The sequence below is a fragment of the Salmo salar genome, chromosome ssa19 (genome assembly GCF_905237065.1).
Source record: "Salmo salar chromosome ssa19, Ssal_v3.1, whole genome shotgun sequence".
In the NCBI taxonomy this organism is placed as follows: Eukaryota; Metazoa; Chordata; class Actinopteri; order Salmoniformes; family Salmonidae; genus Salmo; species Salmo salar.
In genome coordinates, this window is record NC_059460.1 from 3089886 (window position 1) to 3161974 (window position 72089).

Genomic DNA, 72089 nt, shown 5'->3' on the forward strand with positions numbered 1-72089 from the left:
GTGTCATCTGATGAAGATCATCAAAGGTTAGTGCTGCATTTAGCTGTGGTTTTGTTTTTTGTGACATTATATGCTAGCTTGAAAAATGGGTGTCTGATTATTTCTGGCTGGGTACTCTGCTGACATAATCTAATGTTTTGCTTTCGCTGTAAAGCCTTTTTGAAATCGGACAGTGTGGTTAGATAAAGGAGAGTCTTGTCTTTAAAATGCTGTAAAATAGTCATATGTTTGAAAAATGGAAGTATTTGTATTTGATGTTCAGAACTAGCAAACATACCGAAAATTTACTAAATTACTCACGATAAATGTTCACAAAAAACATAACAATTATTTTAAGAATTATAGATACAGAACTCCTTTATGCAATCGCTGTGTCAGATTTTAAAATAGCTTTTCGGCAAAAGCGCATTTAGCAATATTCTGAGTAGATAGCTCGCCATCACGGGCTAGCTAATTTGACACCCACCAAGTTTGGCATTCACTAAACTCAGAATTACTATACGAAAAATTGGATTACCTTTGCTGTTCTTCGTCAGAATGCACTCCCAGGACTTCTACTTCATCCACAAATGTTGTTTTGGTTCAAAATAATCCATAGTTATGTTCAAATATCCTCTGCTTTGTTCTTGCGTTCAAGACACTATCCGAACGGTGACACGTAGACGCATGTCGTGACAAAAAAAATTCTAAATATTCCATTACCGTACTTCGAAGCATGTCAAACGCTGTTTAAAATCATTTTTTTTCTCTTAAAATAGCGATAATATTCCGACCGGGAGACGTCTTTTTCGTTCAAAGATTGAAAATGTAAAATCGACTCTTCACGTGCACACGCACGCCCGTCTCATTGTTCTCAGATCGACCACTATCCAAATGCGCTACTGTTTTTAAGCCATGGACTGCAGATTCATCATTCAACGTTCTGGCGCCTTCTGAGAGCCTATGGGAGCCTTAGAAAATGTCACGTTACAGCAGAGATCCTCTGTTTTCGATAAAGAGGGTATAGAAGGCCAAGAAATGGTCAGAGAGGGCACTTCATGTACAGAATGTTCTCAGGTTTTGGCCTGCCATATGAGTTCTGTTATACTCACAGACACCATTCAAACAGTTTTAGAAACTTTAGGGTGTTTTCTATCCAAATCAAACAATTATATGCATATTCTAGTTTCTGGGCAGTAGTAATAACCAGATTAAATCGGGTACATTTTTTATCCGGATGTGAAAATACTGCCCCCTACCCTAGAGAGGTTAAGGGTTTTGGCGTGACGTTATCCCACTGACATTCTGAGAAATACCATACGAAACAACATATACTACACTATACTAAACTGAACAACAATATAAATGCAACATGCAACAATTTCAAAGATTTCACTGAGTTACAGTTCATAGAAGGAAATCTAACCCTAACCCTAATCTATGGATTTCACATGACTGGGAAGGGGGCAGCCATGGGTGGGCCTGGGAGGGCGTAGGCCCACCCACTTGGGAGCCAGAATTAGTTTTCCCCAACAAAGGGGTTTTACCCTCAGACAATCCCGCAGGTGAAGAAGCTGGAAGTTGGAGGTCCTGGGCTGGCGTGGTTACACAAGGTCTGCGGAGGCCGGTTGGATGTACTGACAAATTCTCTAAAATGACGTTGGAGGTGGCTTATGGTCGAGAAATGAACATTCAATTCTCTGGCAACAGCTCTGTTCGACATTCCTGCAGTCAGAATGCCAATTGCACACTCTCTCAAAACTTGAGAAATCTGTGGAATTGTATTGTGTGACAAAACTGCACATTTTAGAGTGGCCTTTTATTGTCCCCAGCACAGGGTGCACCTGTGTAATGATCATGCTGTTTAATCAGCTTCTTGATATGCCGGACCTGTCAGGTGGATGGATTATCTTGGCAAAGAAGAAATGCTCACTAACAGGGACGAAAACAAATTTGTGCACAAAATTTGAGAGGAATAAGCTTTTTGTGCTTATGGAAAATTTCTGGGATCTTTTATTTCAGCTCATGAACAAATGGGACCAACACTTTGCATGTTGCGTTTATATTTATGTTCAGTATGAGTGGAGTGTCTCCAATTTAGGTACAGAATAATATGAAAAGCTCTGAGACCAGGTTGTGTGAATGGATCAGTGGTTCACCAATCAGGGCCTTGATGCGCTGGTCAACAGTAACAAGGTGAGAAGTGTAATAAACAAGGGTGCGCATGCCCTTGGTACAACAAACGTTAATTTGGTCAGTCAATGCGGAAAATTTCAAGAACTTTGAACGTTTCTTCAAGTGCAGTCGCAAAAACCATCAAGCACTATGATTAAACTGGCTCTCATGAGGACCACCACAGGAAAGGAAGACCCAGAGTTACCACTGCTACAGAGGATATGTTCATTACAGTTACCAGCCTCTGAAATTGCAGCCCAAATAAATGCTTCACAGATTTGAAGTAACAGACACATCTCAACAACAACCGTTCAGAGGAGATTGTGTGAATCTGGCCTTCATGGTCGAATTTCTGCAAAGAAACCACTACTAAAGGACACCAATAAAAATAAGAGAATTGCTTGGGCCAAGAAACATCAAGTCCTTTGGTCTGATGAGTCCAAATGGGAGATTTTTGGTTCCAACCGCGGTGTCTTTGTGAGACGCAGAGTAGGTGAACGGATGATCTCCGCATGTATGGTTCCCACCATGAAGCATGGAGGAGGAGGTGTGATGGTGTTGTGGTGCTTTGCTGGTGACGCTGTCTGTGATTTAATTAGAATTCAAGGCATACTTAACCAGCATGGCTACCACAGCATTCTGCAGTGACACGCCATCCCATCTGGTTTGCGCTTAGTGTGACTATCATTTGTTTTTCAACAGGACAATGACCCAACACATCTCCAGGCTGTGTAAGGGCTATTTGACCAAGAAGGACAGTGATGGAGTGCTGCATCAGATGACCTGGCCTCCACAATCACCCGACCTCAACCCAAAGGAAAAGCAGCCAACAAGTGCTCAGCATATGTGGGAACTCCATCAAGACTGTTGGAAAAGCACTCCAGGTGAAGCTGGTTGAGAGAATGCCAAGAATGTACAAAGCTTTCATCAAGGCAAAAGGTGGCTACTTTGAAGAATCTAAAATCTATTTTTATTTAACACTTTTTTTTGTTACTACATGATTCCATATGTGATATTTCATAGTTTTGATGGGCTTCACTATTACTAGTAAAAATAAAGAAAAAGCCTTCAATGAGTAGGTGTGTCCAAACTTTTGACTGGTGCTATATATATATATATATATATATATATACACACACACATATATATATATATACACACACATATATATATATATATAGACACACACATATATATATATATATATATATACACAATATTTTATTACACACATATATATACACACACACAGATATATACACACACACACATATATACATATACACACACACACACACATACATATATATATATATATATATATATATATATATATATATATATATATATATATATAAAAATTCAAGGGAAGCCATATGCTCTCTGTCTTTCCTTGCATTCAATGCTATGGGTGGCAACAATGTCATACTCTTTTTGACCCGGCAGCATTAGATAGCGCCCCTTAGTATGTGTTGGCCATCTGTTTCGCTCACTAGGATTCTTTCTCTGGTTAGATAGTCAGCCTCTTGCGAATTGAAAGAAAATTATGAAACACAGAGAGACGAAAGATGAATTATTTAATTTTTTTCGTCAATGTTTTGGGGGACAGCCTGGTTTCCCTTGGCACCCATGAATACACGACAGTGCGTAGGATACCCCTGACATGCTGACCAGACCAGACACGTCGCCTGCGCGAGCGTTGCAAAATACATTTAGAAATCCATGTTATTCAATTATTGCACCCACACTGCTTGTGCTGCCAAAGAGCATCTGCGATACCAAGGGCTAAAATAGAAGTCATTCCTATTTCTGACGCAGATCGCGCTGCAAGTCCTGCCTCTCCCATCTCCTCATTGGTTTATAGAAGCAGGTACCCACGTGCCATCTCCTCATTGGTTATACTTACGTGGATGATTGAAAGTGACGAACTGTTTTACCGGTAGTCTGGTAATACTATGAAAGTTTAGATGCCAATCACCATATAAGTTCAAAGATGAAAAAGCCTGGAAGGAGAAGATGACTAGAAACGATTCGGTTGACCGTTTTATGTGTGGATTAATTGACAGAGTAGAGGAGCTTGTGCATTTCAGGTAAAATAACAACTCAATGTTAATATCCCAGGACAAATTAGCTAGCAACAGCAAGTTAGCTAAATAGGACAAATTAGCTAGCAACAGCAAGCTAGCTAAATAGGACAAATTAGCTAGCAACAGCAAGCTAGTTAAATAGGACAAATTAGCTAGCAACAGCAAGCTAGCTAAATAGGAAACATTTGCTAGCAACAGCAAGCTAGCTAAATAGGACAAATTAGCTAGCAAGTGTAAGCTAACTAGCTAAATTGCCATACATCTTTAATGCTTTTCGACCTGTCCCCAAATTTATGTAATTGATTCAGAGTTTGTTTTGTTATTTTAACCTGCGTTAGGTGTGGGGGGACAAAATAAATGTATGCACGATGGCGCACGCACAGCCGGTTTGGGTTCTGTGTTAGTGGATATTGGCTCCTCAGTTGGCTCATGACATTCATCAATCCTCTGAAAGTAGCAAAGAGCAATCAAAAATCAGAAATTCAGTTGTTGATACAACACTTTAGATAGAAAATGTGTACTTCAGTAAAGTTAGAGGGGCAATCTGCAAACAATAACAAAGCCATCACACCGCCACCGACATGCAATAAAACAGTGTAATTGTCCAATACAAAAGGTGTGTTGGTCAGTAAGGTGAAATATGGTGCAAAGAAAGAGTATCTTTATACAACTTTGATTAATCCTGGTAAGAACTTATTCCATAATTCTGAGAAAATGTGCTGGTTGAATGTAGCGCGAGAGAGCCCATTGAATTGAGAGAAAGACGCGTATTTGACGAAGATGAGAGGGAAGGACCGAGAGAGGAGGGAGTGGGACCCGGATGCTGATGCAAAGGAAGAGGAGAAAGAATATATCGATTTACGGCAAGAAAAGCAAAGGACTATAAACGGGGAGGCCCTCTCACGCAACGTCTGCAATTATATAAAAATTAGTATATCTAGTAAAATCTCAATACATATGTAGCTATATATTTTTCACTAGCAAATCGTTGAATGATTGAAATTGGAACCGGCGAGGGAAACACGCCAAAGGAGAGAGAGAAGATGCTGTGATACGTTTACTGGCAGTGATAGAGCGAGAGGGAGGGAGGGGGAGGGTGATACGGAAAAGATGGTTGTTTTGCAAGGGGTGCATCTTTCTTCAAAAAAAATCGCTACAGTGTGGCTGTTGGACATAACATATATTTTCACTTTACAAAGAAACTTCAAAATGATCAGATTTTGACAGACGTGGATAGATGTAGGCTGACCACAGTGTATGGTAGCACTTGTGTGGCTAACTCGAAGAAAACATGCTGCTCCACTTGTGATAATCGGCCTGACAGTGAATACCATTTACATCAGTCTGCATTGAACTATAAGGACGTTTTATGTTGCAATACATTGTTTGAATGAATTGATGTAGCAGGTTGCAGATAGACAAGAAATGGTGCAGTCAAAACGAACGTTGATAAATATCTATAAATGATTGTTGCTGTCAAACTGAAATAGCTATTGGTACCTGTTATGCTATGTGGATTGACCAATGTATCATAAGCGAAGCTAGTTAAAATCTGAAAACTGACATACAGGCCAACCATGTTATCAATCTTTTCATACTTGTTATCATGATAGGTGTCGCTATTTTGAGTTTAGGCTAGTGCATAACATGATATTTGTGTCAGCAATCCATTTACTCAGCTGTTGATTGTTCAGTTTCAATATAAGACGTCTATATTCACTAAGAAGTAAAACCTCACAAATCAGTGGAGGTAGTAAGTTTTGTCTGGGAATGTGAAATATTACTCACAATTCTTAATTCAGGATTTATCCTGCCTTTAACTCAGACTGGAGTTGTAGGTCTATATCTCAAAGTTGCATTGCAATCTTTTCCTAACCATTACTTGCCATTGTTATACAGACTTCCTTTTTTATTTGGAGACAATCATTTGTGAAATTCACCTAGATACAGAGCTAGTTATCAACATTGGTCACTATAAGTTGTAGTCAGTAGTTAGAGCAGTATGAGTAAGGAACTGTCACTAAGTCAGACAGCTCAATATGTTGGGCCATATCGAATGGAAAAAACACTGGGAAAGGGCCAGACAGGTGAGTTCTGAATTGTTTGGCTCAAAGTGCCTCAATTGTAAATAATATTGTGTTTGTGTGTGTTTATCATGGGATGGAGGGCTGGATGACAGGTGGGTGGGTGAATAGATAGATGGATGTAATATACACTCACAGGCCCGTTTATTAGGTACACCCATCTAGTACAGATTCGGTCCCCCTTTGCCTCCAGAACAGCCTGAATTCTTCTGGGAATGGATTATACAAGTCGGAAATGTTCCACAGGGATGTTGGTCCATGCTGACGCGATGGCATCACATAGTTGCTGCAGATTGGACGGCGGTACACCACCGCCACCAGCCTGTACCGTTGACACCAGGCAAAATGGGTCCATGGACTCATGCTACTTACATCAAATCCTGACTGCCATCAACACGACGCAACATGAACTGGGATTCCTCCTCAGTTGTCCAGTGTTGGTGATCGTGTGCCCACTGGAGTTGCTTCTTCTTGTTTGTAGCTGATAGGAGTGGAACCCGGTGTGGTCGTCTGCTGCAATAGCCCATCTGGATTGACGAGTTGTGCGTTCAGAGACGCCGTTCTGCACACCACTGTTATACTGAGCCATTATTTGTCTGTTTGTGGCAAGCCTGTTAACTTACACCATTCTTGTCATTCTCCTTTGACCGCTCTCATCAACAAGTTGTTTTCACCCACAGGACTGCCGCTGACTGGATGTATTTTTGTCTTCTTCAACATTCTGTGTAAACCCTAGACACTGTCATGCGTGAAAAGCCCAGGAGGGCGGCCGTTTCTGAGATACTGGATCCGGCGTGCCTAGCACCAACAATCGTACCACACTCAGTCACTTAGGCCACTCGTTTTTCTCATTCTAACTCATTCTAATCGAACAGTAACTGAATGCCTCGATAATCAGTATTTTGTCTGCCTGCTTTATATAGCAAGCCACTGCCACGTAACTTACTGTCTGTAGGTACGATCCATTTTCGTGAATGGGGTGGTGTATCTAATAATCTGTCCGGTGACTGTATATGTTTTATGACTGTGTTATGAATGCATAATACTTATATTAAAAGGGTGAACATGTGACTCTCAGGCTTGGTGAAGCTTGGAGTTCACTGCATTACAGGACAGAAGGTAGCCATCAAAATAGTCAACAGGGAGAAGCTGTCAGAGTCCGTTCTGATGAAGGTAAGACGTTGATGATGATGATAATAATAATGATGAAAATAAGGATATCCCAGTATGATGCCTGCTTTTCTAGACTAACAATTTCATGATTAACTGTCTGTTTGCAATAGTTACAATAGCAATATAACTGTAATGCAATGTACATAGTACAGACAATTTGCAATAGTAATGAAATGATATGCATACATTGGCTTTCTCACTCTGTAACAAGACACGTTTCATCAAGTATGCATTAAGAGTGAACACTGGAATGTAAATTCCTCTCAAATTACAATTGTATATCTTTCTCTTCCCCCTCTCTATTTATATCCCCCTCTCTCTTTCTATCCCCATCTCTTCTCTCTCTCCCTATATCCCCCCTCTCTATCCCCACCCCTCTCTTTCTCCCGCTCTGTCTAGGTGGAGAGGGAGATTGCCATCCTGAAGCTGATTGAGCACCCGCATGTGTTGAAGCTGCATGACGTTTACGAGAATAACAAATACCTGTGAGTTCATTCATTGTACATTCAGGAGCGACCCTCTGTTCTGCCTGTACCCTATAGCTCTAGACCCGTGGGTGTGATGTGTAAATATTACTCAAAGGACTGTATTAATCCGCTCTGTCTGTCTCTTGAAGTCTGTGTAGATTTCATTCATCAAATCTCCTATTGACTTCAATGTATGTTCTATGCAAAAATCCTAATTACACAGGCCTATCCTCAGGTTAGGATTCAACCCACTTGAAATGCTTGCTCAATTCCTCTCTCTCTCTCACTCCCCAACCTTCACCCCTTTCATTGTATTTCTTCCGCTCACCCCTCTCTCCCCATCTATATCACCCATCACTCTCTATCTCTGTCACTCCCCCCTCTCTCTCTCTTTCTGTCTATCACTCATCTCTCTCTCTCTCTCTCTCTCTCGCCCCCTCCCTGTAGGTACCTGGTGTTGGAGCATGTGTCAGGTGGGGAGTTATTTGACTATCTGGTGAAGAAAGGTAGGCTGACACCTAAAGAGGCCAGGAAGTTCTTCCAACAAATCATATCGGCCCTGGACTTCTGTCACAGTCATTCTATCTGGTAAACGACTACATTCATGTACAAAATCATTGTGAGTCTGGAGTGGCCTGCGTGGTCGAGCGGTTAGAGCTGCTGACCCTGGCACACATTATGCCAGAGTTGGCATGGTTTCGAATCTGGCCAACTGCTCTTTGACTCATCCACCCCTTACCTCCTTTCCTGTCTTTCCTCTACTGTCCTATCTTTTCAATAAATGCACAACATATCTGAAACAGTTGGGATGGTGCACTTTAACAATTTGTATCAGTTTTTTCTTCTTTCAAGTAACTTAGCGGCACCTGATTGAGCTTGCCTGGTGCAATGGGACCACTGGAATGGTCCAAACATACAAACCCCGACCATATAACACTACAGGCAGGCTCAATCAAATGGTCTGGTGGGGTCTAAATGTTTTTATGCTTCCTTAATTATTAAGTAATTATATTCTATACATCCGCGGTCTCAGTGTTGTTAATACTTACATCCGTTGATTATTCAATATCTCACTAATAAAGTAATTATATTCTAATCTATTTATCTACTCTTCTCTAATCTACTTTATTCACTCCATCCTACAGTCACAGAGACCTGAAGCCAGAGAACCTGCTCCTGGATGAGAAGAACAACATCCGCATCGCAGACTTTGGCATGGCCTCCCTACAGGTGGGGGACAGCCTGCTGGAGACCAGCTGTGGGTGAGTATGCTGTGTGTGCGTGCGGGTGTGCGTGTGTGTGTCTTATGTGCTGGTAAATGCTTACATCTTCTCAATGCCCCATTTCTATCCATTTCAGATCCCCACACTATGCCTGTCCAGAAGTGATCCGGGTAGGTTCCTGCTCATCATCCCTTTTCATAATTCTAAGTGGCTAAGATCATTTAACCAAGTGAGATAGAAATGTAATGATTGGTAAGACAAAAGAAATGTAAGTATTTGATAAGGTAAGAGTTTGCTATTACCAACAATGTGTAAGTAGGGAAAGATACATGTTGGGTTGTTAACCGTTGTTGCATAGTTGACATTTCGATCACACATTTCGATTTCTCTTTCTCTCTGATCTCGTCATCTGTCTCTCTTAGGGAGAAAAGTATGATGGTCGAAGGGCAGATGTGTGGAGCTGTGGAGTCATCCTTTTTGCTCTGCTGGTGGTGAGAAAGCATCTTCTGATATTTTTGCCTTATGCCCTACACCTACCCAATTCTTTCAGATCTACAGGAGTGCCTAGGGTGGAGGTGCTAGGGGTCAATTTGGAATTAAGTATTCATGGAGTTGGGTTATAACCTTATGACCCAACATTACTGCTTGTTTTCCTTGACACAGATTAAGCCTAGTCCTAGACATGTTCAATGGCGATTTTCCATTGAAGGTGCTTCTTAGTCCAGGACTAGGCTTAATATGTATGGAAAACCAGCCCTACGTGTTCGTAAGTGTAGTCCTGCCTCCCAGTCTTTGTAAAAGGGCCTATTTAACAGTAGCATTCTCTTCTCTGTAGGGTGCCCTACCATTTGACCATGACAACCTGCGTCAGCTCCTTGAGAAGGTGAAGAGCGGGGTGTTTCACATGCCTCACTTCATCCCACCAGACTGCCAGGCACTGCTCAAAGGCATGATCGAGGTTGACCCCGACAAGAGACTTAAGGTACAAGAGAGGGGGATAGGGAGGCAGAGGGGAGGGAGCAGTCAACCCTGAAAATTTTTGTTTATTTTACCTTTATTTAACTAGGCAAGTCAGTTAAGAACAAATTCTTATTTACAATGACAGCCTAGGAACAGTGGGTTAACTATCTTGTTCAGGGGCAGAAAGACAGATTTTTACCTTGTCAGCTCAGGGATTCCATCTGGCAACTTTTCGGTTACTGGCCCAACGCTCTAACCACTAGGCTACCTGCCGTCCCAAGATAAGAGACAGGGCGGGTTGGGGTAGGGCAGGCGGAGCCATTTGGGGACGAATAGGGTGCCATTTGGGACACAGTAAATAAGATTTAGATGCCCAAAATGTATGCAAAACTGATGAGGTGGTATTTACCAATTGCAAAAGTCAGGCCTAGCAGGAATTATTTACACCTTGCGCTAGCAGCCATCTGTGTGTGAACAGACTGGACTAATTGCTCCATCTGCCCTCTCGCCCTTCCAGCTAGAGGCCGTCCAGAAGCACTCCTGGTATCAGTAAGTATAGATTAGTTCGGTCTGCCTTTGAATTATATTGAAAATTTGAAGTTGATGTCAAACGTTGTGTATTGTGCCCAGTTTTTGGTTGACCAACATGGGGGTATTGTGTGTGTGCGCATGTATCTTTTTGTTTGTCTGTCTGCGTGTTTGTTTGTCTCAGGTCGGGTTGTAACGAGCCATGTCCCGAGCAGCCCCCTCCCAGGAGTGTGTGTATGGGGCGCATCCTGTATTTGACCGAGCTGGACCCGGATGTGCTGGACAGCATGCACTCTCTGGGCTGCTTTAGAGACCGCGGGAAACTCACGCGCAACCTGCAGTGTGAAGAGTAAGTGTGTGTCTGTTCATCTGTGTGCCCATGTTCTTCTCTGTAATTTCAATTCTTTCCATTATTTTGTCTTGCTCAGGGGTCTGCAACCGCGGCTTCCTGGCTATTTATAGATTCCCCCCCAAAAAACAAATATATATCTAACATTTTTCAATCAGAAATAGATGGGTTTGGAAAGATTGGGAGTATCTGAAATAGGCTACATTAAAATCTACAGGACAATACATGTAAAAAAAAATAAGAAATAGCCTGTTCCATGTTAAGTTTCTGTTGCTGAAAGTTTGCAGACTAGGCCTGTCTGAATGGGCAAGTTTCTCATTTATAAAAGTAAAGTAAAGAAACAAACAACACTTAAAGTAGAAAAATAAATATTGATTATAATCAAACCTTCTGTTTCATTATAATACTTGTGTATCTGTCTGGGTATTTCAATTAATCACTGGAGAACAATATTAGCTTTTTTTGGTAGGTTTTTAAATCAAAAAGTAATATCACTCCTGAGGCATATTTTACTGTATGTTCACAAGATGCGTTTCTCCCTGCAACTTCCGCTGCTCTGGGACACTGAATGTCAGATTTGAGCCGACTTCTATCCGTGGTGCTGAATATCAGATATAGCCGCTATTGCGCTTGAAAGGGGCTCTAGTTTCTTGTGCAACTCCCTTTTTTTATCTTCTTTCTCCTTGTTTGTAACCAGTCTCGCATCTTGCTGCCTTACTCCACATTTTAATCCTGAATTGAAATCTGTGCAAATTTCTACACACATTTTCCCTTTGACTCAGTATCAAAATCAAATCATTTCTGGGTAACAATTAAGTACCTTACTGTGATTGCTTTCAATTAAAATGGTTAAAAAGAAACAAAAATAGCTTATGCGAAGCGCAAAATCTCAAGCAAGAATTTTGCTAGGACTTTCTGTGAGTGTTCTGAGTGGGGAGGGAAGACTAGCTGTTATTAGCAGAGCGGTTTGGAACTCTTTCTTATTGGTCTATTAACTAATTTAACTAATTCCATCCCACCAAAACAGGCAGAAATTTCAGGTGCTCTTTTCAAACAGCGCTTACACTAAAAGGGCATTATCATTTTCACAAATTCACAGTATTATTCCAACTTCATAGTGTGGAAATATATATTACTTAAACACAGGAAAATCACGTTGTTGACTGCAATGGGCCTTTAATGTATGATTTTAGAGAACATTCATTTGCATATCTCAAGATAGGATTTCATTTTCTTTGAGCACTTCTCAACAACCCCCTCCCCTCCCCCAGAGACAACCAGGAGAAGATGATCTACTATCTCCTGTTGGACAGGAAGGAGCGTTACCCCAGTTACGAGGATGAAGATCTGCCGCCCCGAAATGATGTAGGTGAGTCCCTAGGTGGCAGGAGCGAGCCACTGACCGCACTGACACTCTCCATCCCTGTCTGGTCTACTGTCTTCCTCCTGCCCCTGTCTCTGTGTCTGGGCATGTACCTCTCTCCTGCTTCTCCACTGACACGCGTGCCACGCACACTTCCTGGACCCACCTTTTAAACTGCTCAATTTGGTGTCTGACAGTGTGGGGGGGTGCATGTCTGGGTTGTCTGTGTGTGTATAGGGATATTTTTTGTATTTATGATAGGCTTACTATTAGAGGTCGACCGATTTGTGATTTTTTTTCAACGCCGATACCTATTAATCGGCCAATATTTTTATATATATATATATATATATATATATATAATTTGTAATAATGACAATTACAACAATACTGAATGAACACTTATTTTAACTTAATATAATCCATCAATAAAATCAATTTACTCTCAAATAAATAATGAAACATGTTCAATTTGGTTTAAATAATGCAAAAACAAAGTGTTGGTGAAGAAAGTAAACGTGCAGTATGTGCCATGTAAAAAAGCTAACGTTTAAGTTCCTTGCTCAGAACATGAGAACATATGAAAGCTGGTGGTTCCTTTTAACATGAGTCTTCAATATTCCCAGGTAAGAAGTTTTAGGTTGTAGTTATTATAGGACTATTTCTGTCTATACCATTTGTATTTCATATACCTTTGACTATTGGATGTTCTAATAGGTACTTTAGTATTGCCAGCCTAATCTCGGGAGTTGATAGGCTTAAAGTCATAAACAGCGCAATGCTTGAAGCACAGCAAAGAGCTGCTGGCAAATGCAGGAAAGTGCTGTTTGGATGAATGCTTACTAGCCTGCTACTGCCTACCACCACTCAGTCAGACTGCTCTATTAAATCATAGACTTAATTATAATATAATAACACACAGAAATACGAGCCTTAGGTCATTCATATGGTCAAATCCGGAAACTATCATTTCGAAAACAAAACATTTATTCTTTCAGTGAAATACAGAACCGTTTCCATATTTTATCTAACGGGTGGCATCCATAAGTCTAAATATTGCTGTGACATTGCACAACCTTCAATGTTATGTCATAATTATGTAAAATTCTGGCAAATTAATTACGGTCTTTGTTAGGAAGAAATAGTCTTCACACAGTTCGCAACGAGCCAGGCGGCCCAAACTGCTGCATATACCCTGACTCTGCAAGAGAAGTGACACAATTTCCCTAGTTATCTTCTCTAGGGCCAGTGGGACGATTTCGTCCCACCTACGTAACAGCAGGTGGAATCCCGTGGCGCGTTATTCAAATACCTTAGAAATGCTATTACTTCAATTTCTCAAACATATGACTATTTTACACCATTTTAAAGACAAGACTCTCGTTAATCTAACCACACTGTCCGATTTCAAAAAGGCTTTACAACGAAAGCAAAACATTAGATTATGTCAGCAGAGTACCCAGCCAGAAATAATCAGACACCCATTTTTCAAGCTAGCATATAATGTCACATAAACCCAAACCACAGCTAAATGCAGCACTAACCTTTGATGATCTTCATCAGATGACAATCTTAGGACATTATGTTATACAATACATGCATGTTTTGTTCAATCAAGTTCATATTTATATCAAAAACCAGCTTTTTACATTAGCATGTGACGTTCAGAACTAGCATACCCCCCGCAAACTTCCGGTGAATTTACTAAATTACTCACGATAAACGTTCACAAAAAACATAACAATTATTTTAAGAATTATAGATACAGAACTCCTCTATGCACTCGCTATGTCCGATTTTAAAATAGCTTTTCGGTGAAAGCACATTTTGCAATATTCTAAGTAGATAGCCCGGCATCACAGGGCTAGCTATTTAGACACCCACCAAGTTTAGCCCTCACCAAAGTCAGATTTACTATAAGAAAAATGTTATTACCTTTGCTGTTCTTCGTCAGAATGCACTCCCAGGACTTCTACTTCAATAACAAATGTTGGTTTGGTTCCAAATAATCCATAGTTATATCCAAATAGCGGTGTTTTGTTCGTGTGTTCAAGACACTATCCGAAGGTTAAAGAAGGGTGATGCGCCCGACGCGTTTCGTGACAAAAGAATTCTAAATATTCCATTACCGTACTTCGAAGCATGTCAACCCCTGTTTAAAATCAATTTTTATGCAATTTTTCTCGTAAAAAAGCGATAATATTCCGACCGGGAATCTGTGTTTTAGTACAAAGAGAGAGAAAATAAAAACATGGGGTCGCCTCGTGCACGCGCCTCAGTCTCATTGTCCTCTGATAGACCACTTACCAAAGGCGCTAATGTTTTTCAGCCAGGGGCTGGAATTACATCATTCAGCTTTTTCCCGGGTTCTGAGACCCTATGGGAGCCGTAGGAAGTGTCACGTTACAGCAAAGATCCTCAGTTTTCAATAAAGAGAGTCAAGAAGAACAAGAACTTGTCAGACAGGCCACTTCCTGTAAGGAATCTTATCAGGTTTTTGCCTGCCATATGAGTTCTGTTATACACAGACACCATTCAAACAGTTTTAGAAACTTTAGGGTGTTTTCTATCCAAAGCCAATAATTATATGCATATTCTAGTTTCTGGGCAGTAGTAATAACCAGATTAAATCGGGTACGTTTTTTATCCGGCCGTGTAAATACTGCCCCCTAGCCGTAACAGGTTAAAAGAAATTCATGTCAGCAGGCAATATTAACTAAATATGCATGTTTAAAAATATATACTTGTGTATTGATTTTAAGAAAGGCATTGATGTTTATGGTTAGGTACACATTGGTACTCCGACAGTGCTTTTTTCGCGAATGCGCTTGTTAAATCACCCGTTTGGCGAAGTAGGCTGTGATTCAATGATAAATTAACAGGCACCGCATCGATTATATGCAATGCAGGACAAGCTAGATAAACTAGTAATATCATCAACCATGTGTAGTTAACTAGTGATTATGTTAAGATTGATTGTTTTTTATAAGATAAGTTTAATGCTAGCTAGCACCTTACCTTGGCTCCTTGCTGCACTCGCATAACAGGTAGTCATTCTGCCACGCAGTCTCCTCGTGGAGTGCAATATAATCGGCCATAATCGGTGTCCAAAAATGCCGATTACCGATTGTTATGAAAACTTGATATCAGCCCTAATTAATCGTGCATTCCGATTAATCGGTCGACCTCTAGTTACTATGTACAGTCAGGTCAAAAATGTTTGCCACCGTTGATAAAGATGAGCAAAAAATACTGTATAAAACAGAGCTGTTGGAAAACGTGTGGCAACACACCATTTGCCCCAGTACTTTTCAATCTGCCAGACCACTTTCAAAGCAGCAGCACCGAACGTGTTTACCAGACATATTCATTAGTTCACGTCATAAAAAAATGTAGAAAAACATTTTGCAACATGGTAGAAAGCAGCCGTTTCTTATTGGACAAGTTGACCTGGTGCCTCCCCCAATTTCATCCCATTTGCCTCTGTTTTGTCTAGTGAGTACAACCCTGTTCCTGGGATTTCATGCAACCTCCAAACTCGCAGATACAAGTGGATTAGCTTGTCAGTCACAGTGGTCTACTAGCTACAGCCTACAGAGCTTCATCAACCGCGCCTCTCAACAACTAGGTTTGGTTGCACCAGCACCTTGTTGTTTGACTCTGCACTCTACACTTGGTTTCTTTCTTCGCTCACGCTTCTCACCTGTTTGCCTGGTTGCCTGCCTCATGAGAGAGCGAACACACATTTCCATGGGAAACAAGGTATGTGTTAATAAAATCAGTTTAGTCGTTCTCTAAAACTAGCTAGAATGACCCAATATATATATATATATATATATATATATATATATATATAGCTAGCTAACAAAACTACTAATGTTAGCTTTAGTAGCCTAGCTAGATAGCTAACAGTATTTAGCTAGGTTAATGCAATAATGTAGCCAGCAGCTAACGTTCATCATTTAGACTCACTGAATAAATGTGTTTGGCGCAGGATAAAGAAGATTAAGTGACCTACTGCTGCTATCCAAGGCCATACTGAAGTTTCTGAAAAGGTTAGTCAGCCAGATGTTAGTCCAGTAATGTTTGATTTATTATTTTATTTCCACCTCTGGTGTTTGTGGCACAAATTTCACAGTCTTAAAAGTAAAAAACCTACACATTCTGCCAAAGAGCAGTCTACACAGACAATATGCACACATTTTTCCAACCATAACAGAATTGCAGAAAGAGAGAATTTATTGATGGTTACCACCATAACTTTCACAAATACAGAGACAGGCAGCCATCATGGTGTCAGTCTTTTTTGACTAGCTAGTGCATTAGTGACACTTACTGATATGAACTGGTAATGCAGGTTTGGTTAGAATAGATTACAATAGAATGAATGACGTTCACTAAAATCTACTTAATGAAAAGGGGGATATTATTTAATGAATATGTTGAAAGTAGTTGATTTAAGATTGAATATATGGATTTTACAGGAAATCAGTTCCTACAGTGAGCGCCAGGGAACCAACCTCTGGTGGGCCAGATGGAGACCAGGACAACAACACAAGTTTAGTGGTTTTATGACTTAGGCTACACATAAAACATGCTTTGTTACAAACTCTACTGTGTATATGTAAACCTGCCTTCTTACATAATTAATAATTGCAGAAGAGTGCTGTAGTCAGACAAACAAATAATAGGTTTTATGACATAAAATTAAAATACTTTTCAACATTGAAACCTGCCTATCTTTTACATTTTTCAAAGTCCACTGCTTAACGTTGTGTGTGTATATAGAGCGAAATTCATATTTAAAGACATTGTAACCATTCTTTGCATAATGCTCAGCCCTGATATAGTAGTTCACTGAACTATGTTGTTTGTTGAAGTTGTTGTCTCTAGCTCTTTTGATATCAGATTCAGAATGAATAATAACAAAGTTTGTGGTAGTTTGAAAGGGTTTGATCCACCGTAGCGTAGGAATTCAAATGACCTAACAAGAAAACCACAAGCCCTATAGTCATAGCTTCTCTTTTCATCCTTGCTATCTATAATAATAATAATATTTTGTCATAGTCTACGAGTAGGACCCAGAGTTTTACCTGACCAGGTCATGATATCAGGAAAAACTCCAGGCCCCAGAAAAGACATAAGAATTTTGCCACACCACATTTGAACCCGTGGTGCCACCTCTGGTATATAATACAAATACTGAGCTATATTGTGGTGCCACCTCTGGTATATAATACAAATACTGAGCTATATTGTGGTGCCACCTCTGGAATATAATACAAATACAAACTCTTTAAATATTGTATGTTCCAAAAAATGGGAAAGTATTATTTTATGGGGTTATCTGTTGTACGTGGCCGAAGAGCTTTATTTTCATGTCATTTGACCATAGCACCGGTTCCAATCCAAATGCCAATGCTGTTTACATTTGTTGGATGACATGAAAATAGAGCTGTTTGGCCATTCACACCAGTGGTTCATTTTGTATCGATAGAAAGATTCAGAAAAAGGGGCCTCCAGAGTGGTGTAGCGGTCTAAGGCACTGCATTGCAGTGCTTGAGGTGTCACTACAGACCCGGGTTCAATCCCAGGCTGTGTCACAACCGTCCGTTACCGGTAGTCCCATAGGGCGGCGCACAATTGGCATAGCGTCGTTAGGGGAGGGTTTGGCCGGGCCGGGGTGAGGCCCCTCTAGCGACTCCTTGTGTCAGGCCGGGCTCCCTTTAAGCTGTCGTCAGTTGAACAGTGTTTCCTCCAATACATTGATGCAACTGGCTTCTGTGTTAAGTGGGCAGGTGTTAAGGAGTGTGGTTTGGCTGGTCCTGTTTCAGAGGACGCATGACTCGACCTTTGCCTCTCCTGAGCCCGTTGGTGAGTTGCAGAAATGAGACAAGAATATAATAAAAAAATGGGGTGAAAAAAAATTATGCAGATGATAATAACCTCATACATTCCATTTGAGTAATATAGCAGACACCCTTATCCAGAGCCTCTTACAGTAGTGAGTGGTTACATTTTCATACTGGTCTCCCGTGGGAATCAAACCCACATTCCTGACGTGGTAAGCACCATGCTCTGCCAACTGAGCCACACATGCCTACTGTAAAATATGGTGGTGGATCTTTGATCTTATAGGGGCATTTTCATTTTGCTTCCACTGGTCCTGGGGTCCTTGTTAAGGTCAACAATATCATTAACTTTACCCAGTACCAGGTCATTTTAGCCAAAAACCTGGTTGCCTCTGCCAGGAGGCTGAAACTTGGCCGCAAGTGGATCTTCCTGCAAGACAATAACCCCAAGCACACATCAAAATCCACACTTTAAAAAAAAACTTAGCAAATCAGCATTTTGCAATGGCCATCTCTCCGGACTTGAATCCAATTGAAAACCTGTGGTTTGAATTGAAGAGGGCAATGCATAAGTGCAGACGAAGGATATCAAGGATCTGGAAAGATTCTGTATGGGGGAAATGGTCAAAGTTCCCTCCCAATGTGTTCTCCAATCTCATAAAACATTTTACAAAAAGGCTCAGTGCCATTGTCCTGCCAAGGTGAGGTATTGAAAACAATAATTTTGACCCCTATCTTTTTGGAGAATTTGTTTTTTTAACAGCTAATCTTTCTTTGAGCAATTATATTAGTATAAAGTAATATACTTTTCAATTTTTTTGGGAGCTTACAATATAGCGCAGTATTGGTATTATTTATTTTATACAGTCTTTTGCTCATCTTTATCAAGGGTGTCAAATTTGGACCTGACTGCACATGGTATGATCCGATTTAAGGGGAAGTTGGGGTTGGTGTTACTGCATGCTGTGCTAACTCCACCCTGGTGTCCCTCAGCGGACCCCCCTCGTAAGCGTGTGGACTCTCCCATGCTGACACGTCACAGCCGCTGCCGCCCGGAGAGGAAGAGCCTGGAGGTGTTGAGTGTGACCGAGCAGTGGTCTCCCACCCCACCATGCAGGGCCCTGGACACGGCCGCAAACAGCCAGAGGTACTGGGGTCTCACACACACTGTCCAGAAACACACACAAAGACAGAACATGCTTACTCTACAAACAAACATTTTTCTAGCCACATAGAATACACACAGTATAGATTATAATACATATACCAGTAAATAAGCCAACAGTGGACCTACTTGATGGTGGAATAATTTCCTTTTCACCTTTATGATGATGACATTTAACCTTATGACCTCGTGACCTCTCTACAGGTCTCGCTCAGTCAGTGGGGCGTCCACCGGCCTTTCCTCCAGCCCTCTCAGCAGTCCCAGGGTAAGAGGCCTGTTGGCCAACACTTTTAACATCAACTCTGAATTGATAAAGTATACAACGTTGACTCTGAACTGTCTTTTTATATGTATGTCAAACATAAGTGTATTTTTTTGCAATGCTCAAAGATTCGGTTTTATTGCTGATTTGAAAATGCATTAACATTGCTTTAGCGTTTCCTCCGAGATTGTCCATCTCACTCAAGCTCCTTGATCATTCAGAGCCATTTTACATGTAATAACACCACTCTTATCAGAATAATTCTTACTCATTGGGAGTTTCTTTGTCATTTTTTTTCTTTTTCTGCTTCTCTACTCCATACTTTCTACCATATCCACCAAATTGATAGATGCACATTTTGTAGCGCAACACAGTACATAAAGTTAAACATGTTTGGTTAGCAGAATTAAAAAATATATATTTAGGCCTTCCTCTAGTTGGTCATTGTTGGTTTAAGCTTTTTGTTCAATTTGAGAAGTTTTGTTCCACTAACTGTGAAAATGTCAACATACTGGTTAAATTGTTTCTGTTCTGGATCAGCAAAAGCAGAAACCCTGTTTTACCACAGTCCTAGCATCACTACTGAAAGAGGAAGTTCATAGTTCAGAGTCATAATGTATTGCTTATGCCATTTTGTAGTGTTTGTCTTCCATACTGTTTCTGGCATGGAGGGATTTTTGTGTACTGGGTTATCTAGTATGTTTGCTTTAATTAAGTGATAAAAAAAGAGTGAGGTTGGAATATAAATGGCTGAATTCGCAGTCAGAACTAATGATTTTTCAATTAATTATACAAATAGCTCACACTGTCATTGCAGTTTCCTCACCATCATACAAGAAGCATTCTTTTGTCATAACCCATAACACTCATTTCCATCCTTTTTCAATTTTTCCATTCCTCTCTCTTCTTTTCCAATCCTCCACCCCTCCGCTAGTCCTATCAGAGCCCCGTCTTCACGTTTAGCCAATCAGACATCACCTCCGCCACCCTTCACACTAAGGACCCATCCAAACCAGGAAGGTCTACCACTTCTCGGCCGGCCCGAGCCCTCGACAAACCCAAAGCGCCCCAGAACCCCAAAACCCAGACCCTGCCCACCCCCACCAAGGGCGGCCGGCCCCACCTCCAACCCATCATGTCCGTCCCCATCCACAACTCGCCCTCCCGCTTGCCCTCACCCCTCCTCTCGCCCATCCCCCGCTTCTTTTTCCCCTCGCCTTCCCGTGCTCAAGTTGGTCACTAAGAGCTTTTACCCCAACTCTGCCCACTCTGTGCCGCAGGTTACTCCCCAGGGCTCTCCGCTGCCAACCCCCATGGGCACCCCCGTACACCACCCCTCCTCCACCCCTCCCTCTAACTCTTCCTCCTCGTCCTCCTCCTTGCGGGTGGAGGGAGGTGGAGGGGTGGGTTCCCTGTCCCTGACTCCTCCCTCCAGCCCCGGAGGGGGCGGCATGGCGGCTAGCAGCTCCGCCCACTGGAGGACCCGCCTCAACTCGTTCAAGAACAACCTGCTGGGCTCGCCCCGCTTCCACCGCCGCAAGATGCAGGGTGAGAGGTCACAAGGTTTCTTTAGGTGTTTCCCCTAGAGGAAGTTGCAGTTAGGGCTGTTGCGGTGACAGCATTACCGCCACATCGGCAGTCATGAGTCATGGCCGCAGTAAAATTCTACGTCACGGTAATCTCCTCTTATGCACTCTGGACATGCATTAGTAATACCCAACTCGCTAATAATCATCAGGTCGCTAATGGACTGGTCCTCAGGGCTCCATTATCCCTCTAACCAATCTGACATCAATGCAAAAGCAATCGAAAATAACAAACACATCATAAAACAGTATGTGCTTTTAAAACTCACTTACCTCACTGTTTTTGATCAATTTGAAGAAAGAAGTTCAACAAGTTGAAATGGTCGCTGTGGATGTTGTTTCAAAGCCTAACGCAACGAAATGGACAGTGCTTTCTAAGGTGATGATTCATTCAAAGCACCATAATGCATATTAGAGCTTATGCATAAGCATAGGCCTATATATGAGCCCAAGCCCCGGAAAGACCACCCCTGAACTAAAATAATGATTGTGCAGTTATACAATACATAGCCTACCGCATATTACACGTGGCAGAAAAAGATAGTGTCTTTGGTACATCATTGGTACAGTACCTTGCAAAAGTATTCATCCCCCTCTGTGTTTTTTTTATTTTGTTGCATTACAACCTGTAATTTAAATGGATTTTTATTTGGATTTCATGTAATGGACATACACAAAATAGTCCAAATTGTTGAAGTGAAATTTTAAAAATAACTTGTTAAAAAAAATGCTAAACAATAAACAACGGAAAAGGGGTGCGTGCATGTTGTTGAAGTCGGAAGCTTACGGAAGCTTTTAATGACTCCAACTTAGGTTGGAGTCATTAAAACTTGTTTTTCAAACACTCCACCAATTTCTTGTTAACAAACTATAATTTGGCAAGTCGGTTAGGACATCTACTTTGTGCATGACACAAGTAATTTTTCCAACAGTTGTTTACAGACAGATTATTTCACTTATAATTCACTGTATCACAATTCCAGTGGGTAAGAAGTTTACATACACTAAGTTGACTGTGCCTTTAAACAGCTTGGAAAATTCCAGAAGTGATGTCATGGCTTTAGAAGCTTCTGATAGGCTAATTGACATCATTTGAGTCAATTGGTGTACCTGCGGATGTATTTCAAGGCCTACCTTCAAACTCAGTGGCTCTTTGCTTGACATCATGGGAAAATCAAAAGAAATCAGCCAAGACCTCCACAAGTCTCGTTCATCATTGGGAGCAATTTCCAAACGCCTGAAGGTACCATGTTCATCTGTACAAACAATAGTATGCAAGTATAAACACCATGGGACCACGCAGCCGTCATACCGCTCAGGAAGGAGACGCGTTCTGTCTCCTAGAGATGAACGTACTTTGGTGTGAAAAGTGCAAATCTATCTCAGAACAACAGCAAAGGACCTTGTGAAGATGCTGGAGGAAACAGGTACAAAAGTATCTATATCCACAGTAAAACGAGTCCTATATCGACATAAGCTGAAAGGCCGTTCAGCAAGGAAGAAGTCACTGCTCCAAAACTGCCATAAAAAAGCCAGACTACGGTTTGCATCTGCACATGTGAACAAAGATCGTACATTTTGGAGAAATGTCCTCTGGTCTGATGAAACAAAAATAGAACTGCTTGTCCATAATGACCATCATTATGTTTGGAGGAAAAAGGGGGAGGCTTGCAAGCCGAAGAACATCATCCCAACCGTGAAGCACGGGGGTGGTAGCATCATGTTGTGGGGGTGCTTTGCTGCAGGAGGGACTGGTGCACTTCACAAAATAGGAGAAATTGTGTGGATATATTGAAGCAACATCTCAAGACATCAGTCAGGAAGTTAAAACTTGGCCGTAAATGTGTCTTCCAAATGGACAATGACCCCAAACATACTTCCAAAGTTGTTGCAAAATGGCTTAAGGACAACAAAGTCAAGGTATTGGAGTGGCCATCACAAAGCCCTGACCTCAATCCTATAGAAGATTTGTAGGCTGAACTGAAAAAGCATGTGCCAGCAAGGAGGCCTACAAACCTGACTCAGTTACACCAGCTCTGTCAGGAGGAATGGGCCACAATTCACCCAACTTATTGTGGTAAGGTTGTGGAAGGCTACCCAAAACGTTTGACCTAAGTTAAACAATTTATAGGCAATTCTACCAAATACAAATTGAGTGTTTGTAAACTTCTGACCCACTGGGAGTGTGATGAAAGAAATAAAAGCTTAAATAAATCTGACTGACGTCAGTTCAATTACTTGCAATCCATTTAATTGTGTTTTTTGTGAGCCCAACACGCCTTTTCCCTAGAGAGGAATCCAATCATTCACGAGAGAAATTGGGCGCGTTCCACAGCTAAGGCAAAGCAACACAACAACCAATGGTTGTGTGCTACGTTATCGACTGTGTCATCGACTGACAAATTGTTATAACATTTGATTAGCTGATACGTAAAATACCTATCCAGGCGTTGTAAGATCTGTCAGGCATCAGCAACATATCATCATGGAAATGCCCCAACTAAGTCAAGAACTATGTGGGACACTGGGCTGAAGGCAGTTGTAGTTTTCATTAGGCAAATATTCAACCTAGTTCAGTGCAGAAACATGGTAATTAACTACAATGACCGTAATCCACTGCGCCTGTTCTTCCCGGCTTGGACAGAGACTGGTAGCCTACACAGAACACATGAGAGAGGTGTGTACACAATACAACAACAAAGAGGGATAGAGACAGTTTGAGGTAGCACTACCCGATTGATAGTTGTAGTAGTTGGTAATTAGCAGTCTTGAATGTATATGCCTATGTACTTTGAAGACCAAGTAAAATGATTTCACAGACATCTCTGCAGAATACTTAGGCTTCTATAAGCTAGCCAGCTAGCTACTAGCCTAGCTAAATAGGATGACAAAGACAGTACAGTATGGGGAGCACAGAGATCAAGTTAGATGGTTGTCTGGCTGGCTGGCTGCTATTGTCTACCCATTATGGAGCTGACAGGGACAATTAATGTTGTCATTGTTTTGGCAATTGAATGTTCACTATTTGGGGCTTTGGAATTTCCATTAAAAAGCTCTAAAATCGTTTCATAATGCATTTCATGTTTTAAAAAATTATTTAAAACAAAATCTGTGATTTTGAATAGCCGAACAGAAACCTAACCGACCTCAAAAAGCACTAATCGCTCAGCACTAATAGCAATAGCTAACATTTAATGAAATTGAGCAAATGAGCATACATTACTAAATGCACGTCCTGTCAACCCCATAAATCAACTAATGTCCTGTTTTTTTCAGTGCCCACATCAGAGGATATGTCCAGGCTGACCCCTGAGTCCAGCCCTGAGTAAGTCACAGACACACACTTATGAACATGCCCTATGCCGAGGACTGACTAATTTTACCTCGCTATAACCATGAGATTGTGTGTCCATTTCTATCCCTCTGTGTGTGTCTCTGTATGTTTGTCTCTGTATGTGTGTGTCATGCTCCATCAGGCTGGCTAAGAAGTCGTGGTTTGGGAACTTCATCAGCCTGGAGAAGGAGGAGCAGATCTTTGTGGTGATCAGAGACAAGCCACTGAGCTCTGTGAAAGCAGACATCGTCCACACCTTCCTCTCTGTAAGTATCTGGTTCCGCTTTGAACATCTTCAATTAGTCATGTTTTTTATTGAACATTTATTTAACTACGCAAGTCAGTTAAGAACAATTTCTTATTTTGCAATGACGGCCTACCCTGGGCCAAACACTCCCCTAACCCAGACGATGCTAGGCCAATTGCACACCAATCACGGCCGGTTGTGATACAGCCCGGGAACGAACCAGGATCTGTAGTGACGCCTCTAGCACTGAGATGCAGTGCCTTAGACCGCTGCGCCACTCGGGAGCCCTGTGAGACTTGTCTTGAGAAAGGCCTAGTTTCTAAAACGTTGACATTCTATCTAGTTTTTTCTGAATCTCTGTCTGTCATGGTTCCACCTGTCACCAGAGGGCAGCAGAGACCGTCCTTGAGACATTAACGACACTCCGGTGTGTCCAATTTACTCATTATGATTTCCCTGTTAAGAGGTGTGTTTTCTGTTGTCTTTTGCAGAAGCTTGAATTGTTTACCGTGTGCGTTTGTTTCCTGAGTGAGTTTTCGAGACAGCATACTGTGATCTTGCGGCTACTGTTTATCAGTAAAGTATTTATGTTTATCCTTAAACACTGATTCCTCGTTTGGTATCTTCTCTGCACATGGGTTCAACCTCATCACGTCACAGCAAGCTTCTTACCTCAGATCTCACCCAGATCCAGAATGCTATAACCCAACAAGGAGCACTGCTGGGGCGGCAGGAAGAACAACTCTCCCGAATATCAGAGGCCCTCTGGGCACTTATCAATTCCCTCTAACCATGGCCCAACCCTAACCCAGGCGGAGTGCTACAAGCTACAGGCGTTGCCGTAGTTCCTCCAGGGAACCTGCACCGGGAACCCAAGATCCCAGCCCCCGAGCGGTATGACAGCCACCCGGGAGGATGCAAGGGGTTCTTCACTCAGTGCTCTCTGGTGTTCGAGCTACAGTCCTCCTCGTTCCACACCTATTGGGCCATGATCGCCTACATCATCTCTCTACTCTCGGGCAAGGCCCTGGGGTGGGCAATTTCTAACTCCATCAAGGATGAACTGGTCGCTCTGGAACTGGGCGAGGACCTCGATTCCCTGATAACGCTGGCCATCAGGATTGACAATCGCATCTGAGAACGTGTAAGACAGCGCCTTTTTGAAACCGCATCCCAGGTTCCGGAGCACCCCATGCCCCCGAGCCCAGCATTGAGGAGCCCAGGCAGCTGGGATGCACTCGTCTGAGCCCACTGGAATGTGCCAGGCGCCTGCACGGGGTATGCTGCCTTTACTGCGGTGGCCTCGGCCATCTCCGTTCTACATGCCCAGAGTTGACGGGAAATGCCAGGCTCTCCAGGACAAGGGGAGACCCTGACGAGCTGTGCAGTTACACCCCAGCTACCCGGTCACCGTCTGACACTACCCGCAACCCTCTATTGGGACAACCGTCAGCACCACATTCCATCCCTCTGCAGATTCAAGCCATCTATGGACGCCCCATCGGCTCCGGCCAGGTGGAATATCAGCCCATTCTACTACAGTTTGGGGTGAACCACTCAGAGACTCTTAGTTTTCTTTTGGCCACTGCTCCCGAGCACCCACTTATCCTAGGGAATCCCTGGCTAGTGCTACATAACCCGCTATTTTCCTGGTCTACGGGACACCTACTAGACTGGGGTAAGAACTGCCCGACTAAATGCCTAAGACCCCCCCACCAAGAGCCTCACCATGTTCCCCGGCATCCATTGAAGACCAAGACTTTTACACTCTCCCTCCCGAGTACTTCGACCTCCGGGAGGCCTTCAGTAAGAGACAATCCGCCACCCTCCCTCCTCATCATCCATACAACTGCGCCATAGAACTCCTACCTGGCTCCTCCCCAGGGCCGTCTGTACTCCCTCTCAACCCCTGAAGCAGCAGTCATGGACAATTACATCCGGGAGTCGCTGGAGGCAGGTTTCATTCGCTCTACATCCCCAGTTGGTGCAGGCTTCTTCTTCGTGGGAAAGAAGGATGGAGGTCTGTGTCCCTGCATAGATTACAGAGGGCTGAACAAAATTACGATTAAGAATTGTGTCCGCCGCCTTGGAGTTGGCCCATGGGGCACAATTCTTCAGCAAACTGGACTTCTCCAACGCTTACCACCATCTGGTGAGAATCAGGGAGGGAGATGAATGGTGGTCACTATGAGTATTTAGTCATGCCCTTCAGATTATCGAACTCACCGGCAGTCTTTCAACCATTGGTCAATGACACTCTTAGCGATTTGTTGAATCGGTTCATCTTAGTTTACCTCGACGACATCCTGATCTTCTCCAAAACCCTTCTGGAACATATACTACACATCCGCCAAGTCCTGAGACGCCTCCTGCAGAGCCAACTATTTGTCAAGATGGAGAAGTGTGAGTTCCACGTATCCCAAGTTTCCTTCCTGGGTTACATTATCTCTACTGCAGGCATCCAAATGGACCCCATAAAGGTTGAGGCGGTCGCCGACTAGCCCCGTCCCACCTCAGTCAAGCAGGTCCAGTGGTTCCTCGGGTTTGCCGAATTTTCCAGCCATTTTATACGCAAGTTTGGTGCGGTGGCAGCGCCTCTCGCGGTCCTAACCCACAAGTTCCAGACTCGTTTATGCTGGACTCCTGAGGCTGAAAGGGCATTCATGGAACTCAAGGGACATTTCACCTCTGGACCCATCGTCGTTCATCCTGATCCTACTCGTTCCTTTGTGGTAGATGTGGACGCCTCGGACACTGGAGTAGGGGCGGTCCTTTCATAGCGGAACGAGGAGGACAAGAAACTGCACCCATGTACCTTCCTCTCCAAGCGGTTCTTGCCAGCGGAACGCAGCTATGATGTAGGCAACCGGGAGCAACCACGGGGGCACCTCATCCTTTCATGATCTGGACGGGTCATAAGAACTTGGTCTCCATTCAAGAAGCCAAGAGGTTGAACGCTCGCCAGGCTAGGTGGGCTCTGTTTTTTTAACAGGTTTTGATTTCACACTAGCCGATCGCCCGAGATCCAAGAATCAGAAAGCAGACACCCTGTCCCGCCAACACGATGTCTCTAACAAGGAGAGGGACTCCGAGCCCATCATCCTCAGTTCCCGCATTGTGGCCCCTGTGATATGGAGTATTGAGACCACGGTCCGACAAGCCCAGTCCTGAGGGGTGTGCTCATAACCCACTAACAGACTTTACATTCCACGATCAGCCCGTTCCCGTGTACTACAATGGGGACACCCCTCTAAATTAACTGGGCATCCAGGGGTTAATCGGACACTGGAGTTCCTGAGGCGGAAATTCTGGTGGCTCAACATGATCGAGGATTTGAGATCCTTTGTTTCGTCCTGTTCCACCTGTGCCCAAAGCAAGTCCTCACAACAGCGACTGGCTGGGTTGCTCCAACCTATGCCCATCCCCTGATTCAACCTGTCCGTAGACTTTATCACAGGGTTACCTCCATCCCAAGGTCTTACCACTATCCTGGTGGTCATTGATTGGTTCTCCAAGGCAGCCCATTTCATTGCCTTACTCAAGTTGCCCTCAGTGAAGGAGACCGCTGATCTCATGATTACATCTCATGATGTCTTTCGACTACAAGGACTTCCACAGGACATTGTCTCGGATCGTGGGCCCAACTTCGTCGCATGGAATTGGAAAGCCTTCTGCTCCCTGTTGGGGGCGTCTGAGTCTCTCCTTGGGAATCCACCCACATTCGAATGGGCAAATGGAGCGGGCCAACTAGGAGCTGGAGAAATTCCTCTGCTGTTTCATCTCCACCCAGGCCAGCAACCGGAGCAAGTTCCTTGTCTGGGAGGGGTGTGCTCATAACACACTGCCGAACTCGTCCACTGGAATGTCGTCGTTCGAGCCCCCCCCCCCGTTTCCTGAACAACAGGCCGAAGTGGGGGTGCCATCACGCTCCTAGAAGGGGGTGTACGGCAGAGACCATCCTAGAGACATTAACGACACTCAATTAGCCTTTTAACGACACTCAAGTGTGTCCAATTTACTCATTATTATTTCTCTGTTAGAGGTGTGTTTTTGTTGTCCTTTGCAGAAGCTTGAATTGTTTACCATGTGTGTGTTTGTTTCCTGAGTGAGTTTGATGCTTAGTGTTTGTTGTTTTTTCCAGTGTACTGTGATCCTGCGGCTACTGTTTATCAGTGAAGTATTTATGTTTATCCTTAATACATCTAGATGTTCCGCTAGCGGAACGCCTCGCCAATATCCAATGATAGAGCGTGGCGCGAATTACAAACTCCTCAAAAATCCCAAAACTTCAATTTTTCAAACATGACTATTTTACACCATTTTAAAGACAAGACTCTCCTTTATCTAACCACATTGTCCGATTTCAAAAAGGCTTTACAACGAAAGCAAAACATTAGATTATGTCAGGAGAGTACCCAGCCAGAAATAATCACACACCCATTTTTCAAGCTAGCATATAATGTCACAAAAACCAAAACCACAGCTAAATGCAGCACTGACCTTTGATGATCTTCATCAGATGACACTCCTAGGACATTATGTTATACAATACATGCATGTTTTGTTCAATCAAGTTCATATTTATATCAAAAACCAGCTTTTTACATTAGCATGTGACGTTCAGAACTAGCATACTTCCGGTGAATTTACTAAATTACTCACGATAAACGTTCACAAAAAACATAACAATTATTTTAAGAATTATAGATACAGAACTCCTTTATGCAATCGCGGTGTCCGATTTTAAAATAGCTTTTAGGTGAAAGCACATTTTGCAATATTCTGAGTAGATAGCCCGGCCATCATGGCTAGCTATTTAGACACCCACCAAGTTTGGCACTCACCAAACTCAGATTTACTATAAGAAAAATTGGATTACCTTTGTTGTTCTTCGTCAGAATGCACTCCCAGGACTTCTACTTCAACACCCAATGTTGTTTTGGTTCCAAATAATCCATAGTTATATCCAAATAGCTGCGTTTTGTTCTTGCGTTCAAGACACTATCCGAAGGGTGACGCGCTGGCGCGTATCGTGACAAAAAATGTCAAAATATTCCATTACCGTACTTCAAAGCATGTCAAATGCTGTTTAAAATACATTTTTATGCGATTTTTCTCGTAAAATAGCGATAATATTCCAACCGGGAGACCTTGTTTTCGTTCAAACACTGAAAATAGAAAATGGAGTCTTCACATGCACGCGTGCACCCGTGTCATTGTTCTCAGTTGTTCTCAGAACGACCACTTTCCAAAAGCCCTACTGTTTTTCGCCCAGGGACTGCAGAGTCATCATTCGCCGTTCTGGCGCCTTCTGAGAGCCTATGGGAGCCTTAGAAAATGTCACGTTACAGCAGAGATCCTCTATTTTTCCATAAAGAGGCTATAGAAGGACAAGAAATGGTCAGACAGGGCACTTCCTGTATGGAATCTTCTCAGGTTTTGGCCCGCCATATGAGTTCTGTTATACTCACAGACACCATTCAAACAGTTTTAGAAACTTTAGGGTGTTTTCTATCCACATCTACTAATTATATGCATATTCTAGTTTCTGGGCAGGAGTAATAACCAGATTAAATCGGGTACGTTTTTTATCCGGCCGTGAAAATACTGCCCCCTATCCTAAACAGGTTAATCACTGATTCCTCGTCTGGTCTCTTCTCTGCAGCTGGGTCTAACCTCAGCACGTCACACTGTTATTAATCTTCATTCCTAGTAATATGTTTTTAAAGTGCTAGGAATTTTTCTTGTGAACCTTTATATTTTCAATACAATCCGTTTTAATGACAAACATTTCTTGCTCTCTGCTAACCCATCTCACACTGACTCTCTGTCTCTCCCCCTCACACAATCTTCCCATTGGCCTCTTACTTTCTCTACCCGTCTCTCCTTTTCTTTCTTTCCATTACCCTATGCATCCTCTCTCTCCCCCTACCCCCCTCGTCAGATCCCCTCCCTCAGCCACAGCGTCATCTCCCAGACCAGCTTCAGGGCCGAGTACAAGATTTCCGGTGGCCCCTCCGTCTTCCAGAAGCCTGTTAAGTTCCAGGTGGACATTGCCTCCTCCGAGGGAGAGAGAGTGCAGGATAGGGAGAAAACCGAGAGGAAAGGCAAGAGAGAGACAGGCATCTACAGCGTGACATTCACCCTCATATCAGGCAAGTGGAACTTAGAATAGAAAGTATAACTGTTCATTCTAGTGCTGTTCGTTGGTGATTTTACAATATCTGGTTATATATGGTGGCTTGAATTGGTACAGTTCCGCGAATGAATGAAAGTAGGGCAGGTGTGTGTGTGTGTGTGTGTGTGTGTGTGTGTGTGTGTGTGTGTGTGTGTGTGTGTGTGTGTGTGTGTCATGTGCTGGTAAAAGCTTGCATCTTCTCAATGCCTTTGTGTGTGTGTGTTCGCAGGTCCTAGTCACAGGTTCAAACGAGTGGTGGAGACCATTCTGGCCCAGCTTCACAGCTCCCATGATCAGCCCATGGGGGTCTCTGGTGAGTCACACACATTCTCTTCTACTCATACACACCAACCTCCTCACATTCGGTTACACTTTCTAATAACTGAAATTAATAATCCATCATTTGCCTATAAATTATTGTAATTGTTATAAATGTTTGTATATGTTTACAAATAATGAAATGCAAATGTATTAATAGTATGCACACTATGTATTTATAACGTATTCATGAAAATTATTTATTATTATTTCCCAGCATTCTTACACCACACTGGTTTCACCTACATGAATGGAGTCACTTTACTCCAGGGTTCCCCAACTGGTGGCCTGTGGGCTGAATTTGGTCCACGGGGGGTTTATTTGGCACGTCTAGTTTTCTGAGCAGAAAAATGCATATATACAAATAAAAAAAATATACACTATCGTTCAAAAGTTTGGGGTCAATTAGAAATGTCCTTGTTTTTAAAAGGGGAAGAAAATTGTCCATTAAAATAACATCAAATTGATGAGAAATACAGTGTAGACATTGTTACTGTTGTAATTGACTATTGTAGCTGGAAATGGCAGATTTCTTTTAACGGAATATCTGCATAGGCGTACAGAGGCACATTATCAGCAACCATCTGTGTTCCAATGGCACGTTGTGTTAGTTAATCCAACTTTATCATTTTAAAAGGCTAATTGATCATTAGAAAACCCTTTTGAAATTATGTTATCACATTTGAAAACAGTTGCCCTGATTAAAGAAGCAATAAAACTGGCCTTCTTTAGGCTAGTTGAGTATCTGGAGCATCAGCAATTGTGGGTTTTATTACAGGCTCAAAATGGCCCATCTTAATCTTTTCTTTTTTATTGGCCAGTCTGAGATATGGCTTTTTCTTTGCAACTCTGCCTAGAAGGCCAGCATCCCGGAGTCGCCTCTTCACTGTTGACGTTGAGACTGGTGTTTTGCGGGTACTATTTAATGAAGCTGCCAGTTGAAGACTTGTGAGGCGTCTGATTCTCAAACTAGACACTCTAATGTACTTGTCCTCTTGCTCAGTTGTGCACCAGGGCCTCCCACTCCTCTTTTATTCTGGTTAGAGCCAGTTTGCGCTGTTCTGTGAAGGGAGTAGTACACAGTGTTGAACGAGATCTTCAGTTTCTTGGCAATTTATTGCATGGAATAGCCTTCATTTCTCAGAACAAGAATAGACTGACGAGTTTCAGAATAAGTGCTTTGTTTCTGGCCATTTTGAGCCTGTAATCAAACCCACAAATGCTGGTGCTCCAGATACTCAACTAGTCTAAAGAAGGCCAGTTTTATTGATTCTTTAATCAGGACAACTGTTTTCAAATGTGATAACATAATTTCAAAAGGGTTTTCTAATGATCAATTAGCCTTTTAAAATGATAAACGTGGATTAACTAACACAACGTGCCATTGGAACACAGGAGTGATGGTTGCTGATAATGGGCCTCTGTATGCCTACATAGATATTCCATAAAAGATATGCCGTTTCCAGCTACAATAGTCATTTACAACATTAACAATGTCTACACTGTATTTCTGATCAATTTGATGTTGTTTGAATGGACAAAAAATGTGTATCTTTCAAAAACAAGGACATTTCTAAATGACCCCAAACTTTTGAATGGTAGTGTGTGAGATGTATATTAGCAAAAAAAATAAACGTCCCTTTTTCAGGACCCTGTCTTTCAAAGATAATTTGTGAAAATCCAAATAACTTCACAGATCTTCATTGTGAAGGGTTTAAACGCTGTTTCCCATGCTTGTTCAATGAACCATAAACAATTAATGAACATGCACCTGTGGAACGGTCGTTAAGACACTAACAGCTTACAGACGGTAGGCAATTAAGGTCACAGTTATGAAAGCTTAGGACACTAAAGAGGCCTTTCTACTGACTCTGAAAAACACCAAAAGAAAGATGCCCAGGGTCCCTATATTTATATATATATTTATAATTTGTAAAATACTGTAAAAACACCAGGAAATCGGCACCAAATTATTTTAATTATAGAAATTTGTTCCGAAGTATTCTCATGCATAATAGAGAGAAACGTGATCGTATAGAAATGTAAGAAAGATTTGAAATGATTATGTTTTAGTCAAATGTTATATCTGTTTGGGCTTCTTGCGGTCAATTTGCAGTCTACAAATGATTTGTAATTATATTCTGGCATACCGACCATCCTCTAAATAATTTTTGTTGTTGTCAGGGGGCTGAATCTAGTTGACCCCCTACTCTCTCTTTCTCTCTCCCTACAGACCCCTTCCCAGACGAGAAGAACAACCGGACCCACAGGACCCCCACTCGCCAGAACTCTCGCCGCTCCGAGGGCGGAGGTGAGCGGTGTGAGTGGGGCGAGAGAGGCGACGGAGGAGGTATCGGAGGCAGTGGGGGGGTCCTACAACGCAGAGGCTCTGGGAAGGAGAGGACCCGACTACTGTCCTCCAACGGAACACAGTCCCAACCCTGAGAGAGAGAGAGAGAGAGAGAGAGAGACCAGTCGGGTAGCAGGTGTCCAAATGCCATTGGGGGAAAAAAGAAGACAAATTGTCAAACAAAACCTCACACCCTCACAAACCATGATATATCTCCCATTCTGCCTCGAGAAGATGTCTCAACAAGTTGCTTTAAGCCTGAACACAAGCTGTCGTTTTTTCTGTTTTGAAATTTACATTAATTCACTGAATCAAGCAGACCAGTAATAAAACAAACCCCCCAAAAAATGTCAAAAGGGATCCATGGATGAGCTAGACACATCATAGGTCAAACTAGGAACTTTGAAGAAGCTCTAGTTTGCATACCAGTTAGCAAGTCATTATGCAAAAATATGTTTAAAGTGGCAATATGTAACTTTTATTTGACCAAATTCACATAGAAATGTGAGTTATAGATCTATCATTCTACTTGGAAGCAAGTCTAAGAAGCGGTAGATCTGTTCTGTGTGCAATTTCTATGCTTCCCGTTCTTGAGTTTTGTTTTTTGTTTTTGCGTCTTTTACTTTTTTTTTTTTTTACTGTACACCAGCTTCAAGCAGCTGTTTAGATGGTAACATTATTCTCTACAAGATAGTAACTTATTTTGTCACATAAACTGAAATTAGGCTAAAACTATTAGAGTTTTAGCAACCAGGAAAAGGCAGAGTGATATCTGCATAGTGCAACTTCAATTTAGATGATAAGATTTGCTAGCGTACCATGGATGGTCCCGGAAATCGAACCCACTATCCTGGCATTACAAACGCCATGCTATACCAACTGAGCTACAAAGGACCAAGCCAATAACTCAAGCCAAAAGATAAGAACGGTTTGAACAATCTTGTGACGGTTCTTAAAAATAGACAATGCCCCCCTCCCTTGTACCTTTACCCCTCAGCAGCAAAGGAAACCTGATGAATACCTTGATGTGCCCAACATTGTACATACATTTACTCAAAAGACAATGAAAGACGATGGAGACATGTAGAACCCTCTTGCTTATTATCACAGACCACCCATTCCAGAAGATAGAACCTGCTGCCAATTCAATGAATGAGTTTGACAACACCTAAAGATCCTGCTTTAAAATTGAGAAATTATGTCCTTGAAAAAAATAAATTTTAACTTTGTCTTCTGTTGTAAAGAAATAGAAATTAAGCTAAGTGAATGTGAAGAATATTTTTTTATTTAGGTTAAGTTAAGATGATTTATATATTGATTTCATCGGATGTCGACACTCAGCAAAGATATAGGAGAGAAGAATGACATCGGGAAGAATTGACATCTTGGACATACAGTATCTGCTCCAGCATCTGAATGTGGAACCCAAGCCGATGGGAATTTAAAAGGTCAGAACGAAGTTGCCATTGATGTGTTTTGGAATTCTTTTTGTATTTTCTTTTTTCTCAGAGTCAAATACAGTGTAACCAAGATTAATTCGGCGGAAACCTGTGCTCTGAAGAAAAGTATTTTTGATTTGATGAGAAATATGAAATATATTTTCAAAGACATGGGCAAACAGTTACATGGATTGGACTTCCACTGTTTGTCCGTGACTCAATAAAAAGTGCATTCCAGACCTATGGATCGGACAGACTCCATTTGCTCTCTGAGCTTGTCTCATATTACCACAGTTCACATATTGAATCCAAATATAGATTTTAACATTTATTAATCGATGGACATTCTCAAAATGCTGACATATTACTCCTTGCTATCCAAGACTTAAAATAGGCAAACAAGTGAGTCCCGTCAACACCAATGAACCAAGTGATATATCCTCTGCACCCACGTCACCTTATTATCACCACTCAACAAGCAGATGTAGTTTTTCTGATTTTCATGTATTATAACAGTATTATGTGATAGAAACTAGACGCATTACCAGTCTTCCTTACTGCACAATATACAACAGATGCAGAATGTTTCCTTGTAATGTATTTATGTATTTATTTACTTGTTTTATTTACTGTATGTGTTTATTGATGCATTATTTATTTAGGACATTCATATTGCACCAACAAATACTGTACCAGTAAAAGTTTGGACACACCTACTTATTCCAGGGAATTATAGTGAAGACATCAAAACTAAGAAATAACATGTAGTAACCAAAAAAGTGTTAAACAAATCTAAATATATTTTAGACTCTAAATCTAAAATATATTTTGATTTGTTTAACACTTTTTTGCTTACTACATGATTCCATATGTGTTATTTCATAGTTTTGATATGTTCACTATTATTCTACAATGTAGAAAATAGTAAATATAAAGAAAAACCCTTGAGTGAGTAGGCGTTTCCAAACTTTTGACTGGTACTGTATATCAGGATCTAATGCACTTTATATCTTTGATTTCTTTCTCTTTCCCATGACACCAACATTGTTTTAAGATCATGAACTTTGAACTGTTACATTCCTTCCCACCTTTCTGTCTAAATGTTAGTTTCTATTGTATGAGTTAGTTATACACTGAGTATACCAAACATTAGGAACGCCTTCCTAATATTGAGTTGCACCCCTACTTTTGCCCTCAGAACAGCCTTAATTCCTTGGGGCATGGACTCTACAAGGTGTCGAAAGCGTTCCACAGGGATGCTGGCCTATGTTGACTCCAATGCTTCCCACAGTTGTGTCAAGTTGGCTGGATGTCATTTGGGTGGTGGACCATTATTGATACACAGAGGAAACTGTTGACCGTGAAAAACCCAGCAGTGTTGCAGTTTTTGACACAAACTGGTGCGCCTGGCACCTACTACCATACCCCGTTCAAAGGCACTTAAATCTTTTGTCTTGAACATTCACCCTCTGAAAGGCACACATACACAATCCATGTCTCAATTGTCTCAAGGCTTAAAGGTCCTTCTTTAACCTGTCTCCTCCCCTTCATCTACACTGATTGAAGTGGATTTAACACGTGACAATAAGGGATCATACCTTTCACCTGGATTCACCTGGCCAGTCTGTCATGGAAAGAGCCGTTTTAAGAAATGTTTTGTATACTCAGTCTATATTTCATTCTCTGTTCAGGGTCGTATTCACTAGGAACGAAATGGAAGCAAACGGGCGTTTTGTGTGCACTAATGAATACGACCCAGTTTTGATAATTGGATTGTAAGAGTTGAGTCAATGACTGAGTCGGGGGTTTATATTTCAGATCTGTTGCACCACCTGTGACCAGGTTACAGGCAAAGAGATGAGAGGGACTCTCTTCAAGCATTCTGTATAAAGTGACTGAGCCAGTAATGAGCACATTCCTCTGGCAAGCTCAGCTGTCCACATTCATTGACAGACACTAGCAACCATCATCATACACCTTTCCTCAACAACATCAAAACGCTCATTCTGCTCCCATGTCTTTCTTTATGCTTTTCCCCTTGACCTGTCTGTCAGTCATCACTTCTAGCAATCACGTTGTGCAGATCACTTGATACCACTGTACAAGTTGGTGTCACTGTTGGTATTTACCCTATGATTGTTCACTGTCATCTTCATCACCACGATCATCATATTCATCATCCTTAATCTAGCTAAGATTGTAAACTATTCTCCATTCCTAAGGGTCAGTAGAATAAGGTGTTTTAAAAAAGAAATGTCTATCATCATTTCAATATCAAAGTGCACTATGATAACTATTGCCTGTGATAAAAATAAAAAATAAATGATGGTTGAATTGATGGTCAAAATAGAGACTTCCACCTTATTGTTATGATTATAATAATATACTCTCAAATGGTGTGTCTGTGTCCTTTGAGTTTCTTGTGGTTCCAAATTGAAAAGCATAAATCATTTACAAAATCCACATCATTGGAAAATAGGGCATTTTCCCCATTGAAGCCAGTCCTGAGGCTACAGTACAGTTGACAGCGAAACAATTGCATTTTAACGCACTGCATATATATCATCACAGTCTACACAGCAGCCCAGAAGAAAAGGTACTCGGATGTGAGCAGTAAGGAGGGCATGATTGGAGAGGGTCTCGACGTCAGTAGAGTTGCCTGCTCGATTTTCAGCTTCCTCATGGATTCCAGGTATGCTAACGTCTTTAATGTTACATATTTACTGTACATGATATGTCATACATTACATATGCACATGTTACACGTTTCACCTAAGCTGTGAAATTGTTAGAAAAGACACTTGTATTATGTTGTTTGTAGAATGGGCAGGGCGATGTTTTCTCTTGGCGCTGTCAGGCAAAGCTAACAACTGCTAACGTTAGCCAACTAAACGGCGATTATTTTGGAGTCCATGGCATGACAATGAACAAAGTTAGTTGGCGAGCCAGCTATATTTGCAGGTTTAGTTACGAGATGCAAATAGTTCAATGTGTCCAAATGCCTATGCTGACTGCAGTTAGGTTGATGGCTAATTTAGCTATATCTATGTTGTCATGGATATATTGGAACTAGTGGTTCTCTTTCAAGTATTCATTTCGGTATTTCACTTATGGGATACGCCCCCAGCGTTTTCGTCATAAGCCTTTATTACACTACGCCAGCCATGATAGGCTGGATGTTGAGATGTGTTCATCAGGGAAGGGTGTCCCTTCTACCCTATAAAAGGTTCAATGCAGCGTCTCTGAGTCATTAAAACACCTCTTCTCACTTTTCATCAGAAAGCTTACCTCGACACGACTGCATTTTCCAGAACTAGCTAAACTGTCCAAAGACGTGAGCTTACAAATCGCTCACCGGGCACTATTCTCGAGATTGTGCGGTGGTGTCAATTTTCCTTTTCCTTCACCATAGTTAGAGGAAAAATATTTAAGGGAGGAACGGGTACAGCTGTGACACAGCTAACTCGTTTACAACCAAGTTAGTTGTATCCAAACAGTGACTATTTGTTAGCAAGCTAGCCACCACGCTAGCTAGCTTTTGTGGTTTTACGTCAGCAACAAAAGTTTTTTACTAGCTACACCAAGCTATCTATTGGAAACGGTATCCGGCCATCACACCGAGTGGCGACAAAACCATCTCCCACCCCAAACGAGGAGACGGTCCCGGGACATATCTGCTCCTGTGGAAACTAGGTATCGGCCAAAGACACCCACTCGGTGTGCTCCGCTTGCCTTGGGCTGCAACATGCCCAGGAAGCCTCCCCTGGCTCCTGTCAACACTATGCTCTCTTCACTGTGAAGAGCCTCCGTCGCAGGCTAGCACGCCAAGCTAGCCTGAGTCAACAGGACGCTAACATGGGGGCCGATGTCACAGATGGCTCACCAGAGGCGATGGATATCCCCACAGGGAATCGTGGAGTGATGGCTAGCACTAGCTGGGGCAACCAGCTTGATGCCATTTCCCTGCCGTTGGAGGACTCCAGCAACGACCTCGTAGCCTCCCTGCCGGGTTTCCTGATTGGAGACGATAACGACTCCACAGGGTTTTCCGACAGCTTCCTTTCGGAATCATCGGATAGAAGCAAAGACTCCTTCATCCCCTCAGGCCATGTCACCAAGCCTCCTGCCAGGGGAATCCGACACCAGACACGAAGGCGGGGTGGCCATCCCCACCAGTTCTCGTGTGGACCTGCAGTACGTGTGCAAACGCACTGCGAATAAACTGGTGATTCCCTGGCCCAATGCAGTAGCAGAGACCACCACGTCCTGCTACAAGGGTAAGAGGCTACCCAAAACCAAACGGGCAGCCAGGCAATTACTACCAGTCTTCCCAGAATGCATGTACACCTTTGTACAGCCAAAAGAGAAGAGACAATGTTCAGGTGGATGCTCCTACAAGGGCAACAGAGAACCTTGGACCCTAAACGCCCCTGGTCTAAGAAGCCATTCACACCCATGGCACCAAGGAGCCAGCCTGCCCTTACCCCATCCAGGGGATAAGGAGGAAGAAGAGGATGGCCTTGTAGGGGGGGGGCTCGGGATTGGTGGAGGAGATATAACTGTACTTGGGGAAGGCCGTTCTCGCCTGTCTGGCGATGGGGACATCGCTAGGCCATCCGCTTCTTCCTCCTTATCCCCTGGATGGGGTAAGGGCAGGCTGGCTCCTTGGTGCCATGGGGGGGAATGGCTTCTTAGACCAGGGGCGTTTAGGGTCCAAGGTTCTCTGTTGCTCTTGTAGGAGCATCCACCTGAACATTGTCTCTTCTCTTTGGGCTGTACTCTGTGACCACTGACTTGGGCCCGGTACGCCGGAAAGAACACTGAGGTGGTGATAGGCCACATAAGTGCTCTCCCGCTACGAGCCAGCCGGACATGCGCAGTGCGTCGCGGCCTGTCGTACACCCTTCCACCAACAGAGGGTGCTGCTGCACTGTCTATGGTGGGAAGCCCGGTCAGCCCTCTCTCAGAGTCGGAGAGAGAACTGGCGAACATGCGCAGTGTCAAACTGGGTACAGGGCACGATAGACAGGGGATACAGACTACAATTCCCTGTCACCCCACCTCAATTCAAGGGAATCATATACACTCAGGCTCAGGAGGAATCGGCGTGTGTCCTCCGGGAGGAAATCACATCACTAATAGGGAAAAGGGCAATAAGAATTGTTCCTCCTGACTGCCCGTTTTGTTTTGGGTAGCCTCTTACCCTTGTAGCAGGACGTGGTGGTCTCTGCTACTGCATTGGGCCAGGGAATCACCAGTTTATTCGCAGTGCGTTTGCACACGTACTGCAGGTCCACACGAGAACTGGTGGGGATGGCCACCCCGCCTTCGTGTCTGGTGTCGCTGTGGTTTTTACTGTGGTTTTTACTCAAGATATTTCCTGGTACCAAAAAAGGGGGGCGGCATACGCCCAATTCTAGGCATATGCGCCCAGGCGATTGGTTCATATCTGTCGACCTGAAGGATGCTTACTTTCACATCTTAATATACCCCCTTCACAGGAAATTTCTCAGATTCGCTTTTCAAGGAGTAATCTACGAATGTCTGGTACTCCCTTTCGGCCTCTCACTGTCACCTTGTGTTTTTACGAAATGTACCGAGGCAGCCATAGCCCCACGCAGAGAGAGGGGCATTCGGCTGATGATGTACATAGACAATTGGCTGCTGTGCACGCAATCAAGACAAGAGGTCTTCGAACACAGTCAGCTTTTATTGGAAAACCTGACATTTCTAGGTTTCAGAATAAACACAGTAAAGAGTGTTCTGATTCACACGCAGACAATCTCTTTCCTAGGTTTAATCCTAGATTCGGTTTCATTCAAACTCACCTTTCAGTGGAACGTATAAGAACATTCCAAGATTGCCAAGCATTGTTTCGCAAATGGAACCTGGTCTCTTTCAAAACATGCCTGATGCTGCTAGGTTTGATGGCATCGGCTTTAGTAGTCTTCCCATTAGGACATTTGAATATGAGAGGGTTTCAATGCTAGGTCTCTTCCCTAGGTCTGAGCCAAATACGTCACAAAAATCACTGTGTATAGATCTCCATAGACTACATGGTAGCACTGCACTCCTGGAGACACCGGAAATTTCTGTCACAGGGTGCCCAGATGTTTTATCCAGAAAAGTAGTCACGACAGACGCAGCTCTCTCACGTTGGGGTGCGACCTACGAAGGCAGAACAGTCAACGGGGTGTGGGGATCCCATCTCCGTTCTACTCACTTAGAATGCCTGGAACTCCTTGCAGTGTCCCTAGAATTAAAGTCGTTCCTCACATTTCTGGAGGGTCGTCAGACAATACCACTGTTGTGGCTTACAAACAGACAAGGGGGACTGCGATACCCTCACTTACACACTGGCACACAGACTGATTATGTGGCGCAGTGTGCATCTCCTGACACTGAGATCTGCTCATGTACCGGGAGTACTGAATCTGGGGGCAGATTTACTTTCCAGAGGGAACCCTCTATACGGAGAGTGAAAGCTCCACCCAGCGGTAGCTAATCATGTTTAGATGCACTTCGGCATGCCAGCGGTGGATCTTTACGCATCAATGGAGAATACTCAGTGTCCACTGTTCTTTTCCCTGAGGGATCGGGATGCACAAATGGGAGTTGACGTGTTGGTGCACGAGTGGCCACGCGTGTTCCTGTATGCATTCTCCCCACTGGCCCTGATTTTCCCCCACCCAAGCCAGGGTATATATCTCTTACTAGTGGCACCACATTGGCCAGAGAAACACTGGCTAGCAGAGATCACTCACATACTATGCGGTGATCCGTGACCCCTCCCCCTACGTCAGGACCTACTGTGCCAGGTGCGAGGGGAGATTTTCCATCCTCACCCGGAACGGTTGTCATTCTGGGCCTGGCCCGTGAATGGTTCAACTTCAACACTGCCTGGTTTACCCAAAATGTAATTTAGACTAATCAGAGTGCTAGAGCCTCATCCACCAGGTCCCTTTATAATTGTAAATGGCGGGTGATTGAGGAATGGAGCTCTAAATCACAGACAGTGCCATTCCAGTAGTCTGTCCTGCTAATCCTGTCCTGGTAATCCTGTCATTTCTACAGGAATTATTAGAACAAAGAAAGGCTTTTTCTACTGTTAAGGTATATCTAGCAGCTATTTCGGCTTGTCATGTGGGTTTTGGGAGCACGACAGTGGGGCAACACTCCCTTATCGCCCGTTTTATGAAGGGAGCACGTCGTTTCCGTCCGGCGTCTAAACAGCTTGCCTCGTCATGTTTTGTATGCTCTATGCCAGGTATTCCCCAAACTGGGGTACGCCAAATAAAAATGTGATTCACATTCAAAAAATATATATATATTTACAAAAATAAATATATACATATATTTCTTCACATTTTCAAACAGTCCATTTAGTATGGCCCGCTTCCATAGAGACACATACCAGATCTACTGGTAGTACTGCTACTACCAGCAGTACTACACCTACACCTGTCGACGACACAAGTTGTTCTGCTCCACGAGCACATCCAATGCTAGCATCAGTAATTTTTCGTTTGTTGTTAGCCCAGCTAGCATGGACACTAACAGTTGTGAATCTGATTCAGCCGAAGAGCTACTGCCCCCTTACCCGGGAAAGCTCCGAACAGGCAGGGACGTTGGACCATCGAAAAGGCACAAATATGATGAGAACTACATTGATTTGGGGTTCACTTAAATTGGGAGTAGGGCCTTCCTCATCCACAGTGTTATATGTGCAAAAGTACTATCTCACAACTCGATGAAACCTTCACTCCAGTGGAGACATTTAGAAACAAAACATGCCAATTTGAAAAATAAGAGTTTTTTGAAGCGAGAATTAAGACAACTTTTGAGTAGTAAGACGTATTAAAGCAACAGATAACCATTAATAAGACGGGGCTAGAAGCGTCTTATATGGTGAACTACCGAGTGGCTAGGACAGGCAAGCCCCATACTATTGTGGAGGACTTAATTCTTCCTGCTGCCGCGGATATGGCTGGGACAATGCTGGGGGAAAAGGCAAAAAAACTACAGACAACTCCTTCATCAAACAACACTGTTTCACGATGCATTAGTGACATGGCAGGATATGTTTTGAAACAATTACTGCTTCGACTTCTATGTGTTACAGCTGGATGAGTCAATAGACGTAGCGGGCCTGGCACAGCTTCTGGTATATGTCCGTTACATTTATGGGGGTCAATTAAGGAAGACATCTTCTGCAAACCACTGGAAATCAGGACAAAAGGAGAGGATAGTTTTAAAGTACTGGACAGATTTGTGACATAAAATTGACTTTGGTGGTCAAGATATGTTGGTATCTGTACTGATGGCGCAAAAGCCATGACAGGAGACGTAGTGGAGTGGTAACGCGTGCAAGGAGTTAATCCCGATGCCACTTGGGTACACTGCAGCATCCACAGAGTGGCTCTTGGTGCCAAGGGAATGCCTGACAGCTTGAAAGACGTTTTGGACACCACAGTGAAAATGGTTAACTTTGTTAAAGCAAGGCCCCTGAACTCTCGTGTATTTTCTGCACTATGCAATGGTATGGGCAGTGACCATGTAACACTTTTACAACATACAGAAGTGCGCTGGTAATCAAGGGGCAATGTATTGACAAGTTTTATTTAAATTGAGAGACGTGCTTAAAGTTATCTTTACAGACCATCGTTTTCACTTGTCTGACCGCTTGCATGATGATGAGTTGCTCACATGACTGGCCTATTACATTTACATTTAAGTCATTTAGCAGACGCTCTTATCCAGAGCGACTTCCAAATTGGTGCATTCACCTTATGATATCCAGTGGAACAACCACTTTACAATAGTGCATCTAAATCTTTTAGGGGGGGTTAGAATGATTACTTTATCCTATCCTAGGTATTCCTTAAAGAGGTGGGGTTTCAGGTGTCTCCGGAAGGTGGTGATTGACTCCGCTGTCCTGGCGTCGTGAGGGAGCTTGTTCCACCATAGGAGTGCCAGAGCAGCAAACAGTTTTGACTGGGCTGAGCGGGAACTGTGCTTCCTCAGAGGTAGGGGGGCCAGCAGGCCAGAGGTGGATGAGCGCAGTGCCCTCGTTTGGGTGTAGGGACTGATCAGAGCCTGAAGGTACGGAGGTGCCGTTCCCCTCACGGCTCCGTAGGCAAGCACCATGGTCTTGTAGCGGATGCGAGCTTCAACTGGAAGCCAGTGGAGAGAGCGGAGGAGCGGGGTGACGTGAGAGAACTTGGGAAGGTTGAACACCAGACGGGCTGCAGCGTTCTGGATGAGTTGTAGGGGTTTAATGGCACAGGCAGGGAGCCCAGCCAACAGCGAGTTGCAGTAATCCAGACGGGAGATGACAAGTGCCTGGATTAGGACCTGCGCCGCTTCCTGTGTGAGGCAGGGTCGTACTCTGGGAATGTTGTAGAGCATGAACCTACAGGATCGGGTCACCGCCTTGATGTTAGTGGAGAACGACAGGGTGTTATCCAGGGTCACGCCAAGGTTCTTAGCACTCTGGGAGGAGGACACAATGGAGTTGTCAACCGTGATGGCGAGATCATGGAACGGGCAGTGCTTCCCTGGGAGGAAAAGCAGCTCCGTCTTGCCGAGGTTCAGCTTGAGGTGGTGATCCGTCATTCACACTGATATGTCTGCCAGGCATGCAGAGATGCGATTCGCCACCTGGTTATCAGAAGGGGGTAAGGAGAAGATTAATTGTGTGTCGTCTGCGTAGCAATGATAGGAGAGACCATGTGAGGATATGACAGAGCCAAGTGACTTGGTGTATAGCGAGAATAGGAGAGGGCCTAGAACAGAGCCCTGGGGGACACCAGTGGTGAGAGCACGTGGTGCGGAGACAGATTGTCGCCACGCCACCTGGTAGGAGCGACCTGTCAGGTAGGACGCAATCCAAGCGTGGGCCGCGCCGGAGATGCCCAACTTGGAGAGGGTGGAGAGGAGGATCTGGTGGTTCACAGTATCAAAGGCAGCAGATAGGTCTAGAAGGATGAGAGCAGAGGAGAGAGAGTTAGCTTTAGCAGTGCGGAGAGCCTCCGTGACACAGAGAAGAGCAGTCTCAGTTGAATGCCCAGTCTTGAAACCTGACTGATTTGGATCAAGAAGGTCATTCTGAGAGAGATAGCAAGAGAGCTGGCCAAGGACGGCACGTTCAAGAGTTTTGGAGAGAAAAGAAAGAAGGGATACTGGTCTGTAGTTGTTGACATCGGAGGGATCGAGTGTAGGTTTTTCAGAAGGGGTGCAACTCTCGCACTCTTGAAGACGGAAGGGACGTAGCCACCGGTCAATGATGAGTTGATGAGCGAGGTGAGGTAAGGGAGAAGGTCTCCGGAAATGGTCTGGAGAAGAGAGGAGGGAATAGGGTCAAGCGGGCAGGTTGCTGGGCGGCCGGCCGTCACAAGACGTGAGATTTCATCTGGAGAGAGAGGGGAGAAAGAGGTCAAAGCACAGGGTAGGGCAGTGTGAGCAGGACCAGCGGTGTAGTTTGACTTAACAAACGAGGATCGAATGTCGTCGACCTTCTTTTCAAAATGGTTGACGAAGTCATCCACAGAGAGGGAGGAGGGGGGGAGGGGGAGGAGGATTCAGGAGGGAGGAGAAGGTGGCAAAGAGCTTCCTAGGGTTAGAGGCAGATGCTTGGAATTTAGAGTGGTAGAAAGTGGCTTTAGCAGCAGAAACAGAAGAGGAAAATTTAGAGAGGAGGGAGTGAAAGGATGCCAGGTCCGCAGGGAGGCGAGTTTTCCTCCATTTCCGCTCGGCTGCCCGGAGCCTTGTTCTGTGAGCTCGCAATGAGTCGTTGAGCCACGGAGCAGGAGGGGAGGACCGAGCCGGCCTGGAGGATAGGGGACATAGAGAGTCAAAGGATGCAGAAAGGGAGGAGAGGAGGGTTGAGGAGGCAGAATCTGGAGATAGGTTGGAGAAGGTTTGAGCAGAGGGAAGAGATGATAGGATGGAAGAGGAGAGAGTAGCGGGAGAGAGAGAGCGAAGGTTGCGACGGCGCAAAACCATCCGAGTAGGGGCAGAGTGAGAAGAGTTGGAGGAGAGCGAGAGGGAAAAGGATAGTGGTAGGTAGTGGTCGGAGACTTGGAGGGGAGTTGCAATGAGATTAGTGGAAGAACAGCATCTAGTAAAGATGAGGTCAAGCGTAATGCCTGCCTTGTGAGTAGGGGGGAAGGTGAGAGGGTGAGGTCAAAAGAGGAGAGGAGTGGAAAGAAGGAGGCAGAGAGGAATGAGTCAAAGGTAGACGTGGGGAGGTTAACCTCTTACATCTAGACGTTCCGCTAGCGGAACACCTGCTCCATTATCCAATGATGGGCGTGGCGCGAAATACAAACTCCTCTAACATACAAAAACTTCAATTTTTCAAACATATGACTATTTCACAGCATTTTAAAGATAAGACTCTCCTTTATCTAACCACACTGTCCGATTTCAAAAAGGCTTTACAACGAAAGCAAAACATTAGATTATGTCAGCAGAGTACCAAGTCAGAAATAATCAGACACCCATTTTTCAAGCTAGCATATAATGTCACAAAAACCTAGAAGACAGCTAAATGCAACACTAACCTTTGATGATCTTCATCAGATGACAACCCTAGGACATTATGTTATACAATACATGCATGTTTTGTTCAATCAAGTTCATATTTATATCAAAAACCAGCTTTTTACATTAGCATGTGACGTTCAGAACTAGCATACTTCCGGGGAATTCGCTAACATTTTACTAAATTACTCACGATAAACGTTCACAAAAAGCATAACAATTATTTTAAGAATTATAGATACAGACCTCCTCTATGCACTCGATATGTCCGATTTTGAAATAGCTTTTTGGTGAAAGCACATTTTGCAATATTCTAAGTACATAGCCCAGGCATCACGGGCTAGTTATTTAGACACCCGGCAAGTTTAGCACTCACCAATATCAGCTTTACTATTATAAAAGTTTCATTACCTTTTGTTGTCTTCGTCAGAATGCACTCCCAGGACTGCTACTTCAATAACAAATGTTGGTTTGGTCCAAAATAATCCATCGTTATATCCGAATAGCGCGCGTTTTGTTCGATGCGTCCCAGACACTATCTGAAATGGTAAATCAGGGTCGTGCGCATGGCGCAATTCGTGACAAAAAAAATCTAAATATTACATTACCGTACTTCGAAGCATGTCAACCGCTGTTTAAAATCCATTTTTATGCCATTTTTCTCGTAAAAAGCGATAATATTCCGACCAGGAATCTCCTTTTAGCTAAACTGAGGAAAGTAAACAAAGCTTTCGGTCGATGCGGGCACGAGCCTGAGTCTCACAGTACTGTAACCAGCCACTACCCAAACGCGCTACTTTGTTTCAGCCAGAGCCTGCAAAGCCACGATTCAGCTTTTTACCGCCTTCTGAGACCCTATGGCAGCCGTAGGAAGTGTCACGGGACAGCTAAGATCCTCACTCTTCAATAAACAGAGACAAGAAGAACGACACCTTGTCAGACAGGCCACTTCCTGCCTGAAACCTTGTCAGGTTTTTGCCTGCCAAATGAGTTCTGTTATACTCACAGACACCATTCAAACAGTTTTAGAAACTTTGGAGTGTTTTCTATCCATATGTAATAAGTATATGCATATTCTAGTTACTGGGTAGGAGTGGTAACCAGATTAAATCGGGTATGTTTTTTATCCAGCCGTGAAAATACTGCCCCCTAGCCATAACAGGTTAAAGTCACCCAGAACTGTGAGAGGTGAGCCATCCTCAGGAAAGGAACTTATCAAGGCGTCAAGCTCATTGATGAACTCTCCAAGGGAACCTGGAGGGCGATAAATGATAAGGATGTTAAGCTTGAAAGGGCTGGTAACTGTGACAGCATGGAATTCAAAGGAGGCGATAAACAGATGGGTCAGGGGAGAAAGAGAGAATGTCCACTTGGGAGAGATGAGGATTCCAGTGCCACCACCCCGCTGGCCAGATGCTCTCGGGGTATGCGAGAACACGTGGGCAGACGAGGAGAGAGCAGTACGAGTAGCAGTGTTATCTGTGGTAATCCATGTTTCCGTCAGTGCCAAGAAGTCGAGGGACTGGAGGGTAGCATAGGCTGAGATGAACTCTGCCTTGTTGGCCGCAGACCGGCAGTTCCAGAGGCTGCCGGAGACCTGGAACTCCACGTGGGTCGTGCGCGCTGGGACCACCAGGTTAGAGTGGCAGCGGCCACGCGGTGTGAAGCGTTTGTATGGCCTGTGCAGAGGGGAGAGAACAGGGATAGACAGACACATAGTTGACAGGCTACAGAAGAGGCTACGCTAATGCAAAGGAGATTGGAATGACAAGTGGACTACACGTCTCGAATGTTCAGAAAGTTAAGCTTACGTTGCAAAAATCTTATTGACTAAAATTACTAAAATGATACAGTACTGCTGGCTGGTGAAGTAGGCTAGCTAGCAGTGGCTGCGTTGTTGACTTTGTTTGAAAGTGTAGCTGGCTAGGTAACCTCGATAGTTTCAGTACTACACCTTTATCATGGTACAAAGGCAACTATGTAGCTAGCTAACATAACGCTAATCAAGACGTTCCTTTGTAATGTATTTAGTTTCTACAATGCTGCTCGTCGGTAATAGTTGGCTAGGTTTGGAAAATGCCGTCGCGGGGGACGAAAATAGCTGGCTAGCTAACCTCGATAATTACTCTAAACTACACAATTATCAAACTATGACAAAGACAACTATGTAGCTAGCTAACACTACACAATCAAATCGTTCTGTTGTAATGTATTAGTTTCTACAGTGCTGCTAGTCGGTAAAGGTTGGCTAGCTAGCAGTGGGTTTGATGTTGACTAGGTGTGTTGACTAATTCTGGAGAATGGCGTTGCGTCGCGGCGGACGAAAATAGCTGGCTAGCTAACCTCGATAATTACTCTAAACTACACAATTATCTTAGATACAAAGACAGCAAAGACAACTATGTAGCTAGCTAACACTACACTAATCAAATCGTTCCATTGTAATGTATTAGTTTCTAGAGTGCTGCTAGTCGGTAGAAGTTGGCTAGCTAGCAGTGTTGACTAAGTTTTGGAGAACGGCGTCGCGGAGGACGAAAATAGCTGGCTAGCTAACCTCGATAATTACTCTAAACTACACAATTATCTTTGAAACAAAGACACCTATGTAGCTAGCTAAAAAATTGCTCAGATCAAACAAATCAAACCGTTGTAATGTAATGAAATGTAATATTACCTGCGGAGCGAAGTGCAGCACAACTACTCGCTCCAAACCCAGAAGCTGGCCTATTTGGGTGATGTTTTTTCTCACCTGAATGATCTGAATCTAGGATTACAGGGACTCTCCGCAATTATGTTCAATGTGCAGGACAAAATTGAGGCTATGATTAAGAAGCTGGAGCTCTTCTCTGTCTGCATTAACAAGGACAACACACAGGTCTTTCCATCATTGTATGATTTTTTGTGTGCAAATAACTCAAGCTTACGGGCAATGTCAAATGTGATATAGCGAAGCACCTGTGTAAATTGGGTGCACAATTACGCAAGTACTTTCCCGAAATGGATGACACGGATGAAACTCTACAGGAATGACGGAGCCCATCCAAATCATCTTGGCTCCTGGACTCTGTCCACGCATTTCAAGGCTGCGTTAAAACAATGACTGGTAAATGATCCAAAACCAGCTCAGTTAATCCCTACCATTGTGACAATGAGTCGTCATAATGCTGCATCAAATGTACATGATCTTAGGGGCATTGGCAAACACAATGTAAGTAATATAATTTATGTACCCCTAATTGCACCGAATATACCTGTTTGTCCTACAGCTATTGTAGGCAGTAATCATGAGCCTATAAACCAGAGTTACACTGTTAGCACTGAGGCGGTGTGCAATAGTAGGAATACCACTTTATGCAGCTCATCCTTGCACTATCTGCTCCAATGTAAATAACATGAGTAATTCTACCTCTGTAAAGCTTCCCAGTAAAGCATTAAAAACAATCAAGCAACCCAGAAAAGTGCTAAAAATAGCCCATATTAACATATGTAGCCTAAGAAACAAGGTCCATGAAGTCATTTGCTTGTAACAGATGACATTCATATTCTGACTATCTCTGAAACTCACCTAGATAATACCTTTGATGATATGGTGGTAGCAATACATGGTTATAACATCTACCGAAAAGACAGAAATGCCAATGGAGATGGTGTTGCGGTCTATATTCAGAACCACATTCCTGTAAAGCTTATAGACAATCTAATGTTAAATACTGTTGAAGTAATATGGCTACAGGTTCATCTGCCTCACCTAAAGCCCATTCTTGTGGGAAGCTGCTATAGACCACCAAGTGCTAACAGTCAATATCTGGATAATATGTGTGAAATGCTTGATAATGTATGTGATATCAACAGAGAAGTATATTTTCTGGGTGATTTAAATATTGACTGGCTATCATCAAGCTGCCCACTCAGGAAAAAACTTCAAACTGTAACCAGTGTCTGCAACCTGGATCAGGTTGTCAGTCAACCTGCCAGGGTAGTTACAAACAGCACAGGAATTAAATCATCAACATGTATTGATCACATTTTTACTAACGCTGCAGATATTTGCTTTAAGCAGTATCCAAATCCATAGGATGTAGTTATCACAATATAATAGCCATATCTAGGAAAACCAAAGTCCAAAGGCTGGGCCTAATAGTGTATAAGAGGTCATACAAGAAGTTTTGTAGTGATTCATATGTGGATGATGGTAAGAATATTTGCTGGTCTGTGGTGTGTAATGAGGAGCAACCTGACGCTGCACATGACGCATTTATGAAACTACTTATTCCAGTTACTAATAACACACACCCATTAAGAAAATGACTGTAAAAACTGTTAAATCCCCTTGGATTGATGAGGAATTTAAAAATTGTACGGTTGAGAGGAATGAGGCAAAAGGTATGGCAATTGTCACAGGGGTCGTGGAATGGAGACCAAGACACAGCGCGGATAGTGCTCATTCTTAATTCTTTAATGAAAACACTTCAACAGCAAAACAAGAAAAAACTACCAACAACAGTCCCGTCAGGTACTTACGACTAAAACGGAAAACAACTACCCACAAACCCCCAAAGGAAAACAGGCTGCCTAAGTATGGCTTCCAATCAGAGACAACGAAAGACACCTGCCTCTGATTGGAAACCATACCCGGCCAAACATGGAAAAACAACACATAGAAATAGAAAACTAGAACACTCCCACATAGAAACAGAAAACCCAAAATACATACAAAACAAACCCCCCTGCCACGCCCTGACCATTCTACTATGGCAAATGACCTCTTTCACTGGTCAGGACGTGACAGTAATTAAGTCTGTCAGCCCAACTGATTGGCAAACGTACTGCAAATTAAGAAATCATGTGACTAAACTAAATAAAATGAAAAAGAAACTACACTATGAAACAAAGATAAATTATATAAAGAACGATAGTAAAAAGCTTTGGGGCACCTTAAATGAAATATTGGGGAAAAAAGCCAACTCGGCTCCTTCATTTATTGAATCAGATGGCTCATTCATCACAAAGCCCACTGATATTGCAAACGTCTTTAATGACTTTTTCATTGGCAAGATAAGCAAACTTAGGGATGACATGCCAGCAACAAACGCTGACGCTACACATCCAAGTATATCGGACCAAATTATGTAAGACAAGTATTGTACTTTTGAATTCCGTAAAGTCGGTGTGGAAGAGGTGAAAGAATTATTGTTGTCTATCAACAATGACAAGCCAACAGGGTCTGACAATCTAGATGGAAAATTACTGAGGATAATAGCAGACAATATTGCCACTCCTATTTGCCACATCTTCAATTTAAGCCTACTAGATAGCGTGTGCCCTCAGGCCTCGAGGGAAGCTAAAGTCATTCCGCTACCCAAGAATAGTAAAGCCCCCTTCACTGGCTCAAACAGCCGACCATTCAGCCTGTTACCAACCCTTAGTAAACTTCTGGAAAAATGGTGTTTGACCAGATACAATGCTATTTTACAGTAAACAAACTGACAACACAATTTCAGCATGCTTATAGTGAAAAACACTCAACAAGCACAGCACTTACACAAATGACTGATTGGCTTGATTGATGATAAAATGATTGTGGGGCCTGTCTTGTTAGACTTCAGTGGAGCTTTTGACATTATTGATCATAGTCTGCTGCTGGAAAAACATATGTGTTATGTCTTTACACCCTCTGCTATAATGCGGATAAAAAGTTACTTGTCTAACAGAACACAGAGGGTGTTCTTTAATGGAAGCCTATCAAATATAATCCAGTTAGGTCAGGAATTCCCCAGGGTAGCTGTTTAGGCCCCTTGCTTTTTTCAATTGTTACTAACGACATGCCACTGACTTTGAGTAAAGCCAGAGTTTCTATGTATGTGGATGACTCAACACTATAAACGTCAGCTACTACAGCGATTGAAATGACTGCAACACTCAACAAAGAGCTGCAGTTAGTTTCAGAGTGGGTGGCAAGGAATAAGTTAGCCCTAAAGTTTTCTAAAACTAAAAGCATTGTATTTGGAACAAAACACTCACTAAACCCTAAACCTCAACTAAATCTTGTAATAAATAATGTGGAAATTGAGCAAGTTGAGATGACTAAACTGCTTGGAGTAACACTAGATTGTAACCTGTCATGGTCAAAACATTGATGCAGTAGTAGCTAAGATGGGGAGAAGTCTGTCTATAATAATGCGATAAATGCTCTGCCTTCTTAACAACACTATCAACAAGGCAGGTCCTAGTTTTGTCGCACCTTGACTACTGTTCAGTCGTGTGGTCAGTTACCACAAAAAAGGACTTAGGAAAACTGCAATTGGCTCAGAACAGGGCAGCACGGCGGGCCCTTGGATGTACCCAGAGAGCTAATATTAATAATATGCATGTCAATTTCTCCTGGCTGAAAGTGGAGGAGAGAATTTTGGTGCTTTGGCATCACTACTTTTATTTATGAGGGGTATTGACATATTGAATCCGCCGAGCTGTCTCTCTAAACTACTGGCACACAGCTCGGACACCGATGCATACCCCACAAGACATGCCACAAGAGGTCTCTTCACAGTCCCCAAGTCCAGAACAGACTATGGGAGGCACACAGTACTACATAGAGCCATGACTACATGGAACTCTATTCCACATCAAGTAACTGAACGAAAGCAGTAAAATTAGATTTTAAAAAACAGATTAAAAAAACACCTTATGGAACAGCGGGGACTGTGAAGCAACACAAACAACACACACACACACACACACACTATACATACACATGGATTTAGTACTGTAGATATGTGATAGTGGTGGAGTAGGTGCCTGAGGGCACACAGTGTGTTGTGAAATCTGTGAATGTATTGTAATGTTTTAAAACTGTATAAACTGCCTTAATGTTGCTGGAAGAGTAGCTGCTGCTTTGGCAGCAGCTAATGGGGATCCATAATAAATACAAATACAAATGCCTCCAGTCCACTTATGGATATCTGAACAAGAGAGCCTCATCGAAATTGCAACAAGCGGATCTGTGAAATTTGAATTTAATCAGAAGCCACTGCCAGATTTCTGGTTTGGGCTGCGCTCAGAGTATCCTGCCTTGGCAAATCACGCTGTTAAGACACTGATGCCCTTTGCAACCACTTACCTATGTGAGAGTGGATTCTCGGGCCCTCACTAGCATGAAAATGAAATACAGGCACAGACTGTGCATGGAAAATGATTTAAGACTGAGTCTCTCTCCAATACAACCCAACATTGCAGAGTTATGTGCATCCCTTGAAGCACACCGTTCTCATTAACCTGTGGGGAGTTATTCACCATTTTTGATGAACAAATAAGGATGTATAAAGAGCAAAATTATTGATTATTATTATTATTTGTTCCCTGGTCCTATAAGAGCTCTTTGTCACTTCCAACGAGCCGGGTTGTGTAACGTCTGCTCCCAAATCACACTCTCAAACATGTAGATTCCCTGAACGCAGCTCACTTTCCAGCTCACTCTCAAACACCTAGATCCCCTGAACGCAGCTCACTCTCCAGATCCCAATCACCTGAATTCTAATCACCTGTTCACACACTATTTAGTTCAGTTCTTTGCACCTCATCACTGTGAGGTATTGTTTGTTTTTTGACACGTCTTTCAGAGCTCTGTTTTTCCCGTGATTTACTCCTCCCGTGTATGATAGTTTTTGCCTGCCTCACTAACAACGCCTTTTGCCTATTCCCTGCCTGTACATTAGCCTATCGGATTTCCTGTTATCTACTTATTGCCTGATCTCCCGGACTATGTTACTAGCCTTTTCCCTGCCTGTACTGTTGCCCTTTTGGACCCCCTGTGTATGACCTTCTGCCTGCCCCTGGACACAACCACCCTTCTCCTCCTGTGGTCCTTTGCAATAAACACCTGCTGCGCCCCGCGCTTGAAACCAGCTCTCTGTCTCCCCTCGTGTTCATTACAGGTTGTGACAAAAACTCACACTCATTCTTATGTTTAATAAATGTATCGTATAGTGTGTGTGGCAGGCTTACAATGATGGCAAAAAACACAATTTGAGAGTGCGCTGACCCATGTGCTAGAGGGGGTACGCAGCTGGAGGTTGAATGTTTGAAGGGGTACGGGACTATAAAAAGTTTGGGAACCACTGCTCTATGCCAACAGCCTTTTGAGCCCCTGGATCAGGTAGAACTGAAGATGCTTTCATTTTAGACTGCGCTATTACTAGCATTGGCCTCCGCCAAGCGTGTAAGTGACATTCACGCACTCTGTGTATTCGTCATGTGCACAATTTGCACCCGGTAACAATAGGGTATCATTGCAACCTAACCCCGCCTTTACCCCTAATATTATTAACCCATCTTTGATGCGTCTTCCCCTTGAGCTGGTAGCTTTTTATCCCTCACCGTTTTCATCTCCGGAACATCAATGTTTGCGTATGTTGTGCCCAGTACATGCTCTGCACATCTACATGGACAGGACTAAGGGATTTAGAAAATGTGATAAGTTGTTTGTTTCCTGGGCGAAACCATCACATAGGTAAAGTGCTCACTAAACAACGCCTCTCCCACTGGACAGTGGGGGCTATCACTTTGGTCTACTCAAGTAAGGGTCTTCAGTCTTCTGCTGGCCTACGGGCTCATTCCACTAGAGAAATGGCTACATCCTGGGTTTTATTTAAGGGTATATCCATCCAAGATATTTGCTCAGCAGCGAGTTGGGCTTCACCTCATACATTTGCAAAGTTTTATAGGCTCAATGTCGCAAAGCCCATTTGTGTGATATATCGCTCAGGGCATTCGGTCGTCAGGATAAGCTTTTCTGGCAATACGGGAGTCAGCATATCCCATAAGTGAAATACCAAAACGAATACCAGACCACCCTCACCAGACCACCCTCCTTGCATGAGTGAGGACGAGGTGTTGCTTATTTTTGAATGACTCAGAGACGCTGCATTGGACCTTTAAGCGGGTTAGAGGGACACCCTTCCCCAACGCACACATCTCAAAGTCCAGCCTATCATGGCTGGTGTAGTGTAATAAAGGCTTCTGACGAATACGCTGGGGGCATATCCATAAGTGAAATACCTCACTCATACTATAAGAGAACCGGGTTAAGGTCATAACCTAAAGATATATGGAGGCTTAAATATCCTGACCTAGTGAGACATATATGGTGGAGGCTCAATCAAGCTGGTCGTCTTCTTTCTTGTGTCATTCTCGTTGGCACCAACAAATTAAAAAGTGTTGATAGGGGATAGAATGCGGTCGGACCATCAGATAATTGGCATCTACGTTACTCTTACTGAATTGCCGACTTGGGCGAGGATATTGGAAATGTAATCAAAGACTATTGGATGATAAGTTGTTTTTAACTAGGACAGAGGAATTTATAACTGAATTTTTTCAACATAACATAGGTACATCAAATCCCCTTATTGTATGGGAGACTTTTAAATGTGCCTTGCAATTCAGTATTCATCTCTAAAACAAAAGCGATTTAGGTCAATAAGTCCTTTCTAACAAAGGAAATAGAAGGTCTAACAGAACAGATAGATGGCAATAAAAACTGCACCATAGAGTCTCAGAATAAGTTAGAGAAAAAACAAAAATAAATGGAGGAACATATTCAAGAAAGATAAAAGATAAAAGTAAAATATTATACAAATAAAGTAAACTGGATGGAATATGGGGAAAAATGAACCAAATATTTTTTTTTTATCTTCAACATAGAAATGCTACCAATTTTTTTTTTTACTGAAACTTACAAATGACAGAGTCAACCATTATTCACCAAATTATATTTTGAAAGATGTTTTCATTTCAGTCTCCTCCATCTCCTCTAACCGAAGCTAATTGTATGGATTTTGTTTTTCTATTAATTATGTAAAATTAACAGCCGTACAGAAAGACTCATGTGAAGGCGAAATTACAGAGGAGGAACATCTTTATGTAATTAAAGCCTTTTAAGACCTGTAAAACTCCAGGGCTGGATAGCTTACCAGTTGAGGTATACCAAACCTTTTTTGATATACTCAGAGGACCATTATTAGCACGTTTTAACCACTCCTATGTAAATGGTAGATTATCCGACACTCATCAAGAAGGTCTGATTTCATTATTACTGAAACAGGACATATGGGAAATGTAAAGATCCAGTCCATTTAAAAAATTGGAGGCCCCTTATACTTCAGTGTTGTGATGAAAACATTTTTGCTAAATGTATAGTGCATAGAATTAAAAAGCTATTGTCGGACATTATTCATTCTAATCAGACAGTTTTCTTTTACATGGACAATACATTGGAGATAATATAAGGCAAATACTGGAAACAATAGAACACTATTATCATGTTTCAGGTAAGACCCAGGTGCAGACAGTGTTGAAGTAACAAACAGTTTATTAATCGAACAGGGGCAGGCAAAAAGCAGGTCAAGGGCAGGCAGGGGTCAGTAATCCAGAAAGGTGGGGCAAAGGTACAGGAGGGCAGGCAGGCTCAGGGCAGGCAGAATGGTAAACACCGGGAAAACTGGGAAACAGGAACAATCGAGAGACAGGAGCAGAGGGAAAAACGCTGGTAGGCTTGACAAAACAAAGCAAAATAGCCCCAGACAAACAGAGTACACAGGTATAAATACACAGGGGATGATGGAGAAGATGGGCGACACCTGGAGGGGGGCGGGGACAAGCACAAAGACAGGTGAAACAGATCCGGGCATGACAACTAGGAAACATCTGGGAAACCAGGCCTGCTATTCAAAGCTGACTTTGAAAAGACTTGATAAAGTACAACTTCAGTTTATATAAATGCCTGGAACATTTAAATGTGGAATATCTCTTATAAAATGTGTTAAAATCATGTATAGTAACCCTAGGTGTAAGATAGTAAATAATGTCTACTTCTCAGAAAGTCTTGAACTGTCAAGAGGAGTAAAACAAGGTTGTCCACTATCGGCATATCTGTTTATGGCCATTGAAATGTTAGCTATAAAAATTTGATCCAACAATAATATCAAGGGATTAGAAATCCAGGGCTTAAAAACAAAGGTGTTACTGTAAGCTGATGATTCATGTTTTCTTTTAAATCGACAACTTGGATCATCCACAGCATCATAGAGGATCTAGATAATTTTTCTAACCTCTCTGGATTACAACCAAATTATGATAGGTGTACTACAGTATATTACATATTGGATCACAAAAAAATACAACTTTTACATTACCGTGTAGTTTACGAATAAAATGGTCTGGTGGTGATGTGGATATACACGGTATACATATCCCGAAAGAAATAAAGGATCTCACTCCAATACATTTTTATAGAAAGTTAGCAAAAATAGACAAGATCTTGCTACCATAGAAAGGTAAATACCTGTCTATTTGTGGAAAAATCACCCTGATTAACTCTTTAGTCATATCGCAGTTTACCTATTTTCTTATGGTCTTGCCTACACCTAGCGAACAGTTTTTTTGAATTATATGACAAAAAATATTCAATTTTATTTGGAAAGGCAAGCCAGACAAAATTAAACGGGCCTATTTATATATTGAATATGAATTCAGTGTCACAACCTAATCTGTTTCACCTGTCTTTGAGCTTGCCTCCTCCTTCCTCCAGGTGTCGCCCGTCTTCCCAATTATCCCCAGTATATTTATACCTGTGTTCTCTGTTTGTCTGTTGCCAGTTCGTTTTGTTCGTCAAGCCTACCAGCGGTTTTTCCCCTTGATCCTGTCTTTTTCTAGTTCCTGTTTTCTAGTTTTCATGGTTTTGACCATTCTGCCTGCCCTGAGCCTGCCTGCCGTTCTGTACCTTGTCACACCACCCTGGATGATTGACCTCTGCCTGCCCTGACCCCGAGACTACCTGCCATCCTGTACCTTATGGACTCTGATCTGGATTACTGACCTCTGAATGTCCTTGACCTGTCATTTGCCTAAATATTTAAAGCATTAGACCTCTCACTAAAGGCTTCAGTCATACAAAAGTTATACTTAAATCTGAACTGGTTCTCTAGCAAATTAATAAGAATGTCTCACCCTATGTTCAAGAATGGTCTTTTCCCCTTTATTCAGATTACAACCTCTCGCTTTCAGTTATTTGAAAAGGAAATCATCTCCCACATATCGCTATTTTTAAAACAAGCCATAGCAAGTTGGTTGCAATTTCACTTTATTCCACCAGAAAAGACAGGACAAATAATACAACAAATATTGTGGTTAAACTCAAATATATTAACTGATAAAAAAACATATTTTTAATAATAAAAATATATATATAATCTTTGTAAATTATATCATAAATTGGACTGGTGGAGTTATGGAAATGTCTGCTCTACCCAAAATTACAACTAACTCATTGTAGCATTAACGCAAAAATGGAAGAGGAAGGTGGAAGTGGGAAAAGGTAAGGACCTTGTTTGTCGGCCATGCATTAAAGACCATAATTGGTTAAATAAACTTGTGATGAATAAAAAGGTATACCAGTTTCATTTAAGGACCAAAAATGTAACAGCCATGCAGTGGTGAAAAAAGTACCCAATTGTCATACTTGAGTAAAAGTAAAGATACCTGAATAGAAAATTTAAAAAAGTGAAAGTCACAAAGTAAAATACAATTATTTGGTTTTAAATATACTTATGTATCAAAGGTAAATGTAATTGCAAACATATACTTAGGTATCAAAAGTAAAAGTATGAATCATATAAAATTGCTTATATTAAGCAAACCAGACGGCACAATTGTATTGTAGTAAATTGCTTACGAATAGCCAGGGGCACATTCCAATACTCAGACATCATTTACAAACGAAGCGTTTGGGTTTAGTGAGTCCGCCAGATCAGAGGCAGTGGGGATGACCAGTGAGGTGCCCTTGATAAGTGCGTGAATTGGATGTATGGGAAAATTGTCAGAATGCTCAAGGAAGCAGGAGGGTTGAAGTCAGGTGCAGGAGACACAAGTCCGTGAACACTCGTTTTTAATAAACAATCCACACTTGCCAAAAACAGGTAGGGCAGGGCAAGGTAAAACAAATACCCATAAACAGCCCGAACACAGCGTAGGGACGCAGCCCAAAACACACTGCCACAAAACCCACAGGCAGAAGGGAAAAAACACCTGTTCCCCAGACGTACAACCTGACGAAAATAATCACGCACAAACACAGACATACCTTGCTAGACTAAATAACCCCCCTACTAATAACTAAACCAAAACAGGTGCATGCCTACCTAGACCTAACCAACAGAAAGTGAAACAAAAAGGATCGATGGCAGCTAGTAGGCCGGCGACGACGACCGCCGAGCGCCGCCCGGTCGAGGAGGGGCGCCACCATCCGTCGTTGTCGTGTCAAAAATGTATGGAGTAAAAGGTACATTATTTTCTTTAGGAATGTAAGTAAAGTAAAGTAAAAGTTGTCAAAAATATTAATGGTAAAATACAGATACACCAAAAAACTACTTATGTAGTACTTTAAAGTATTTTTACTTAAGTACTTTGCACCACTGCAGCCGTGCCATATAGATTGCAAAATAGTTGGGAAGAGATTGTTGACGTACCGATTCCATGGCACATTGTTTATGAACTGATATGCAAAACGACGCCGGATTCAGAACTTCAAATTTTTCAATTCAAATTATTATACAAAATTCTTAATTCCAATAGAATGTTATTTATATGGGGGATACAACCTTCCCAGCACTGCAGATTTTGCTGCGAAGAGGCAGAATCGTTAGATAATTTGTTTTGGTACTGTCCATGTAACGGATTCCCCGGTACTGCTGCTCATTCTGTGCACCAGTTCCGGAGGTCTACGTCACCGGGCTCTAGGCATCACTGAACTGTCTCATTACGCACCTGATTCCAATTCCCCTGATTAGTAATTGTATATATGTGCCCTCTGTTCAGCATTGTCTTGTCGGTTATTGTTCCCATGTCTGTCGGTCTGTGAGTACCTGTGCTTTGTTATTTCGGCTTCGTGCTGTGTGTATTGTGCACTTGTTATTACAGGTCTCGTCCCGTGTAGTGTATTGCGGGTCTCGTCCCGTATATTTATTAGAGGTTTGCCTTGCTTTTTTGTTTGGGTTACATTCCTATGTTATTGTATACATGTTTGTTTTGGGCTTCGTCCCCGTGCCTTTCATGGCATGTTGTATATATTTTACGAATTCCTGCGGCTGTCTCCAATCATTTATACAACAAGACAGTCCATATGTAGCTTGTTTTTGGTCACAGGTCCAGGAATGGCTGAAGAATTACAACATTTACCTGGAGCTAACTCTACAGATAGCACTAATGGGTTATCTGAAAAATCATAGTCAATCGATCAATAATATAATAATACTTTTAGCAACAACAAAAAAATTATATTTACAATCTGTAGAAACAATGAGAATAGAAAGGCTCAGAATGTTTGTGAAACATCATAGCACAGTTGAAAAATATATGGCAAATAGAAATCCAAAATGGATGGTGTTAAAAGATAGATGGGAGGGGTTGAATGGAGCTGAAGGTTGGGACTAACAACAAGTAATAACAACAAGATAACTAATGTAAAACAAACTGTGTCCATAAAACTAATATAGATTAAGAACTTTTGTGAAAGAGCACCGTTTGAAAGATATGGCAAATAGAAATCAAACCGGATGGACATCAGAAATAGATGGAAGAGGTTGAGGGTAGAGGAAGGACAGAAGTAAAAACAAACAAAATAGAAGTATTGTCAAATAGACTGTGTCCATAAAATGTTTATAGTATGTATAAGCTGGAAGTGGAGGCCTAAGCGTTGTTTTTCACTAGATTACTTCAATTAGGTGAGGGGTGGTAGAGTTAGAAAGTAATAAAGGAAAATATATATATATTGCTCAAAAAAAATAAAGGGAACACTTAAACAACACATCCTAGATCTGAATGAAAGAAATAATCTTATTAAATACTTTTTTCTTTACATAGTTGAATGTGCTGACAACAAAATCACACAAAAATAATCAATGGAAATCCAATTTATCAACCCATGGAGGTCTGGATTTGGAGTCACACTCAAAATTAAAGTGGAAAACCATACTACAGGCTGATCCAACTTTGATGTAATGTCCTTAAAACAAGTCAAAATGAGGCTCAGTAGTGTGTGTGGCCTCCACGTGCCTGTATGACCTCCCTACAACGCCTGGGCATGCTCCTGATGAGGTGGCGGATGGTCTCCTGAGGGATCTCCTCCCAGACCTTGATTGGCGAATTTGCCAATCTTTGTGTTCTCTGGCAAATGCCAAACGTCCTGCACGGTGTTGGGCTGTAAGCACAACCCCCACCTGTGGACGTCGGGCCCTCATACCACCCTCATGGAGTCTGTTTCTGACCGTTTGAGCAGACACATGCACATTTGTGGCCTGCTGGAGGTCATTTTGCAGGGCTCTGGCAGTGCTTCTCCTGCTCCTCCTTGCACAAAGGCGGAGGTAGCGGTCCTGCTGCTGGGTTGTTGCCCTCCTACGGCCTCCTCCACGTCTCCTGATGTACTGGCCTGTCTCCTGGTAGCGCCTCCATGCTCTGGACACTACGCTGACAGACACAGCAAACCTTCTTGCCACAGCTCGCATTGATGTGCCATCCTGGATGAGCTGCACTACCTGAGCCACTTGTGTGGGTTGTAGACTCCGTCTCATGCTACCACTAGAGTGAAAGCACCGCCAGCATTCAAAAGTGACCAAAATATCAGCCAGGAAGCATAGGAACTGAGAAGTGGTCTGTGGTCCCCACCTGCAGAACCACTCCTTTATTGGGGGTGTCTTGCTAATTGCCTATAATTTCCACCTGTTGTCTATTCCATTTGCACAACAGCATGTGAAATTTATTGTCAATCAGTGTTGCTTCCTAGGTGGACAGTGTGATTTCACAGAAGTGTGATTGACTTGGAGTTACATTGTGTTGTTTAAGTGTTCCCTTTATTTTTTTGAGCAGTGTATATATATATCAAAAAATGCATTTATATGTACAGTACCAGTCAAAAGTTTGGACACAAGTCATTCAAGGGTTTTTCTTTATTTTTACAATTTTCTACAATGTAGAATAATAGTGAAGACATCAAAAATATGACATAACACATAGAATCATGTAGTAACCAAAAAGTGTTAAACAAATCAAAATATATTTTAAATTTGATATTCTTCAAAGTAGCCACCCTTTGCCTTGACAGCATTGCACACTCTTGGCATTCTCTCAACCAGCTTCACCTGGAATGCTTTTTCAACAGTCTTGAAGGAGTCCCACATATGCTGAGCACTTGTTGGCTGCTTTTCCTTCACTCTGCGGTCCAACTCATCCCAAACCATCTCAATTGGGTTGAGGTCGGGTGATTGTGGAGGCCAGGTCATCTGCTGCAGCACTCCATCACTCTCCGTATTGGTCAAATAGCCCTTACACAGCCTAGAGGTGTGTTAGGTCATTGTCCTGTTGAAAAACAAATGATAGTCCCACTAAGCGCAAACCAGATGGGATGGCATATCACTGCAGAATGCTGTGGTAGCCATGCTGGTTAAGTGTGCCTTGAATTCTAAATAAATCACTGACAGTGTCACCAGCAAAGCACCCCCACACGTCCTCCTCCCTGCTTCATGGTGGGAACCACATGTAACAGTGTAGGTTCCGTCCCTCTCTTCGCCCCAACCCGGGCTCGAACCAGGGACCCTTGCACACATCAACAACTGACACCCCACGAAGCATCGTTACCCATCGCGCCACAAAAGCCGCGGCCCTTGCAACGCAAGGGGAAACCCTACTTCAAGTCTCAGAGCGGGTGACGTCACCGATTGAAACGCTATTAGCGCGCACCACCGCTAACTAACTAGCCATTTCACATCGGTTACACTTTACTTAACCTTTTCATACGTGAGTTCCAAATATCTCTAACAGTCGTACGCGATGTCAGAATGCTCTCACTGTTCCATAATGTGATTGTTACGCAACAGGACAGTTCATCTGCGCTGCCTTCAAATCAAGGCACGCTGCCTGTTTTTATTTATAGGCTGTTTCAATTTGTCAATTTCTAATTATTTTCTGACAAGTTTATATTTTCTAACAATAGTTTGAATTGAGATGTGTTCCGCCTCCTCATTAATTCACATAAAAGTAGGCCATTTCACTTTTGCGGACAATTCATTTTTTAGGCATTACTGACCCTGACAAACTTCCCCAAGCACTTCCCAATTGTTTCTGCAAATCAAGTCTACAGAAATTTGCGCATCTCCAGTCAAAACAGGACCTGCACACACGTGTTCACATTTTCCGTCTGGTGCCCGCATCAGATTCATTGTTGTTTTCACTGATGATAATAACTTTGGACATGTGTGCGTTTCTATCAAAGGAAGTGCCTTATTACGTTATAATAGTTTCTGTATGTTGTGTTATGTCGTTTCTACTGCTCACTATGTATGGAGCGTAATATAATTGTGTGTATTCCTTATATCCGCGGACACGTGAGGTAACGTTACTAATTTCATTTAACCTTCATGATGTTATATTCAATCGTGTTTATGTAGCTAGCTACATTCTTCTATTAGCTCTGTAAAACAATGCTAATTGTGTCAGAGAAGTATTAGCTTGTGTTGTCTTTTGAAGCTGGCATGACCATGGTTTGTTTTCATTTGGCCTATTTAGCATAGCTCTGTTCTGCCCTGCCCTGGAGCTCAACAGTTACTGTTTCTTACTGTTATAACTCATTTGTGATTTTGTCAATGCAATATATTATTTTTATAGCAGTGTTATTATGTTAGTTCTTTGTAATATTGTTTTATTGCTATATCCTGACACTGTATTCTTATTACTAATAATTCATCTTATTCTGTACTTTCAGAAACCAAACACACAAACAGTATTTGACAATATCATAACTGGAACTGGACATCTTTGTAGCTGCAGATTGAGGCAAGCTTTTGTATGCTAGCATACACTCCTTAACAGGTTTACTGGATGAAAACACGGCCTATATGTAATAGTTTTATTTATTTTATTCTATTTTATTGAAGTATTGGTGATGGTTTAACAACAACAGAAACTTGTTTTACTAGAGGGAGAAATATGCATAACCCATATTTCACATTCATGCAGTGATTGAACAACAACTGTATTTCCACCCCCCACCTCTAAAGGCACAGCATCATGGCAGATCACCTGTCAAGTTACCTGTCAGGGCAGTCAGTCAGTAATTTCTGCAGATGTGCTCAGTAGTGCTTGAGCATATGATACTCCTCAAAGCATGGTGAAACACAGAGGTGTGTCACAAGCTAAACACATGTACTTTGTCAACCTCCTCTGCATCCTTCTCCTGGTGCCAGACAGGCCGACTTTGCAGTGCCTCCATGTGCGACTACCTTGAGTAGCAGTTTGAGGGACTTTGCAGGGAAAATGCCGTGCAGTGAGGCACAGGGGATTGTGAAGGACTGTCACCAGGAAGGTATACATTTCACTAATTGTGGTTGTACCTCCAAGGCATAGCGTTTGGTCTCCTCTACTATGTCTCCCACCAGCTCCTCTGTCAGAAACAGTTTGAAGCACTCTGCCTCAGACGGAAATGGCAAGGGGCTTTGCACACCAGACTGGGACTCATCAAAGCAAACAGCAGGGCCAAGAGGGGTGAAATGGCTGGCGGACTTCCAGCTACCACAGAACTCCTCTACTGCATCCACTGTCGGTCTGCCTCCATCACTACCAGCATCTTCAAAGGGACCTGGGACTTTGACAGTGGACAAGGGGTCCTCAGATTTAGGGTTCTCGATGGCTACAAGGTTGGGGGGCAGCTCTACACTTTCACTGTCAGAATCTGATTCCTGACTTTCAGACTCATTGTCAGAATTGAGAAAATATCCAGAATTTCCGCATTTGTGAGTTGTCTGCTTTTGAAAGGCATTGCTAATGCTACAACTTAGCTCACTAGCTACATACATAAATAACAACACTGCATGGCTCAGAGTGGGAGTGAGGGGTAATGTGATTGACTGCCTTGACGCGCCACTTTGTATAAATAAATCTGAATGTTTTTTGTGGTAATTATTTATTTACTGTCTTATTCACGTTTTTAAGTACTGACAAACCATGCATTCCGATTCTTGCATAGATTGTAATGGACACGTTATGTGTGTAAAATACTTTTTTGAAGGTTGTACTGATTATAATGAATTAAGCTAATTCCAGCTATGTGTTGAGCCATGTTTGTTGACATACAATGCTTTCTAGACCAAAGATTTTATAACAAAATGAGATGAGGGAGGATTCACAATTTTTTTTTTGTAAACTTCCGGAAGTGAATGATGTGATGTGAACGATGGTAGATGACACACCCTCTTCAACATTCTTGTCTCCTCTTATTATCTTTGGTTGATGCAACAACAACAACAAAAACATGGCGGTGCGCACAGTCTACCCATCGTTGGTTAATTTTCGATTTCTAGAAAGTGTTTTACTCAATTATTTTGATAAATGGTGAGCTCACCCGTGATGTGATTAATTATAAATAGTAATGGCTATTAGCTAATTCATATTGTAGTTTCTGAGAGTTATAAAAATATGACCGCTTGTGTTACGTCAATCTTTCCTCAATTAGCGCTAGAACAAATGTAGCCTACATTATCCGGTGTGGATGATTGTGTTATCCTGTAGCTACTTCTGTGAATGTCTGAACATTGCATCCAAAAATAAACTGGTCACATTCTGGACATAACTTTGTAAGGACAGTGTTTGCGCAAAATGTTTCTGTGAAAAAACAGTGTGGCCAGCTCAAATGCTGATTGTTGTGTCAATCGAAACTGGACGTTCTAAATAAGCGTTCCAATCAAGCGTTCTAATCACACCAGTTTGATCGTATGTTACATGGACCACTGTAGAATGATCACACACGTTCGTTGGTACGTGTGAAAAGGTTCAACTCTGTGAAGCATTTATTTGGGCTGCAATCTGAGGTGCAGTTAACTCTAATGAACTTATCCTTTGCAGCAGAGGTAACTCTGGGTCTTCCTGTCCTGTGGCAGTCCTCATGACAGCCAGTTTCATCATAGCGCTTGACGGTTTTTGCGCTTGCACTTGAAGAAACGTTCAAAGTTCTTGAAATTTTCCATTTTTGACTGACCTTCATGTCTTAAAGTAATGATGGACTGTCATTTCTCTTTTCTTATTTGAGCTGTTCTTGCCATGATATGGACTTGGTCTTTTACCAAATAGGGCTATCTTCTGTGTACCACCCCTACCTTGTCACTACACAACTGATTGGCTCAAACGCATTAAGAAGGAAAGAAATTCCACCAATTAACTTTTAACAAGGTACACCTGTTTATTGAAATGCATTCAAGGTTACTACCTCATGAAGCTGGTTGAGAGAATGCAAAGAGTGTGCAAAACTGTCATCAAGGCAAAGGGTGGCTACTTTGAAGAATCTGAAATATAATATATATTTTGATCATGCAGTAACTTTTTTGGTTACTGTATGATTCCATATGTGTTATTTAATAGTTCTGATGGCTTCACTATTATTCTATAATGTAGAAAATAGTAAAAATAAAGAAAAACCCTTGAATATTTTTATTTAACTAGGCAAGTCAGTTAAGAACAAATTCTTATTTACAATGACAGCCTACCCAGGCCAAACCCTAACGACGCTGGGCCAATTGTGTGCTGCCCTATGGGACTCCCAATCACAGCTGCTTGTGATACAGCCTGGTATCAAACCAGGGTCTGTAGTGACGCCTCTAGCTCTGAGATGTAGTGGCTTAGACCGCTGCGCCACTCGGGAGTAGGTGTGTCCAAAATGTTGACTGGTAGTGTATATTTCACAGGTTTACTGACCACAATCTATTTAATTAATATGAAGAAGTGTTGATGATTTGGAGTCAGAGCACAGCGCATGGAAGAAAGCAGTGAGTTATGCATCATAGCGTTATATTTCTGCAAAATGTTCACTGCTAGCGTGTAATGCCAAGAGTGTGGGGCGCTTCATTTCGGTCGCACAGTGATCGTATCTCCATTCCCCTACGTTTAGCTAACATTAGATAGTTAATCCAGAGATTCTTACTTTTGCATTGATTTTGGCAGTCTCATCCAGATCATCATGGCATTTGTAGTTCTTTATGATAGCCACATTAGCAACTAATTAGCGTTTCATTTTTGTGGGGGTAAATAAAGGTGAATGTATTGATAAAAGTCACCTTGTTCTAGAGAGATTTACACGGTTACCAAAACGTCATGCAAGTGTAAGCCTACATGAAACAGCCCTTATTTGAAGTGTTTCTAAAATCCACTATGGGAAGAATTTATGCTGGAAAAACAATTGGAACCATTTCCCTGATGACCGCTTCTCTATTGGAACTCTATTGGAAAAACTCCCTTGTCTTTGAGGTTGAATCTGTGTTTGAAATTCACTGCTCAAATGAGGGACCTTACAATTAATTATCTGTATGTGTGGGTTACAGAGATGAGGTAGTTATTCCAAAATCATGTTAAACACGATTATTGCACACAGAGTAATTCCATACAACTTATGTGACTTGTTAAGCACATTTTTACTCCTGAACGTATTTAGGTTTGCCAATACAAAGGGGTTCAATACTTATTGACTCAAAAGATTTCAGCTTTTCATTTTTAATGACATTTTTTTTATATAATTCCCCTTTGACATTATGGGGTATAATTGTGCATATACCAGTGACAAAACAATCTCAATTTAATCAGTGTTAAATTCAGGCTGTCAAACAACAAAATGTGGAAAATTCAAGGTCTGTGAATACTTTCTGAAGGCACTGTATGTCACAACAGGTGTACATATATGGGCCATGTGTCATGATGGTTGAAGGTAAGTCAGGTGTAGGAGAGCAGAGATGGGTGATAACAGGCGCACTTTATTCATGCCCAAGGAAAACAGCGATAATGGCCAAAGTACACAAATGGTACAATAAACAAAACACATGGGTCAAACACATACCCGGCGCAAACCAGCCTGATGCGAACCACACGTAATAAACAAACAATTCCACACACAGACATGGGGGGAACAGAGGGTAATATACATTTAGTCAGATGAGGGAATGTGAACCAGGTGTGCGGAAAACCAAGACAAAACAAATGGAAAATGAAAGGTGGAGAGGCGATGGCTAGAAGACCGGTGACGTCGACCGCCGACCGAACAAGGAGAGGGACCGACTTCGGCGGAAGTCGTGACACCATGACAGTGTTATGACAATATTATGACAGGTTATGACAAGTTACATCAACTGTTATGACATATTTTGACATGGTTATGACCATGTAATAACGTGTTATGACACTGGGTACTAATCGAAGAAAGGGAGTAAAATATTTTTTATTTATTAACAAATAATTGAAAAGTATTTATAAATTCAAAATGTATGCACTCATCACTGTAAGTCGCTTTGGAAAAAAGCATCTGCTAAATGGCATATACAGTTGAAGTCGGAAGTTTACATACACTTAGGTTGGAGTCATTAAAACGCGTTTTTCAACCACTCCACAAATTTCTTGTTAACAAACTATAGTTTTGGCAAGTCGATTAAGACATCTACTTTGTGCATGACACAAGTCATTTTTCCAACAATTGTTTACAGACAGATTATTTCACTGTATCACAATTCCAGTGGGTCAGAAGTTGACATACACTAAGTTGACTGTGCCTTTAAACAGCTTGGAAAATTCCAGAAAATGTCATGGCTTTAGAAGCTTCTGATAGGCTAATTGACATAATTTGAGTCAATTGGAGGTGTATCTGCGGATGTATTTCAAGGCCTACCTTCAAACTCTGTGCATACTTGCTTGACATCAAGGGAAAATCAAAAGAAATCAGCAAGGACCTCAAAAACAAAATGTGTAGACCTCCACAAGTCTGGTTCATCCTTGGGAGCAATTTCCAAACGCCTGAAGATACCGCATTCATCTGTACAAACAATAGTATGCAAGTATAAACACCATGGGACCACGCAGCCGCTATACCGCTCTGGAAGGAGACGCGTTCTGTCTCCTAGAGATGAACGTACTTTGGTGCGAAAAGTGCAAATCAATCCCAGAACAACAGCAAAGGACCTTCTGAAGATGCTGGAGGAAACAGGTACAAAAGTATCTATATCCACAGTAAAACGAGTCCCATATCAACATAACCTGAAAGGCCGCTCAGCAAGAAAGAAGCCACTGCTCCAAAACCGCCATAAAAATACTAGACTACGGTTTGCAACTGCACATGTGGACAAAGATTGTACTTTTTGGAGGAATGTCCTCTGGTCTGATGAAACAAAAATAGAACTGTTTGGCCATAATGACCATCATTATGTTTGGAGGAAAAAGGGGGAGGCTTGCAAGCCGAAGAACACCATCCTAACTGTGAAGCACGGGGGTGGCAGCATCATGTTGTGGGGGTGCTTTCCTGCAGGACGGACTGGTGCACTTCACAAAATAGATGGCATCATGAGGAAGGAAAATTGTGTGGATACATCAGTAAGGAAGTTAAAGCTTGGTCGCAAATGGGTCTTCCAAATGGACAATGACCCCAAGCATACTTCCAAAGTTGTGGCAAAATGGCTTAAGGACAACAAAGTCAAGGTATTGGAGTGGCCATCACAAAGCCCTGACCTCAATCCCATAGAGAATTTGTGGGCAGATCTGAAAAAGCGTGTGCGAGCAAGAAGGCCTAAAAACCTGACTCAGTTACACCAGCTCTGTCAGGAGGAATGGGCCAAAATTCACCCAATTTATTGTGGGAAGCTTGTGGAAGGCTACCCGAAACGTTTGACCCAAGTTAAACAATTTAAAGGCAATGCTACCAAATACTAATTGAGTGTATGTAAACTTCTGACCCACTGGGAATGTGGTGAAAGAAATAAAACCTGAAATTTACATTTTAGCAGACGCTCTTATCCAGAGCGAATGCATACATTTCATACTTTTTTCCCCATACTGGTCCCCCGTGGGAATCGAACCCACAACCCTGGTGTTGCAAACACCATGCTCTACCAACTGAGCCAAACGGGAAATAAATCATTCGCTCTACTATTATTCTGACATTTCACATTCTTAAAATAAAGTGGTGATACTAACTGACCTAAGACAGGGAATTTTTACTAGGATTAAATGTCAGGAATTGTGAAAAACTGAGTTTTTAAATGTATTTGGCTAAGGTGTATGTAAACATTCGACATCAACTGTATCTTTGTGATAGACACAATTATTTTACAGTATATCACTGGTGAGAAGTTGTACATTGTAACATCTCAAATTGTTCATCAACAACTTGTTTATCAACATCTAACAGTTCAGTAAGCAATGACCCTTGATACCATATGTCACTCATGTGGATAATAATTGTTTTTACATTTACATTTAAGTCATTTAGCAGACGCTCTTATCCAGAGCGACTTACAAAATGGTGCATTCACCTTATGATATCCAGTGGAACAACCACTTTACAATAGTGCATCTAAATCTTTTAAGGGGGGGGGTTAGAAGGATTACTTTATCCTATCCTAGGTATTCCTTAAAGAGGTGGGGTTTCAGGTGTCTCCGGAAGGTGGTGATTGACTCCGCTGTCCTGGCGTCGTGAGGGAGCTTGTTCCACCATTGGGGTGCCAGAGCAGCGAACAGTTTTGACTGGGCTGAGCGGGAACTGTGCTTCCTCAGAGGTAGGGGGGCCAGCAGGCCAGTGGTGGATGAACGCAGTGCCCTTGTTTGGGTGTAGGGCCTGATCAGAGCCTGAAGGTATGGAGGTGCCGTTCCCTTCACAGCTCCGTAGGCAATCACCATGGTCTTGTAGCGGATGCGAGCTTCAACTGGAAGCCAGTGGAGAGAGCGGAGGAGCGGGGTGACGTGAGAGAACTTGGGAAGGCTGAACACCAGACGGGCTGCGGCGTTCTGGATGAGTTGTAGGGGTTTAATGGCACAGGCAGGGAGCCCAGCCAACAGCGAGTTGCAGTAATCCAGACGGGAGATGACAAGTGTCTGGATTAGGACCTGCGCCGCTTCCTGTGTGAGGCAGGGTCGTACTCTGCGAATGTTGTAGAGCATGAACCTACAGGATCGGGTCACCGCCTTGATGTTAGTGGAGAACGACAGGGTGTTTTCTAGGATCACGCCAAGGTTCTTAGCACTCTCGGAGGAGGACACAAGGGAGTTGTCAACCGTGATGGCGAGATCATGGAACGGGCAGTCCTTCCCCGGGTCGAAGAGCAGCTCCGTCTTGCCGAGGTTCAGCTTGAGCTGGTGATCCGTCATCCACACTGATATGTCTGACAGACATGCAGAGATGCGATTCGCCGCCTGGTTATCAGAAGGGGGAAAGGAGAAGATTAATTGTGTGTCGTCTGCATAGCAATGATAGGAGAGACCATGTGAGGATATGACAGAGCCAAGTGACTTGGTGTATAGCGAGAATAGGAGAGGGCCTAGAACAGAGCCCTGGGGGACACCAGTGGTGAGAGCGCATGGTGCG

The 72089-nt window shown here is 42.6% G+C and overlaps 1 protein-coding gene across 1 annotated transcript; it reads left to right on the forward strand.

The window, feature by feature from the left end:
* The first annotated feature begins 5091 nt into the window (after positions 1-5091).
* On the forward strand, positions 5092-37466 carry LOC106578303 (serine/threonine-protein kinase BRSK2). Its single transcript, XM_014156985.2, has 19 exons — positions 5092-6328; positions 7404-7498; positions 7898-7983; positions 8413-8553; positions 9111-9227; positions 9325-9358; positions 9611-9679; positions 10024-10170; positions 10666-10697; positions 10861-11025; positions 12297-12394; positions 19234-19387; positions 19610-19670; positions 20948-21215; positions 24530-24578; positions 24730-24853; positions 30779-30989; positions 31242-31325; positions 33564-37466. Exons 1-19 carry the CDS (start codon positions 6244-6246, stop codon positions 33773-33775), a joined length of 2232 nt encoding a protein of 743 aa, XP_014012460.2. The 5' UTR covers positions 5092-6243; the 3' UTR covers positions 33776-37466.
* Positions 37467-72089: the final 34623 nt, after the last annotated feature.

Coding starts and splice junctions, on each gene's coding strand:
- LOC106578303 (XM_014156985.2), top strand. CDS start 6,244: ATGAGTAAGGAACTGTCACTAAGTCAGACAGCTCAATATGTTGGGCCA. Junction 7,499..7,897: donor CAGAGTCCGTTCTGATGAAG/GTAAGACGTTGA, acceptor CGCTCTGTCTAG/GTGGAGAGGGAGATTGCCAT. Junction 8,554..9,110: donor TGTCACAGTCATTCTATCTG/GTAAACGACTAC, acceptor TCCATCCTACAG/TCACAGAGACCTGAAGCCAG.